Source organism: Rhinatrema bivittatum, chromosome 14, assembly GCF_901001135.1.
Source record: "Rhinatrema bivittatum chromosome 14, aRhiBiv1.1, whole genome shotgun sequence".
NCBI lineage: Eukaryota > Metazoa > Chordata > Amphibia > Gymnophiona > Rhinatrematidae > Rhinatrema > Rhinatrema bivittatum.
Window position 1 is genome coordinate 71854137 of NC_042628.1, and position 72089 is coordinate 71926225.

General features: G+C 46.2%; 1 protein-coding gene and 1 long non-coding RNA gene across 2 annotated transcripts; one reads left to right on the forward strand and one right to left on the reverse strand.

Moving 5' to 3' along the window:
- The first annotated feature begins 1890 nt into the window (after positions 1 to 1890).
- On the forward strand, positions 1891 to 28217 carry LOC115076238. Its single transcript, XR_003852706.1, has 3 exons — positions 1891 to 2296; positions 2745 to 2903; positions 27258 to 28217. It is a non-coding gene; the product is annotated as an uncharacterized LOC115076238 (long non-coding RNA).
- Positions 28218 to 48673: 20456 nt separating this feature from the next.
- Positions 48674 to 49702, reverse strand: LOC115075637 (free fatty acid receptor 3-like). The gene has a single exon (XM_029576210.1). It carries the CDS (start codon positions 49700 to 49702, stop codon positions 48674 to 48676), a length of 1029 nt encoding a protein of 342 aa, XP_029432070.1.
- Positions 49703 to 72089: the final 22387 nt, after the last annotated feature.

Sequence of the window (72089 nt, forward strand, 5' to 3'; positions counted from 1 at the left end):
CTTTTGAAATATTGGGGAAAAAAAGAATGATGGAACCATAAGAATGTTGAATTCAACGTGGTTATTTTCACTTGTGGAACATTGTGCATAGAACTTGATTTTAAATTGCTTGATTTTTCATGGCTGTTGATTTGCTCTTTTGCCTTAAGCTGGGATCTAATTATGTTATTCTGGGCATTCACAATTGTATACTTGGTTATGTGTCTGCTATGCCTGTGGTCTGTTTGTGGGGGGCTTTCTCAGGGAATCATTATCTGGCTTTGGGTCTGTTACTATGTTCTTGGATTTTTGTTGTTTTCAGTGTCCTGGTTTGTACTATGTTCTCACTTCAATAAACATACTGGCAAAATGATAAAAAGGGGAAGAAGAAAGAGGACTAATTAATGATTAGGAGACCCTACGGTCAAGCTACCAGTAAGCCCTGGGTTCTCACTGTCAGTTAGTGTAGGATGGTTTATTGAGGAGGGTTCATTCAGATACAGCACCAACCTCTGTGGGTGTGGGATGGCCATCCCCCTGGTGATGCTAAATAGCAGCTCCCTTGCTGCAACTTGGAAGGCAGTCCCCTTTTGTTTGCACAAGTATAAGAGATATATAGGAGATGTTAGGGAAGTGCTAGGAGAGCGGTTCCACTTTCCAGGGGTTTGTGTGTTCTTGGGCCACGGCTTGCCCGAGCATGGGCTGGACAGGAGCAAGGCTGGACTGAAGACAGACGATGGAATCCAGAGTAGGGACAAGGCAAGGATGACTGAAGATACTGACCCTTCACCGGACCTGCATGCTTCGGAAAGACCAACAACACAACGGTGGTCTTATGAACAGTCCTCCGACCATTTCAAGCCCTTTCAGACCTGCCACTGGGTAAAGGCAAGAAGCGGCAGGCCGGACGGAGGTCAGGGCAAACAAAGACCGGAACATGAAGAGTCAGACGAAGACGTATGTACTTGGACGAAGACTGAAGACAAGGAGTCAGGAGCGAGAGCTGGGTTGAGAATGCAACGCAGCTCGCCCTTCACAGCTCACCCGCGGGGTTGGTCACGGACCACGCTGGGACCGACGTAGACTCTAGACAAGATAGTGGAGTAACTGAGAAAGGCATGTTGCAGAAACCGTAGAGGCCTGCACCGGGGCACTCCCTACACAGCCACCAGTGGCTGGTCGCAGACCACGCTGGATGGCACAGGTTCTGGTAGAGTCTTTAGCATGGACGGAGCAGGTGCAAGGAACTCCATAGACCAGGGACAAGGATTCAAGCAGAAGTCTCCGGGAGGCTTGTGCTGTGGTAGTGAGGAAGGCAATGTGCCATGAGGCGCCCTACTCAGCCGGCCCGTGGGGCTGGTCGCAGACCACGATATGGATGCTAGGAAAGGTGGCGATGAGGAACCAGGGTTTCAGGCAACTGGACTGGATCACGGACATCAGGAACAGGAGACAGACATCAGGACTGGATCACGAACCTCAGGAACAGGAGACAGACATCAGGACTGGATCACGAACCTCAGGAACAGGAGACAGACATCAGGACTGGATCACAGACATCAGGAACTGGAAGACAGACATCAAGACTGACCGTGGACATCAGGAGCAGAAGATGGACATCTGGACTAGATCAAGGACATCAGGACAAGACAAGGAGCTCCAACGAAGAACAGGAAGCACAGGACCTTGAAGAAGCAATGGAACAGCGAAACTCCTGGAGTGAAGGACAGGAAGATCCCAGGAGCGTCTAACTCCTTGCGAAGGCAAAGCTGGAATGAACGCTGGGCCCTTTTGAAGGGCTGAAGAGGACTACGCCTGGGGAGGAGCTCGCAGGGGGCCATACCTGGCTGGCCCTTTAAATATAGAAGTGAGGCACGCGCCTGCGCCTTAGGAAGCTGGGAGAGAGCAGGATCCGCTGGTGGAGTTCTAGCCACATGAAGGGCCCAGGATGGAGCAAGGCAGGTTGCGGAAGCGGCTCCAGCCACGAAGAAGCAAGAAGCAGTGCAGGATAGATGCAGGCACCGGCAGGGGCGGCTTCCCTGCCGGCTGAAGACCCCAGGAGTGGCAGCATCGGAGCAGCAGCCCTTCCGCGGAGCTGGAAGGAGAGAGGCAGGTTGCAGGCACCGACAGGGACGGCTTCCCTGCCGTCCGAGGACCCCAGGAAGGAGCAGGAGCGGCTGCGACGTCTTCAGCCGCGTGGGAAGGCTCCCAGTGACTCGCGCAGGGCAGAAGACTGCCGTGGTCTCCGGACCGCAGAGGAAGGCGGCGGACTGCCGCGCTCGGGGGAGCAGCGTCAGCGGCCCGTCTGGCCGTGAAGGTAGGGGGCCTGCCCACGCTCCTCGCGGGCAGCTTCTGAACAAGAGATTACTATTTATTATTAGTCTTCGCAAATCACAATTAGTGCATGTTCTTGGCACATGCTGCATCCTTATTGCAATTAGCATAGGCTGGCCTATAGCAACTGCGCAGACTTAACCCGCCCCCCTCACCTGAATATGGAAACCTTAGGACCCCTAGACCCCTGGCCTCCCCTCATCCTCCTCTTACCTCTAACCAAGCAGAGATCTTCAGGGGCGGGAGCGGTGCCAAAATTCAAGATAGCACTGGCTGACCCATGGGCTCCCTTTGCCCTTCACATGCAGATCAGAAGAGAGGACCACTTAATTGGCCACATTTTGAATATTGGTGCAGGCGGGGTAGGATTGATTGTGCATCACCGCTGATCCTGATCCTGAAGACCTTGCCTTGCCCCTTGCTATCTTCAGTCTTTGGGAAGATTAATTTCAAGATCCAGGAGGAAGTTCTGACTATCCTGCCTTCCCGACTGGAGCACAGAGAGTCCTGCATCAGGGGATCCCTCCCATCCCTGGGGATTGCAGCAGAAAGACCGTCACAGAAACAGAGAAATCTTGAAACCACCAACAGTGAGTAAAAGGCCAAGCCTAACACCTGGGAAGCCCCCCCCCCCCCCCCAATCCAGTGCTGCTGAGCCCCGGGGAGAGAGAGAGAGAGAGTGCAGAGACAGTAACAGGGAGTCCTTGCCATTTGAAAGGGGGGGTTTCTGCCCAGTCTAAGGACCCACCTGCAGGCGCTATTTTTACAAAGCCCCGGAGGGTAGAAGGTCCCCTGGCTCTGGAAGCCGATATTCCTGCACAGACTGAGGAGGAGACTGTACAAGAGAAGATTCTGGGGTGCTGGGGATCAGGGTGCTGCCATTTTCAGACATTTTCAACAGTAAAGATTTATTTGGACACTAACACAGGGACTCCATTGACTTTTTTTGGCACCTCCAGCAGATATAAAGATTGTTAATTATTCTCTCATCCCAGGAAGTCAGGAGAGGAGAATTAGTCACCCCACGCCGGGACCTGAGAGGACGCTTTTCTTCCCCCAGTCCAAAGAACCTACACCTTGGGAATAGCAGGAGGTTGGAGAGCGAGCCAGGGTCCTTGCCCCAAATAACTTATAAACAGTTTTAAGTGCAATCCGCACCTGGGAATGGAGTCACAATAATAAAAGTAAAGTTACAGTCACAGAAGGTATCCCCTTCCTTTGTTTTCTGTCCAAGGTTACTGTGAGCTCTAAGCAGTGGGATACAGTAGTAGTGGGGGAGGCAGGAGAAGAGTTGGAGGAGGTTGTTTTAAACTTACATTTTCTAAAACATTTATAAACGAGATGTTCCAAAGTAGATTGTCGTGCAGGAGGTGCCTGTTGTCTGCCTTCTATAAAAAGCAGGTGTGCTGCGGTTGTGGCCATCGCGATTGTGCCCGGTCATTTTCTCATCCGCTATGTGCATGCACTGAAAGGCAGTAGTGCCTGCACCAATTGAGCTTAATGTATGCTATTTACTATTAATGCTCGCAAATTGCAAATAGTGCGCATTTTTGGCACACGTTGCACCCTTATTGCAATTAGCATATGCTGCGCTATAGCGACTGCTCAGACTTAACTCGCCCCCTCTCCTGAATATACAGGTCCCCAAGACCTCTGGCCTCCCCTTGCCTCCCCCCCCCCCCCCATTACTACTTACCAAGCAAAGATCTTCAGGGGCGGGAGCGGTGCCAAAATTCCAGACAGTACCGGCTGACCCATGGGTTTCCTTTGCCCTTCACATGCAGATCAAAGGAGAGGTTCTGCTTAACTGGCCACACTTTGAATATTGGTGCAGGCAGGGCAGGGGTGACGGTGCATCACCACTGATCCTGATCCTGAAGACCTTGCCTTGCTCTAGGGTAAGGGGGAGAGGGGGAGGGGGGCTCTAATTTTATCTAGGTCACTTGATGGTTCGGTTTTTCTTGGGGAGCCTGGAGGAAGAAGGATAGGGATTATGTTGGGCAGTTGTGAGGGAGGAAATTGAGGAAAGTAGAAGCAATGCTATTGTACCCCATCATTTTGTGATAGGCTTTCTTAACAAGTTCTGTAGGAATATTACCTCTCGCAAGGTTTGATAACGCACTTCTAACAATCAGGTGGACACTTCCACAGGACATCTTGACTTGCATGGCAGCTGCTGCATGACATTTCTAACATAAATATTGGGGTTACATTTGCTATCCTCCAGTCTTCAGGTACAATGGATGATTTTCTCACGATTTAATATTGATGGGAATATAAGAACATCCCCCTAGAAGCTCAGTTAGTTATTTTATATACTGTCGTTCCTAGTGAAGTTCACAACGGTTTACAAAAGTAACATTCATCTTTCGGTCATTACATACTTTGGTTTAACACATACTTTGGTAAGATACATTTTGGTCTTACATATACTTTGACAAGATACATATTTGGTAAGGTATTTACATTGCAGCACACAGGTGGTGTTAGGACTGTGGACCCTTGGACCGGGACGAGTGATGATATGACCACTGAGGGATTGCCCTCAATGGATCTCACCGCTGGCAGGAGGCGCTTGGTGAGGACAACCCAGCAGGAGCTTCATCTATACCAGCCCTCGTTCCCCGCAGTTTGGGCCCTTGGTGCTGGGGCCGGCAGGACTTAGGCGCGGGTTGCCTCGTCGAGGATGGAGAAGCTGAAGATGAAGACAAAGCCAGAGGTCCGGGTCAGGGCAAGCAGCGGAGGTGAGGAACGAGAGTCCAAGCTGAGGATCTGGGGCAGGCAGCAGACAAGCAAGGACAATGAACCGGGCCAAGAGTCGAGACGGGCAGCAGACTGGCAGAGACAAGAAGACAAGCCGAGGTCGAACCAGGAGATCAAGCCAAGGAAGGAATCACAGGAACTGGAGGACGAAGAGGAGACAGGAATCAGAAACAGAGGCACAGGCAGGAGAGTAGGAACTGGAATGCCAGGACAGGATTCAGGAACCCAAGGACTGGAGCAGGAACAGGAATAGAACCAGGATCAGGATCAGATTCAGGAACAGGAAGTGAAGACATCTGGAACAGCAACTAGCACTCCTGTTGCAAAGGTAAGGAGCTGGAGACTGATGCAGGGTTTAAATACCCCTCTGGTGTGATGTCATCTATCGGGGGCTGGGCAGAGTCTCTCGCACACGCGCACCTAGGGAGAGCCCAGCTGGATGGAAGAAGACTGCGTTCGTCGCCACGTGTGAGGCCGCAGTCGGCTGGCCCCAGAGCGGGGCATGCCGCGTTGGGCAGCGGCGGTGACCAGCAACAAGGAAGGTAGGGGGTCCAGCCATGGCCTGCCTTGGCCGGGAGCCACAACAGTATCCCCCCCTTATGCCCCTTCACAGAAGGGCTGGGCTTGCTGGGGTGAGTGCGATGAACGTGCTGGAGCAGAGATTTATCCAAGATATTTGATGATGGCTCTCAGGAGTTCTGTTCAGGACCAAATCTTTCCCAGGAGATCAAATACTTCCAGCATCTGTGATTTCGATGAACATCCAGAATTTTCTGGACCTGGTAGACAGGATCATCTTCAGAGATGACCTCTGGAGTCTTGGGTGGAGCGGCGTGGAACGGAGAGAGCACCAAGGGCTTCAATAGGGATATGTGAAAGAAGTTATTTATCCATAGACTGGTAGGAAGATGCAGGCGTTAAGTCACCGGACCCAGACGCTCACTGACAGGAAATGGTCTAATGTACCTTGGAGGCAGCCTCATCGATGGGACCTGAAGGGGAAAGTGACGAGTGCAGAGCCAATCACGGTCCCCTGGGCTAAAGAGTGGAGCAGGACAATGGCGTCTATCCAACATCGACAAGACAGAATTTCTATTGATTCCAACACCGACAAGACAGAATTTCTATTGATCTCACAAGATGGCAACTTCCCGATAAATAACTCAATCCTTGTTACGCTCCCAGCCTTATCACCCCGGGTCAGAAACCTAGGGGTAATCATGGATAATCAACTGAACTACAGAGGGTTTATCAACAACCCTGTAAAAGAATGTTACTTCAAACTCCAAGTCTTAAAAAGGTTAAGACCCCTCCTCCATTTCCACGATTTTAGGTCTGTTTTACAATCAATCATTTTTTCAAAAATCGATTATTGTAACTCACTGCTACACGGACTTCCAGACAACTCATTAAAACCTCTTCAGATGCTACAAAACTCAACAGCAAGGATTCTAACAAAGTCCAGCAAAAGAGACCATATAACACCTACTCTAAAGAATCTCCACAGGTTCCCAATCAAATTCAGAATTCGCTATAAACTATTATCAATCATCCATAAAGTCATTCACAACATCACTCCACTGGACCATAGGATTCCTCTACAATCTCATGTCTCCTCCCGTCCGCTGAGATTAGCACAGAGAGGCACCTTACAGGCACCACCTATCAAAACGACATTAAGTAAAAGAGCTCTTTCCACGGCTGGTCCCAAACAGTGGAACTCACTCCCACCTGATCTTAGGCTGGAACAATGCCCAATCACGCTCAAAAAAAGACTCAAGACATGGTTATTCTGTCAAGCCTTCTCTTAACAATACTCAGCTTCCACAGCTCCCTCGGACCTCCCTTACCCAGAGCAACTCCTTAAGTACCCGTTAACTTATTTTATATAGCTATAATTGCACCTTCCTTCTACCCCTCTCGCAGTCAACCTTCCTCATTCTAGTTGGCTTAGGCCACACTTGATCATTTCCCTCACCTTGTCACTCCTTGTTCTACCATGTTATATTGTTTCCAAGTTATTTTCTTCCTTGTTCACTGTAAGACATATCTCATGTCATTTGTTTGATGGTTGAAATGTAAACCGAAGTGATTAGTAACTCTGTTACCTGAACCTCGGAATAAAAAAGCTTTAAATAACTAAATAAATAACATGCGCTTGGCAGTGTTGGCAGCCTTTAGAAGGTTAGCATTGGTGGTGTCCCATAACTCGTGCAGTTCCTGGGCCATGAACTGGACTGCCAGAGAAGGCATGGTGAGAGGCAAGGGAGGTCTAGGTTGCTTGCCATAGATGACTTGGAAGGGAGAAGTTCCAGTAGCTGAGTGAAAATGTGAATTGTGTGAGAACTCTGCCCAAGGCAATAATGTTGCCCTGTCATCCTGACTGCTCTCCACGAAGGAGAGGATGAGTCTTCAATCCCCAATTGATCCGTTCAGCTTTCCAGTTCTCCTGAGGATGAAAAGCGGTGGTGAAGTCCAATTGCACGCCGAATCTTTTACATAAGGCGCACCAGAACTTGGCCATGAATTGGGGACCACAGTCAGACACAATTTACTGGGGAAGGCCTTGAAGACGGAAGATATGCTGGGTGAATAGTCATGCCAACTTGGGAGCTGATGGGAGCTTGAGTAGAGGCACGAAATGTGCCATCTTTGAAAACCTGTCGACAGCTACCCATATCACCTGGTTGCCATGGGAAGAGGGTAGGTCTACCATGAAGTCCGTGGAGATGTGGGTCCACGGTTCACAAGGAGCTGGAAGAGGCTGTAGGACTTCCCACAGCCGACCAGGCAGTTGTTTTTGTTGTGCACAAGTCGGGCAGGAACTGACATAGGCTTGGACATCTAGTGCCATTCAGGGCCACCAATAGTAAAGGGATAACAGTTCCAAGGTACGAGTCCTGCCTGGGTGTCCAGCAGTGAGTGAATCATGAGCCCAAGTTAGGACCTTGGGTTGGAGGCGGAGTGGGACCACCGTCTTCCCTTGAGGCACGGTGTCAGTGATTTTCAGTAGGATCTTGGCAGGGTCCAAGATGTAACGAGGTAAGTCCGGTGTATCTTCCGCAGCTGCCCGGGCATTCTTTATTGCTGGTTGGTAGCACAGTATAAAGTTGAACCGGCTGAAGAAAAGAGACCAGCGGGCCTGGCGTGAATTCAGACACTAAGATATTCTAAATTTTTGTGGTCAGTGTAGACTGTGATGGGGTGTTGCACCCTCTCCAAACAAGAGCTCTTTATCCCCGATCCCATAGTTCTTTTCCGCAGGGGAGAATTTGCGGGAAAAGAACGAACAAGGCAGCAAAGCCCCCTGACTGGAATACTGGGTACTGCCCCCTCCGCTATGTCAGATGCGTTAACCTCCACGATGAATGGGCGAGCCAGATCTGGGTGACGGAGGCTGGGCTCTTGTATGAACAACCTTTTCAGTTCGACGGCTTGGATAGTCTCAGGGGGCCAATGCCTGGCATCAGATCCTTTCTTAGTTAGGACAGTAACTGGTGCCACGATAAGGGATTATCGCGGGATGAAGTTTCTGTAGAAGCTGGCAAAGCCAAGAAACCATTGCAAAGAATGAAGTCCCACCGGTTGCGGCCACTCCCAAATGCTGGCTAGCTTGTCTGGGTCCATTCGGAAGCCGGAAGTGGAAACAATAAAGCCCAAGAAGGGCAAGGATTCTTGTTCGAAGAGGCACTTCTCCAGTCTAGTGAATAGATGGTGCTCTCTTAAGCACTGGAGAACCCAGACGTCAGCAGGATGCATAGTCAGGTCTTTAGAGTAGATTAGGATGTCATCAAGGTAGACAATCACTCCATTATGGAGCATGGGACATTCATTCATTAGGTTTTGGAAGACCAGGAGCTCTTGAGCGGCCAATTCATCTTTTATATGTGAGGCCAGTCCTTCCAGGAAAATACTCCATAGGCTATCCTCCCACCAGCCCAGTTCTGAAGCCAGGGTGTGGAACTCCACCGCATATTCAGCCACCGTACGAGAACCCTGACAGAGGTGGAGCAGTTCAGAAGTGGCAGTGGACTGGCATCCTGGCTCATCAAATACCTGACAAAAAGTTTGGACAAACTGGCGCAGGTCTCCAAGGATGGTATCCCCACGTTCCCACAGCGGAGAGGCCCAGGTCAGGGCCTGGCCATCCAGTAGTGATAGGATGAATGTAGTCTTAACCTGGTTGCTAGGGAATTGCATGGGTTGAAGGGAGAACCTCATAAAACAATGGTTCAAAAAAACCTCGGCATTGTTTCGGATCCCCGGCATAACGAGGTGGAGCAGGCAAATGTAAGAGTGGAGATGGCGGTGAAGAAATCACCGGTGAAGGGGCAATGGCCCCGGACATGGAAGCAGGCTTCAGGTGGTTAGCCAGGCGCTCGACCACAGTGGACAAAACATCAAGGCATTGCTGCTGCTGCTATAAACGTTGGGCCAAACCTGGAATGGCTTGTAGGCCAGACAAGTCCACCGAGCCCATGGCCTTTGCAAACTGTTATGACTGTGGATCCTTGGACCGGGACGAGTGATGATATGACCACTGAGGGATTGCCCCCAATGGATCTCGCCGCTGGCAGGTGGAGCTTGATGAGGACAACCTGGCAGGAGCTTCACCTATACCAGCCCTCGTTCCACGCAGGTTGGGCCCTTGGGTGCCGGTGCCGGCAAGACTTAGGTGTGGGTTGCCTCATCGAGGACGGAGAAGCTAAAAATGAAGACAAAGCCGGAGGTCTGGGTCAGAGCAGGCAGCGGAGGTGAGGAATGAGAGTCCAATTGATGCAAGGCAGGCAGCAGACAAGCAAGGATGAGGAACCGGGCCAAGAGTCAGCAGACTGGCAGAGGCGAGAAGACAATCCAAGGTCAAACCAGGAGATCAAGCCGAGGAAGAAATCACAGGAACTGGGGGATGAGGAGGACCGGAATCAGGAACGGAAGCACAGGCAGGAAAGCAGGAACTGGAACGCCAGGACAGGACTCAGGAATCCAAGGACCGGAGCAAGAACAGGAATGGAACCAGGATCAGGATCAGATTCAGGAACAGGAACTGAAGACATCTGGAACAGCAACTAGCACTCCAAGGAGATGATCTGTTGCAAAGGCAAGGAGCTGGAGACTGATGCAGGGTTTAAATACCCCTCTAGAGTGACATCATCTATCGGGACTGGGCTGAGGTTTCCCACCGTGGCCCCTTTAAAGGGCGGAGTCTCCCACGCGCACGCGCCTAGGGAGAGCCCCGCTGGATGGAGGAAGACGGCGTTTGTCGCCACGTGTGAGGCCGCAGTTGGCCGGCCCTGGTGCGGGGCATGCCGCATCGGGCAGCAGCGGCAACCAGAAATGAGGAAGGTAGGGGGGACTGACTGTGGCCTGCCACAGCCGGGAGCCACAACAGGTGGGTCATGTGAAGCTAGGGTTATGTTCTTTTACTTCTCAGCTGAGGAAGGGGACATTGGGTTAGTAGGATTGGGATTCTGTTTAGTAGTTTACATAGTCCTAGGGGAGTTGGCATGATCTACTTTGTTCTCTTGTTATTTGGTATAGTTTTTGTTCTTATTATTGTTGACTCTGCATTCTGTTAGCATTTAAGTTAGATTATAAACGTTTTTAAAAAGCCAGGTTTCTAATTCACATTTGAATGTCTTTCTTTCTGGGATCAGTCCAATTGTCTCCGGTAGTGAGTTTCAAAGTTTGGGGCCTGCTATGGAGAACACCCGATCACTTATTTGCTTCAGGGGTGTGCTCCGGATTGATATTACAGTTAATAGCCCTATGTTTTATTTATTTATTTTATTTATTTTAAGCATTTTATATACCGGGATACGTTGGGAACATCATCTCAGTTTACAGATAACTCAACTTAGCAAGGAGCTTCACAGAGGAAAAGTCAAAGATAAAAATAATGAATAAACAAGAAACCATTCAACGATAAACAGGATAATGGAAGGGTAAATGAGGAGGGAAGTATTTACAAAATCATTAAACAGGGAAAAGGAATGGTAACTGGGTGGGGGGGAGTATTTACAAGTAGTTATAGGCAATATACAATATATTCACTGGGGGGGAGAGGGCGAAGGGAGGGGGGGGAGTTAGGTGTATGTGAGTGAGAAGAGCCAAGTCCTTAAGTTTTGTTTAAATCTTTTTGGGCAGGTCTCGAGGCGAAGGTTTGGAGGCATCTTGTTCCACAGGGTGGGACCAGCTAAAGAGAGTGCACGCTCTTTGGTAGTCTTGAGCCTTGCACTTTTAGGCGAGGGAGTAAGTAGCGTGGAACAGTGTTGAAATCTGATCGGTCTGTTCGAGGCACGGAATCGCAGATGTTCTTTGAACCAGGGCATGTCTGGGTTATGAATTGTTTTATGCATGATAGTGAGGGATTTGTATTTGATTCTGGCATGGATGGGTAGCCAGTGAAGGTGTTTGAGTAGAGGGGTAATGTGATCACCTCGGTGTGCATTGGTGAGGATACGTGCCGCAGAGTTTTGGAGAATCTGCAGGGGTCGAAGGGCGTATTGAGGAAGGCCAAGAAGAATTGCATTGCAATAATCAAGCTTGGATAGGATGGTAGCTTGTAGGACCATACGGAAATCAGAGAAATGAAGAAGAGGTTTAAGTCTTTTCAGGGTGTGGAGCCTAAAGAAGCCATCTTTAAGTGTGGAGTTGATGAATTTTGTAAGGTTGTGGTGGCTATCAAGCATGACGCCCAGGCTGCGAACTTGCGGGGCGAAAGAGCCTGTAGGTTGAGGGGGATTGGGAGTAGGGTTAGTGCGATTGGGTGAGGGTGAGATGTGTAGGAGCTCGGTTTTAGCTGTGTTGAGTGCGAGAAAGTTATCAGCGAGCAGAGAATTGATGGCTGTGAGAGCAACATCCCATGTTTTCAGAGCTTCTGGAAGGGAGTTTGTTATAGGTATGAGAATTTGGACATCGTCCGCGTATATGAAGTGCGGGAGTCCAAGTTTTGTTAAGAGCTTGCAGAGGGGAAGGAGGTATATGTTGAAGAGGGTGGATGAGAGTGAGGAGCCTTGGGGAACACCCTGTAGTATGTTGATAGGCTTTGACACGCAGTGTCCACTTTTTACCCGGTATTGCCTGTTGGAGAGGTAAGATTGGATCCAGCTAAGGGCAGAGCCAGATATTCCAATTTCTCTAAGGCGATCAGTTAAAATGTTGTGATTGATAGTGTTGAATGCTGAAGATATGTCCAGAAGGGCAAGTAAATATGATTGACCTTTGTCCAGGGCCTTCAGTATATGGTCAGATAGGGATATGAGGAGCGTTTCAGTGCTATGTGTCGGCGGAAGCCAAATTGGGATGGGATGTGGTGTTCTTCTAGGTAGTCTGTGAGTTGTGTGTTGATAATTTTTTCAAGTATTTTGGAGAGGAAGGGTAAGTTGGAAATGGGGCAGTAGTTGGCTGGGTCAGCAGGATCAAGAGAGGGTTTTTTTTAGGATGGGTTTGATTATGGCTTGTTTAAGTAGTGTGGGCACTGTGCCGGAAGATATTGAGCAGTTTAAGATATCTGCAATGGGTTTGGATATGGGTTTTGGGACCTTAGGGTTCTTTGTAGTACATATGGTTGAAGCGTCATGCTAATTAGTCCTGGGTTATCATTGTGGATGATTTTAAAAATTAAGGTTAAAACTTTGAAATAGATTCGGTATTGTATCGTTAGCCAATGCAGTGCTACTAGCGAGGGTGTGATGTGATCAGATTTCCTGGTTCTCATTAAAAGTCTTGCCGCTGCATTTTGCAGATGTAGTTTTTTTAATAGGCTGGTTGGGAGTCCCAGTATTAGGGAGATAGAGTAATCTATATTTGAGAAGATTAGAGATTGTAGAACCATACAGAAGTCTTTGATAGTAATGGTTTCAATCTATGTAGGAAGTGCAGTTGTGATTAATTTATTTATTTGTGTTTTCATAGTGACATTTTCATCTGTCTGGAATCATAAGTCCCGGACTTGATCTGAGGGTGTGATATCAAAATTACCTAGGTTTATAAACTGAGGATTATCTATGGAGGAATTTCTCCTTCCTAGCTTTGGTTTCCTTTTTGGGCAGAGGAAAGGAATGGAATAAAAGCCCAAGTAGTAAGGCTCAGACACGTGGCCTGCCATCATAAAACTCCTCGTCTGCCAGCTTCCAGGATGGATTTGTGCAGTCGCATAAACAGCCATTCATTTGGCCTTGCTGCAGCTCAGTGTTGAAAGCTGGCTCTGCTTCTTTTTACATCTGTCTGGTTAAGAGGATAATAAATTGACATGCAGTAGCGAGGACCTTTACACTTGAGGATTTGGTTCCAAGACCTGTCAGTGCCTCTTTATCTCACTTACTGCCGAAGGCCTGCAGCCAGGAAGGTTCAGTGCTCAGAAAGTTAATGTTTGTGCAGGAGGGGACTGCAGCTGCTGCATTGACCCATCATACCCCGTGGAACTACAAAGCTAGACGGAAATATCCTGACTGCTCCAGCATCATCCCTCCTCACCCATCTGTGCTGTGGAAGTGGATTCATCGATCACAGCACCGATCAATGAATTTTCCACAGCATCTGGGCTGTAGAATAGAATAGTGCCTTCTTTTATCACAGCACTGATCAGTGCATTGCCCACAGTCACAGACCCCAGTTTCTCGTGCACCTCATGGGAAGATTCTACGGCAAGAGTTGGAAAATTCTGTGGTACATTTGCATAGATTTGCATATGAATATAAATCTGTATTTTACTTTATAAAAATAGTCATTTTCTGACATTTCTGTGTGAATTTATTTGTGTGGGTGGGGGGTGAGGGACAGTCTTAGTGATCAGTGTTGGGAAAGGAGGAGGGGGTAGAGGAAAGGGGTAGGGGTGTAAAGATTTGGGGATAGGGGAGGAGATCTAAAAAGAGGAAGATGGAGAAAGGATCCCAGGGAGGAAAGGCTCCTGAACAGAGGGAAGAGAATGAAGGGGGGATCGAAGAGGGGGAAGGAGAAAGTGTGTGTGTGTGTGTGTGTGTGTGTGTCCGTCCGTCCGTCCGTCCCCAGGAATGGGAGAGGGAGAAAGGATCCAACCACACTCTTCCTCCTTCTCATGTATAGGTTTTTATCAATCACTCATCTTTTTACACATCCCTCCGATCCTCTCACTCCCACCTCTCACATCCTCTTCCATCCCCTCACTCACTCCTGTACACCCTCTGATCCCTTACTCACACTCCACTACCTCCCCCTGAGCCCCTCACTCACTCCCAAGTACTCCAGCCTCTGATCCCCTCACTCACTCCTGTGCACTCTCTGATCCCTTACTCACACTCCACTACCACCCCCTGAACCCCTCACTTTCTCGCACTCACCTCATATTCTCTCCCATGTAACACGCATGCACCTTCAGACCCTCTGATCCCCTCACTCACTCCCAAGTACTCCAGCCTCTGATCCCCCTCACTCACTCCTGTACACCCTCTGATCCCCTCACTCACGCCTAAGTACTCCAGCCTCTGATCCCCTCACTCACTCCTGTACACCCTCTGATCCCCTCACTCACGCCTAAGTACTCCAGCCTCTGATCCCCTCACTCACTCCTGTACACCCTCTCATCCCTTACTCACACTCCACTACCTGAGCCCCTCACTTTCTCGCACTCACCTCATATTCTCTCCCATGTAACACGCATGCACCTTCACACCCTCTGATCCCCTCACTCACTCCCAAGTACTCCAGCCTCTGATCCCCTCACCCACAGCCCCCTATGATCTCCTCGCACACCTTATAACCCTTTTCCATCTCCCCTTCCATGCCCATCCCTTCCACCATCTGATCTGGGCTTGGCGTTAGGAGGAGGCAATAGAGGCAGGGTCTGTAGGGTAGAATAGTGGATTATTCTATTACTGCAGCAATTAGTGCATTTCCCACGGTGTCTGCACTGTACAATAGAGCAGGGCTGAATTTGTGGGGGAACGGGGTGGAAAGCAGCTCCAGGACGTCTTTTCAGGCCTCAGAGATAAAGCAGCAGGGCTGTTCTGCTCCAGCCCTTCCCCTTCAGGGAAGAGGATGTTGCGTTTATGCCTCTTCTCGCCCCTCGCTCCACCCTCTCTACCTTGGGAGCGACTCCCTTCGGCTCTGACGGATAGATGCAGCCATGGCTTCTCCCTGCCTCTTGGTCCCGGTGTCCCCGGGCTGGCTTGACGCTACGGATCCGCCATGTTCCTGATGACGTAAGGGCGCGGGTGTGCGCGTGCTCCAGACTTTGTACCAGCAAGGGAGCGAACCTTGGGGGCGTTCCCCCATAGTTACGTCATCCATTTTCACTTTAAAAGGTCTTTGTTTGCTAACCTCTAACGAGCTAGCAAGGAACTCCAACAGGACTTGCTTCGGCAGTCCACGATACTTGCAACAATGATCCGAGTAAGCCAGGGGAAACCTTCTCCACTACTCGGCCTTTTCAAACTTACCAGGAGTACCCGCTCCAAGGGGGCTCCGCTCTCTCTTCTTGATTTCAGATTGCCAAGACGGGATCCGGTACTCACTCCTCAAGGGCCTACGTCCCTGAATACTCAGAAGACTCCTCATTGCCTGGAAGCGATCGCGGATGTGAACATTGTGAGTTCTATTGCAGATAGGAATCGGTACTCACTCCACGAGGGCCTACATTCCTATAGCTCTGAAGACTCCCTTCCGTCCAAGACGTTATTACAGGTACAGGAGATCGTGAGTTACATTGGCAAGATTGGCGATAGGAACCAGTACTCGCTTGACGAGGGCCCATGTTCCTAGAATCCTTTACAGATTTTCTTCTACTCTAGAAGCCATTTCATATACAGCTATTTTGAGTTTTTATTACAGACTGTTCAGAGGAACCAGTGCTCGCCTAAGGCTCCTGTTCCTGAATATACTGAAGACTCTCTGTGGCATAGAGACCATTTCAGACATCTACTATTGTGAGTGTACCATCTTGTATCCAGTTACCCTGTCTATTCACTACTCTAGTCTCTCTCTACAGCTCAGCAACCCAGAGATTATATTCCAGTATCAGAAGGATTTCAGCCCTACCGGACACATCGACTCACTACTGCCACCACTGGTGGTCCAGCTTCCAGTCTAATAAAGAACTATTTGGGGCGGATTTTAAAAGCCCTGCTCGCGTAAATCCACCTGGATTTACGCGAGCAGGGCTTTGCGCGCCAGCGCGCCTAGAACCCCGGGACGCGCGTAGGTCCCGGGGTGTTTGGAAGGGGGCGTGTCGGGGGTGTTTCGGGGGCGGGGCCGATCGATGCGGCGTTTTGGGGGCGGGGGCGAGGTGTTTCGGGGGCGGGACCGGGGGCATGGCGCCAGCCCGGGGCGTTCCGGGGGCGTGGCTGCGCCCTCCAGAACCGCCCCCGGGTTGGGTCTCGGCGCGCCAGCAGCCTGCTGGCGCGCGTGGATTTACGTCTCCCTCTGGGAGGCGTAAATCCGTGGATAAAGGTAAGGGGGGGTTTAGATAGGGCCGGGGGTGTGGGTTAGGTAGGGGAAGGGAGGGGAAGGTGAGGGGAGGGCGAAAGAAAGTTCCCTCCGAGGCCGCTCTGATTTCGGAGCGGCCTCGGAGGGAACGGAGACAGGCTGTGTGGCTCGGCGTGCGCCGGCTGCCCAAAATCGGCAGCCTTGCACGCGCCGATCCAGGATTTTAGAAGATACACGCGGCTTCGTGCGTATCTTATAAAATCCACCGTACTTTTGTTTGCGCCTGCTGCGCAAACAAAAGTACGCGATCGCGCAGTTTTTAAAAATCTACCCCTCTGTGTTTACTTCATATTCTAGCCTAGCCGGTGGTTCCTCTCAGGATCTCCTCCTGAGGGCGCTGTCATCTGCCATAGGCCCAGGGATTCACCATTTCCTCCAAGTGGTCATTCTTTACACTACTATCACTCTGTGGGAGCTAACCACTACCTACCACTAATACCGCTTACGGAAGTATTATATAGATAGCTAACTTCTCTTTCTTTGGGACTTGCCAGCAGCCTATATATAACAGATTGCTACTCCGCAGTGGAGGCATGATAGATTGCTATCTCAGTAGCGAAGTACAATATACCTATTGTTAGCTCCTCTCCTCAGAAGAGTATCATTGAACAGATTGCCAACTCCTCTTCCCTGGGGAGTTGATCCATTTCAGATTGCTACCTTCTTCCCTTACAGGAGCCTCTAACAGCAGTACGTTAACAGATTACTAACTCCGTCCTCCTGGTGGGGTAAGCACTACAGATAGCTAACTCCTCCCTTCTGGAGGAGCAGATCATGACAGCTAACTCCTCCCCCTTTCAGGAGAAAAGCAGAATAGATTGCTAACTCCGCCCTCCTGGCGGGGTGAGTGATAACAGATTGCTAACTCCTCCTCTCTGGAGGAGGAGAGCATAACAGAGGAGGAGCTGAGCCTGTAGCACACAGAAAAGAACAGCCACTCTGCTCTGCAATCCAGCCATCCAGCCCCTCCTCTCTCATTTCCCCTTCAACCCCTCCCCCTTCTCCTCCTATATTGCAGGGAACAGAAGGAAAAGGGGTGATACTGCAGACCAAAGGGCACACACACAATAAAAATTTGAATTAGCACAAGTTTGAAAGTTGTGAGCAGTAATGCCAATTATCAAGGCTTCACCCCTGCTCTTGATGAATGAAATTACTGCTCCCAACTTTCAGATTTATGCTAATTCAACCCCTTTTTGTGTCCATTACAGAGGGCTTAATTTCTGGCAGAACAACCCAGAATGGCCTACAGCCACGTTGTTACCGGGATCTGAGAAAGCGGAGCAGAGCCGACAGTGCATCTCAGTTCTGGCTCCCCTAGGGAAACAGACCAGAGCCAGTAGTTGCATGGATTATTTCTGGCCCTCCAGCCCTTGGAGGAAGCAGAGAAGAGCAGAGGGGAGGTGAAAGAAGCTATTTTATCCAAAAGATCTTCATTCAAAAATTGGAAGAAGGATCCAACAGAAGAAAATAGGATAATGCATAAACGTTGGAAAGTTAAATGAAAGACATTGATAAGACAGGCTAAGAGAGAATTTGAAAAGAAGTTGGCCGTAGAGGAAAAAACTCACAGTAAAAACTTATTTAAATATATCCGAAGCAGAAAGCCTGTGAGGGAGTCAGTTGGACCGTTAGAAGATCGAGGGGTTAAAGGGGCACTTAGAGAAGATAAGGCCATCGCAGAAAGATTAAATGATTTCTTTGCTTCGGTGTTTACTGAAGAAATTGTTGGGAAGGTACCCGTACTGGAGAAGGTTTTCATGGGTAATGATTCTGATGGACTGAATCAAATCATGGTGAACCTAGAAGATGTGGTAGACCTGATTGACAAACTGTGGCATAGAGACCATTTCAGACATCTAAATCACATGGACTGGATGGTATACACCCCAGAGTTCTGAAGGAACTAAAAAATGAAATTTCAGACCTATTAGTAAAAATTTGTAACCTATCATTAAAATCATCCATTGTACCTGAAGACTAGAGGATAGCTAATGTAACCCCAATATTTAAAAAGGGCTCCAGGGACGATCTGGGAAACTACAGATCAGTTAGCCTGACTTCAGTGCCAGGAAAAATAGTGGAAAGTGTTCTAAACATCAAAATAATAGAACATATAGAAAGACATGGTTTAATGGAACAAAGTCAGCATGGCTTTACCCAGGGCAAGTCTTGCCTCACAAATCTGCTTCACTTTTTTGAAGGAGTTAATAAACATGTGGATAAAGGTGAATCGGTAGATGTAGTGTACTTGGATTTTCAGAAGGCGTTTGACAAAGTTCCTCAAGAGAGGCTTCTAGGAAAAGTAAAAAGTCATGGGATAGGTGGCAATGTCCTTTCGTGGATTGCAAACTGACTAAAAGACAGGAAACAGAGAGTAGGATTAAATGGGCAATTTTCTCAGTGGAAGGAAGTGGGCAGTGGAGTGCCTCAGGGATCTGTATTGGGACCCTTACTGTTCAATATATTTATAAATGATCTGGACAGAAATACGACGAGTGAGATAATAAAATTTGCAGATGATACAAAATTGTTCAGAGTAGTTAAATCACAAGCAGATTGTGATAAATTGCAGGAAGACCTTTTGAGACTGGAAAATTGGGCATCCAAATGGCAGATGAAATTTAATGTGGATAAGTGCAAGGTGATGCATAGAGGGAAAAATAACCCATGCTATAATTACACAATGTTGGGTTCCATATTAGGTGCTACAACCCAAGAAAGAGATCTAGGTGTCATAGTGGATAACACATTGAAATCGTCGGTTCAGTGTGCTGCGGCAGTCAAAAGAGCAAACAGAATGATGGGAATTATTAGAAAGGGAATGGTGAATAAAACGGAAAATGTCATAATGCCTCTGTATCGCTCCGTGGTGAGACCGCACCTTGAATACTGTGTACAATTCTGGTCGCTGCATCTCAAAAAATATATAGTTGCGATGGAGAAGGTACAGAGAAGGGCTACCAAAATGATAAGGGGAATGGAGCAACTCCCCTATGAGGAAAGACTAAAGAGGTTAGGACTTTTCAGCTTGGAGAAGAGACAACTGAGGGGGGGATATGATAGAGGTGTTTAAAATCATGAGAGGTCTAGAACGGGTAGATGTGAATCGGTTATTTACTCTTTTGGATAATAGAAGGGCTAGGGGGCACTCCATGAAGTTAGCATGGGGCACATTTAAAACTAATCGGAGAAAGTTCTTTTTTACTCAGCGCACAATTAAACTCTGGAATTTGTTGCCAGAGGATGTGGTTAGTGCAGTTAGTGTAGCTGTGTTTAAAAAAGGATTGGATAAGTTCTTGGGGGAGAAGTCCATTACCTGCTATTAAGTTCACTTAGAGAATAGCCACTGCCATTAGCAATGGTTACATGGAATAGACTTAGTTTTTGGGTTCTTGCCAGGTTCTTATGGCCTGGATTGGCCACTGTTGGAAACAGGATGCTGGGCTTGATGGACCCTTGGTCTGACCCAGTATGGCATTTTCTTATGTTCTTATGAGTTACCCTCCCTGAGACAAGGGCAGCCACATGTGAGTGAGAGAGAGTTCACACCTAGCCCTGCTCCCACCCATTTGCTCAGGTCAAACCTGGCTCTGTCTCCACCCATTTCACCCTCTCCACAGTTCCACTTCCTTTCTGTCTATAAATTAAGCCCTGCAATAGAGCAATGGATGTTTCCAGTACAGCTCCAGTCAGAACGTTTCCCATAGCATCTTTGCTGTAGAATAGAATAGTGGATTACTTACTGCAGACCTACTTACTTGAAAGTTTGGTTAATCTCTCATGCATACCCACATTAAAATGTCACCATTACCACTGCTGAGTGCCCTTAATGAGTTATTTAATCTCCCTGCTCTTAACATTTCTCTCACTCACGTTCTCTCGCTTAGCACAAAGTATATCAAAGGAACCCAGCAGCCTCTTAGTTCCCTCAGCAACTTTGGGATACTTTGTTAATTAAACCTTGGTTCTACCCTCTTTCTATACAAATTTGCATTTGAGGGTTTTAACTTGAAAGAGAAGCTACTGTCTGAGTTATCATCTCTGGCGAGTTCTATGATTTCTACCCAGCAGCTTTCCCAGAAACAAATAGGAAGGGCCGCAGCTGGACTAACTGGCAGCAGAACAGGAGCTAAAGTGAGTGTGTGTAAGCAATAGATCATCTATTTATATAAACTGTATGTACAATGTGTGAGTCTGCAGATATGTGCATTCAAGAAGAAATGGTTTTACACACACACACACACACACTCACACTCACACACACACACACACATACACACACATACACACACACACACACACACTCTCTCTGCAGGGAATGGGGGAGCTCTATTCACCAATATCAGGATGTTCATGCAAACTACATGTAGCCTCTGCTGGGAGTGAAGGGGAAGCCTGGGGAGGGACTGGGAGTCAGGGATTCTGATGTCAATAAAGAGTTTTCCCATGGGCCCGGAGTAGAAAAAGTCCTTTTGGAATAAGTCCCTGCGAAAGCTTTGGGCGGGTGGACAGGCTGGTTCCATTCCCTCTCCCTGTCTTTCCATGTGTTCCCTGCATGTTGGCTCTCTGCGGACCGGATTCACTCACCCCTCCCTCCTGGGGATGGTTCCTGCCATCTTTCCTCTTCCTGTTGTGTCCCCCGTATCCTCCTCGTTGTGAAGTTAAGATGTGGTTGTAGGTGGGGACGTCGTGGAGCTCAGCCCTCCCTCTCCTGACAGCTTCCTTCTGTGTTTTTTTTTCTCTTTCTCCATTTAAGCTTTCTTAAAGCTTTCTTGACCAACGCCGGATTTATGCAAAGGCAAATTTCGATAGACACCAAATGCCACTGCAGCCTTCCTCCCCCAGCTTTGAGCCTGAATCTCCATTCCTGTCCATGGGCAACAAAAAGCCAGCCCTGGTCTCCACGTAGACACCTGGCTGTTTGGCTTCCATGTGGTCTGGAGAACCATCCACACAACTCCCCAACCACCCCTGCTGCTCTATTTATGACGAATCAAACAAACAAAAACAGCTCAAAATAAGTAAATCCAACTAACTTAGCCTTTATTCAACCAATCTTATTTTAAGGACAAAAATAAATTTATAAATGTTAAAGCCTATAGAAGAAGAACATCAATATTAAGATCTAAATGCTTCATTCAATACTGAACAATGTAAATAAATCACAATTCTAAATTTTAAGACCTAATACCTCCCCACACGTCCCTACATCCAGATCTGATCGCCCCCACACTTCCATACGTACACACTCACCGTCATTCATACAAACACTCAGCAGATCAAGGGAGCAGCTATGGGGGCCTCAATGGCCCCAACATTGCCGTTTTATATGTAGGAGTTTTCGAAGAAATGATGCTGGCCTCATGTCTTTACAAAGATGATATTATCCTATGGAAGAGATATATTGATGCACAATTAAACCACACTCATGAGGAACTCAATTTTTACTCCATTTGATTAAAAAAATGTTTCTTTAAATAATGTATTTTCAGGGACATCGTAACAGAAATAATGTGCTCTTTCAGTCGTCTGGCTCTTGCCCACATAGGGCTACAACCAGTTTCGTGTATATGGCACTTAAGAACGGGTAGATGTGAATCGGTTATTTACTCTTTCAGATAATAGAAAGACTAGGGGGCACTCCATGAAGTTAGCATGGGGCACATTTAAAACTAATCGGAGAAAGTTCTTTTTCACTCAACGCACAATTAAACTCTGGAAATTGTTGCCAGAGGATGTGGTTAGTGCAGTTAGTATAGCTGTGTTTAAAAAAGGATTGGATAAGTTCTTGGAGGAGAAGTCCATTACCTGCTATTGGGGCGGATTTTCAGAGCCCTGCTCGCGTAAATCCGCCCAAAACCGGGCGGATTTACGCGAGCAGGGCCCTGCGCGCCGGGACTCGCGTAAGTCCCGGGGTTCTCCGAGGGGGGCGTGTCGGGGGGCGGGCCCAGTTGTCGCGGCGTTTCGGGGGTGTGTCGGCAGCGTTTTGGGGGCGGGTACGGGGGCGTGGCTACGGCCCGGGGCGGTCCGGGGGCGTGGCCGCGCCCTCCGTACCCGCCCCCAGGTCGCGGCCCGGCGCGCAGGAGGCCCGCTGGCGCGCGGGGATTTACGCCTCCCTCTGGGAGGCGTAAATCCCCCGACAAAGGTAAGGGGGAGGTTTAGACAGGGCCGGGCGGGTGGGTTAGGTAGGGGAAGGGAGGGGAAGGTGAGGGGAGGGCAAAGGAAAGTTCCCTCCGAGGCCGCTCCGATTTCGGAGCGGCCTTGGAGGGAACGGGGGTAGGCTGCGCGGCTCGGCGCGCGCCGGCTATACAAAATCCATAGCCTTGCGCGCGCCGATCCAGGTTTTTAGCAGATACGCGCGGCTCCGCGCATATCTGCTAAAATCCAGCGTACTTTTGTTTGCGCCTGGAGCGCAAACAAAAGTAGGCTATTCGCGCGCCTTTTAAAATCCGCCCCTTAGAGAATAGCCACTGACATTAGCAATGGTAACATGGAATAGACTTAGTTTTTGGGTACTTGCCAGGTTCTTATGCCCTGGATTGGCCACCGTTGGAAACAGGATGCTGGGCTTGATGGACCCTTGGTCTGACCCAGTATGGCATTTTCTTACATTCTTATGTTCTTATTTACTCTTTCCCCATAAATTTTTGTTTTTTTAAAATTGCTTCAATTGTGCTTAGTGTGTCACCAGCTCTAACAACCCTTAATAAAAAGTGCTCGAATTTCCAATTCCCTTATAGCCACTTATCTTAAATTTTTCCCGACACCGCGGTGTTCCAATCTTTCAGCCTTTTATCCGCTCGATTTTTACTCCACTTATTTTCATTTCTTGATGAATGTTATCCGCCGCATATCACACGCTGTTCTACTCCCGAAAGACAGTATTAAACTCTTTCCTTTCTTCTGTCAGTGCTGCCTTCCACTTTATACACGCTGCACAACTCCCTCTACTAGCAAACCAGCAGCACTGACAGAAGAAAGGAAAGAGTTTAATACTGTCTTTCGGGAGTAGAACAGCGTGTGATACGCGGCGGATAACATTCATCAAGAAATGAAAATAAGTGGAGCGTGAAAGTTTTGAAAAGTTCCGTGAGGAAAACTTTGTGAGGAAAATCTCACAGAGCTCCTGAGAACCGCGAGGCAACTGCTGTGTGGGAAAAAAGAAACTGAAGGGGGACCCCTGCTGGATGCAGGGTTAGTGCATTGCTGGGCATGCTCAGTGTGCCAGTCAAAGTTCTGGAAACTTTGACAAGTGTTCTGTGATTGGGCTCCATCCTGATGATGTCACCCATTTCTGAGGACATCCTGCTGTCCTGGGAGAACACCTGTTACAGGTAAGCAACTCTGCTTTTAGGTGTTTTCTTTCAAGTCCGTGTGTGTCTTTAACCAGTGGGGGCATGGTTTCCTTATGTTGATTGCAGTGGCATAGTCACGGGTGCGCCTAGGTGGGCAGCTAACCCACCCAATTTGGACCCAGGCCCACCCAACTGGCACCGGAACTGCAAGGCCGTTGCGAGATCCCATCCCCGTGACGGCGAAGAGGAGGACCCAGGCCCAGTGCGCCATTCCGTGCATTTGCATGGTTTCACATGGGGAAGCAATCCTGCGGCTGTATGGCCCACCGATTTTCCTGTTGGGGGGGGGGGGGGGGGGGGGAGCAGAAGCGCCGCGCACAGCTTCCGCTTCCTCCCCCTCCCCTCCAAGTAGGAAGATCGGTGGGCCTCCTGGGGGAATTCTGCGCTACTGCGGAGCGCAGAATTCCCCCCTGTGCAGAAAATAGCAGAGGAGACCCCAGCATGCTGTGCACGGACCCCGTCCCACAGCATACAGGATGCACTCCGTTCACAGCGAAAATGAAGACCCAGTGTGCCATTCGCGGCGAAAAGGGAAGGCCCCCGTGTGCTGTGAACAGACTGTGCTCCGCTCAAGACAAAGGAAGGCCCCCATGTGCCGTGAATGGCGCGCTGGGCCTTCATCTTTGACACGAACGGAGCGCGTCCCGCAGCACCCGCGGGACGTGCTCCGTTCGCGGCATGCCGGTGAGAGAGAATGTGTGTCGGGGAGGGTGAGAGAGAGCAGGAGGGTGTGAGGGAGCACACGGAGGGGGATGCCAGTGAGAGAGAATATGTGTGTGAGAGGGGAGGGGGTGTGGGGAGGGGAGGGGAGGGTGAGAGACAGCTTGGTTGGTAAAGGGGAGTGGGGGGATGCTTAAGTGTGGGTTTCAGAGAGGGAGCCTATATGAGGGGAGGGGTTTGAGGGAGGGGGTGTGAGAGAGAGCATGGGAGGTAAGAGGGGGGGCTGGGGGGATGCTTGAGTGTGGGTTTCAGAGAGGGAGCCTACATGAGGAGATTGTGAAGGAGTGTGTATATGTGTGAGAGATTGGGAGCTCGTGAGTATGAAAAAGGGATTGTGTGTGTGTGAGGGTGCTAGCCTGTGTGAAGGGATTGTGTATGTGTGAGACAGAGCCTGTGTGAAGGGCTGCGTGAGAGAGAGACATAGGTAGCCTGTGTGAGGATGTATGTGTGAAAGAGAAAGGGAGCTTGTGTGGGTGTGTATGCAAGAGAAAGGGCCCTGTATGAGGGGATGTGTGTGTGTGAGAGAGAGTGAGGGAGCCTGTATGAGGGAATGTGTATGCGTACTAGAGAGAGGGAGGGACAGAGGGAGCCTGTGTGAGGGGCAGTACTGAGAACGGGGTCAAAGTCTGGGACTGGCAATAGAGTGGAAGGGGTTGAGCCTGGAGGTGAAGGGGAGAGATACTGGCAGGTGGAGGAGTTGGGGCCTGAGAGGGCAAAGTGGCCAAGGGAGTAGGGAGAGCGAGTGGAAGGGATACTCTTATAGTGAATTTCTAGGGAAATTCTGCTCAAAATATTTAAAATTCTGCAACTTTAAGTAATAACTATTTTCTGTATTAATTTAAAATGTTTAAAGACTGTCATGTAAATTGTGTTATTTTGACGAATATAAAGTTTGCAAAATTTTGCAATTTTCAGTTTTTGTGTGCAGAATTTTAAATTTTTTTGCACAGAATTCCCCCAGGAGTAGCCGTACGGCCCGAAGATAGCAGGAGGCCGGTGGTAGTAGGAGAGGCCAACTGATTTTCCTGCTGAGGGGAGGAAGTGGAACCGGAAGCTATGCGCAGACTTGTGTGTATGTGTGAATGATAATGGGTGTGTGGGAATGAGAATGGGAGCTTGAATGTGTGTATGCGTGGGTGAGAATGGGAGCTTGAATGTGTGTATGTGTGGGTGAGAATGGGCGCTTGACTGTGTGTATGTGTGGGTGAGAATGGGAGCTTGAATGTGTGTATGTGTGGATGAGAATGGGTGTGTGGGAATGAGAATGGGAGCTTGAATGTGTGTATGCATGGGTGAGAATGGGAGCTTGAATGTGTGTATGTGTGGGTGAGAATGAGAACTTGAATGTGTGTATGTGTGGCTGAGAATGGGAGCTTGAATGTGCATATGCGTGGGTGAAAATGGGTGCTTGAATGTGTGTATGCGTGGGTGAGAATGGGAGCTTGCGCTCTCATACTTTTTAAAAATCTGCCCCACTATTAACAGATTAGAACAGAAAATTGATCATGCTACTTTAAATTTCCAGGGACAAGAACAAAATATTCAACAACAAAATGTGGAGTTAACTCAGAGAGTTGTGGAAAATGAAAAAAATGTTAAATCTCTCCAGAAGTTAAATGTAATAGTGGTTAAGGAACAGATGTCATGTTCGTGCCGTCTTGAAACTATGGAAAATTGTATTAGACATTTAAATATTAGAATATTAAATTTTCCTCAGATCGCAGGAGAAATAGCTTATATATCTTTAAAAAGGTTTTTTAGAGAAGTGTTTTTATACTCTGAAGAAGATATTCCCTCTGTAAACACTTGTTTTTTCTTGAAGTTAATGCTTCTCCAATTTCAATACCTGCGAATCTTACAAATGTTCTGGAAGATTCTAATTTAGATGTCTTAGAAACACTTTGATTGTATCATTTATATCATTACAGGATATAAATAAGTTAATGAAAAGATATTTTCAGAAATTTCCCATATCTTTCCAAGGACAATCCATAAACATTTATCCTGATTTGGTGCCATTCACTAGGATAAAGAGGAGAGAATTTATTGCACTAAGTGAAGAAAATCATCTCTTTAGGTTTTACCTTGTTTCTACGATATCCCTGTCAATGTGAAATTAAGAAAGGGGAGCATATAATTATTTTCCATCAGTTAGATCAATTACAACACTTTGCAGATGCCCAATCACCTGTTACTTCCTCCCCATTGCCCCCAAATGAGTAGCCTAGATTTGGGACTTATATAAATACCAGTTGGTATTGCTATGTTAACCTTTCGGTTTTTATTTATTTTCCTTAAATATCTCCTTATTTGATTACATTACCTTGGCAATGCCCTCATTTTCTTCTTGAGAAGTCTCTGATTTCGAATGTACAAATGAAAGATGTTTAATTTATTTTGTTTTATTCTGTGTAATGAATGGACATCTAGGATTATAAGTATTCATCTTTTCAAAAATTTGTAAATTCAAAATGATAAAAAACAAACAAACTTTGAAGTGATTGGGGGTTGTTCTGAATGGTTCATATTGACTTTGTGCCTCTCTTTGTGAATGGTTTGAATGACGGTGAGTGTGTTTATGTTTGTTGGTTTTACATATTTGTCATTTAGCTTTTGTTTGTGCTTTTATTTTATCTACTTCAGACGCTTCGGGAATCCCCTGACGCAGGCTCTAGGGTGCTGAAACGCTGCAGCGTGGGAGGAATAGATTTGCTCTAGATTTGCTCTGTGTTCCTGGAATCTGTTTTCGGGAGAATGCGTGCGCTGGATGCTCCTGAAACAAAACTTCACAGACTGAAGAGAAGGAAAGTGTACCTTGGTTCTCGTGGGCTCCTGGAATTCAAATTCAACAATAGAAGGGAACAGCTCTGTGCTCCCGTAACGCAGACTCACAGATAGAAGGGAGCACGAGTGGGCTGTTCTGTGCCTCTGCGCCGTGGATTCAGTTCTAACTGTTACAACAAGCCAGTTCCTCAAATCGGATGAGCCCATATATATTTCTTTTCCACGCATTGGGTTGTTTTACAGCTTTCCATCCTTTCAGCGGACATACAAAATATTTGGAAGCTGCTCATTTGACGCTGACATTAGGACTTCTTAGATTGTTTGGTGTTTACAAAAGCTTTCTTCTTGGAATACAATTCTTTTTGGAACACTGTCTTTTTGGAATATTACATTTGGACCATTTTGGACCTTCCAGTGGACATTATTATAAGCTAAGTACCTTGTTTGTTCCAGGAGTGGTTTTTGAAATTGTTCGCAGGGCTCTCTGCGTATGTGTTTTTAGTGGTTTTTAATGAGTGCTTGTATGAATGACGGTGAGTGCGTATGGAGTGCATATGGAGTGCGTATGGAGTGTTTGGTGAGTGCGTATGGAGTGCGTATGGAGTGTTTGGTGAGTGCATATGGAGTGCGTATGGAGTGTTTGGAAGTGTGGGGGTGATCAGATCTGGATGTAGGGACGTGTTCTGAAAATCTAGAATTGGAATTTATTTGCATTTTTCAATACTGAATGAATCATTTCGATCTTAATATTGATGCACTTCTTCTATAGGCTTTAGCATTTATAAATTGGTTTTTGTATTTAAAATAATATCGATTGAATAAAGGGTAAGTTAGTTGGATTTACTTTTATTTATTTATTTATTTAAAATTTTTATATACCGACATTCATCAATGATATCACATCGGTTCACAGTGTAACGCAAACAGACGCCTGAAGTAGCGCTTTACATCGAACAAGTATAACATGTTAACAAGAGAGTAATTGAGGGAGGGGGAGTAATAAGGGGGAGTATAGCATTAAATGTTATAAACAAGATTTTCAAGTATATACAATATGTACATTAATAGGAGATAACATAAAATATAAGTTTGGGCAGAATTTTGGGCTCTTCCAGTTTATTTTGGGCTCTTCCAGTTTTTCTTTAATATTAAGAAGCCCCAACTTCTTGTTTACACCTCGATGTCACAATAGGGTCAGCCATCCTTAGTCATGCTCAGCATGTATTATTTATCACACCATGGCCCATAATTCTTAGTCATGGCTAGCCTGGTTTAGTGGATACACCCATTACACCCACATCACTACACAAATCCTCCGCTCCTTGTTTCTGCCTAGAAGGAAGACATAGCCAAGGAGTATTTAGGTATCAGATATTTTAAGCGGGTCAGCTACAGGTTAGTTTACACTTTGCTCTGATTTTCTACCAGATAACTGCATGCAGCTGTTTATTATTACATTTTACTGCTGGCTAATGGATACACAGTGTGTACTCTAGTCAGGAAGGAGGAGATATTTTTGCCAGTTTCACAGACATTAGGTTTGGTAAGGGGCAGGTCGTACAGCAAACACTAGGAAGTGTGGTTCAGGACAGTCAGGAAAAGATGCATGCAGAAAATCAGCACGTGTGCATGCAAAATAGCACATGTATGGGTACACGCTATTTTAAAAACCGCTACATATGGACGTAAAACACAGACCGTATGAACATCTGTGCGTATGAAAAGGGGGCAGGCCGGGGGTCGTTCCAGGGAGGAGCTAACATATATGCACCTAAGATGCTATTTTAAAAACTGCCAAAGTGACACACGGCAAAGTGGAAGCATGCACGAGAGTCAGCTTTGAAAATCGGTGCAACTTATGCAGGTTTTTGCTTACTTCTTTATCTGGGCAGTGTGAAATTGACCTTCTAAATGCAAAGGGAGAATTTCAAGTTAATAAAATGTAACTGCAGGGAGAGTGTGTATAAAATATTTAAAGTGATGGAATTATTCTATAGCAAAGTACATGGTGGTAAAATCCCGGCGATATGTAGCAGCCCTGGGGGATACACTACAGCATCCCCTGTCACATCTGGAACCAGCTGTTGGCAACTGAACTCAAGATCACTCCCACGTTTCATCAAAACATTGTCCCCTGTCAAATGCACAAACACAGTGCAACTCACTGGCAACCAGCGGGCAACTGGTTTTCAACTCCACTGCTAATGCACCGGCAGTAGTCCCCCAGTCTGCGCTCTCGTAAATAATTCCTGAAAAGTGAGCATGTCAATGGCCACAAACCTTTGCAGCATGCAGGACAGAAATATTTTAAATAAATAAAATAAATAGTGGTGTAATTATATTTCTGAAAAACATATTTCCAACAGAATTTGATTGAAATAGAAGTGAATATTGGATTAGCATTTAGAATACAATAAGAGTTTTCATAGAAAAGAGCATTCAAATAATTTCTTATTGGGTTTTTTTTTAAGCTTCTCTTTGAGTCAACAGAAATATAAGTTGCCTTAAATTAAAAGCCTAAACAACGAAATACCAGTAGATTGGTATAACAGCACCGGAACAACACGAACCTGACTCAGCTTTTCTGTCGCCCGCCACACCACAATCAGACTCCATACACCCTCCACTAATCACACATATTTAACAACCCCCCTCAAAATGCAAGCACCCAATCCCCAGAAAGATGAGAGAGAAAACCCCGTCCTTTGCCACTATATAGCAGACAACACTTTTGTTCAAATTGCAAAGTATCCTCTCATGGAAGAAAATAACGTTAGATGTCATACATCTTTTTTTGGGGGGGATCTCCATCTGCACAGTCTGCTTCATTGACTGCAGTCATTGACCATGTATTTTGTTGTATTACTATGAATGTTTTTATGTTACCCACCCTGAATCTTGCTGGATGTGGGCTATAAACGCTTTTAAATAAATAAGTACATATCCTGAGAAACACACTGATCAGCTATGATAGGATAATACACTATTCCGGTCTAGGTAGAAAACGTGATGTAGTGTGGGGAACTTGCACTGCTGCTGCCTGTGCTGTGCCTGTTCTGTGGTGGGACAGTGTGCAAAACGTTCATGTATGTGAGAGGGGAGCTTGTACCTCTGCTGCCTGTGCTGAGCCTGTTCTGTAGTGGGGCAGTGTGCAACACGTTCGTGTATCTGAGAGGGAAGCTTGCACTGTTGCTGCCTGTGCTCTGCCTGTTCTGTAGTGGGGCAGTGTGCAACATGTTCGTGTATCTGAGAGGGGAGCTTGTACCTCTGCTGCCTGTGCTGTGCCTGTTCTGAGGTGGGGCAGTGTACGATACTTTCATGATTTGAGAGGGAAGCTTGCACTGCTGCTGCCTGTGCTGTGCCTGTTCTGTAGTGGGGCAGTGTGCGACACTTTCATGTATCTGAGAGGGAAGCTTGCACTGCTGCTGCCCCTGCTGAGCCTGTTCTGTGGTGAGGCAGTGTGCGACACTTTCGTGTATCTGAGAGGGGAGCTTGCACTGCTGCTGCCTGTGCTGTGCCTGTTCTGTGGTGAGGCAGTGTACGTTTGTATATCTGATAGGAAAGCTTGCACTGCTGCTGCTGCCCGTGCTGTGTCTGTTCTGTGGTGAGCCAGTGTGCGTCTGTGTGTCTGAGAGGGGAGCTTGCACTGCTGCTACCCATGCTGGGCCTGTTTTGTGATGGGACAGTGTGCGTTTGTGTGTCTGAGAGGGAAGCTTGCACTGCTGCTACCCATGATGTGTCTGTTCTGCGGTGAGGCAGTGTGCGTTTGTGTGTCTGATAGGAAAGCTTGCACTGCTGCTGCTGCTGCCCATGCTGTGTCTGTTCTGCGGTGAGCCAGTGTGCGTTTGTGTGTCTGAGAGGGAAGCTTGCACTACTGCTGCCCGTGCTGTGTCTGTTCTGTGGTGAGGCAGTGTATGTTTGTGTGTCTGATAGGAAAGCTTGCACTGCTGCTGCCTGTGCTGTGCCTGTTATGTGGTGAGGCAGTGTGCGTTTGTGTGTCTGAGAGGGAAGCTTGCACTGCTGCTGCTGCCCATGCTGTTCCTGTTTGTGATGGGACAGTGTGCGATGCATTTGTGTGTCTGATAGGAAAGCTTGCATTGCTGCTGCCTGTGCTGTGCCTGTTATGTGGTGAGGCAGTGTGCGACACTTTCGTGTATCTGAGAGGGAAGCTTGCACTGCTGCTGCTGCCCATGCTGTTCCTGTTTTGTGATGGGACAGTGTGCGATGCATTTGTGTGTCTGATAGGAAAGCTTGCACTGCTGCTGCCTGTGCTGTGCCTGTTATGTGGTGAGGCAGTGTGTGTTTGCGTGTCTGAGAGGGGAGCTTGCACTGCTGCTGCCTGTGCTGTGCCTGTTCTGTAGTTGGGCAGTGTGCGTTTGTGTGTCTGAGAGGGAAGCTTGCACTGCTGCTGCTACCCATGCTGTTCCTGTTTGTGATGGGACAGTGTGCGATGCATTTGTGTGTCTGATAGGAAAGCTTGCATTGCTGCTGCCTGTGCTGTGCCTGTTATGTGGTGAGGCAGTGTGCGACACTTTCGTGTATCTGAGAGGGAAGCTTGCACTGCTGCTGCTGCCCATGCTGTTCCTGTTTTGTGATGGGACAGTGTGCGATGCATTTGTGTGTCTGATAGGAAAGCTTGCACTGCTGCTGCCTGTGCTGTGCCTGTTATGTGGTGAGGCAGTGTGCGTTTGTGTGTCTGAGAGGGAAGCTTGCACTGCTGCTGCTGCCCATGCTGTTCCTGTTTGTGATGGGACAGTGTGCGATGCGTTTGTGTGACTGATAGGAAAGCTTGCACTGCTGCTGCCTGTGCTGTGCCTGTTCTGTGGTTGGGTAATAATTGAATACATGAAGACTTCTGTTTCCCGTTCATAAAGTCTTGCATCTTTCTCCAGCACTCAGAATTAAACAGATAGTAAAGAACTGCAAAAAACTAGAAACCATTCCTAAACCATTTCTTAAATGTGAACATTATGAATAAATGCTGTAATTAGGTGAAAATATTTTCAAGAGTTCTCCCCTTCACTCATTTGTTTCATTAATCATTCAGTCCAGTCTGTGGACACAACTCCTGGTTATTCCCAGACATTTAAAGATGCAGCAGATGTCAGGGATGGGGAACTAGCAGGAAGTGAATTTTCCCTGCCCTGGTCCCGTTTTGCTACATCTGGCTGTATAGTCAGGCTGCCGAGTCTGGACCTCTCCTACGGCAGAGTCTTCCCTATTCTCCTACTTTGCAGCACTCTCATTTGCTAGTGCAATGCTAGTGCAGGTCGGGCTGCAGACAGTACCTTTAGTATCCAGAGGGGTATCTGGCTTCAAAGTCGCAAACCTTTCCGAGATGTTTCTGGCGCGAGAGCTTCTCCCTTGCTTAAGATGTGTGCACGCCGTGTGTGGCAACCACAATGCACAGAGAATGATTAGTTAGTCACTTATGTACATTTACGGAGTGTCGGGTCACATGATCAGATGCCTGGCCGCCAGATAAGGAAATGAGCTCTTGAAATGTATTGGCTTTTTTTTTTTTCTTTTTGAGCACTTCATCCAGAGAGAGGATGCTGCCTGCCTTGCGAGTGGAATCAGAACTTATTCTGAAGGTGTTAATGCGGACCTGGCATACATCTCGGTCCTCCATCCAATGCACAGGAGAGAAGCCAGAGCAGGACTCCCTAAACCTGCCCTGGGGACCACCCCACAGCCAGTGGGCTTTTAGGATAGCCACAATGAATATGCATGAGATGTATTGAATCGGTATAATTTGCATATACCCAGACTCCAAGGTACGCAAATATACATCATGCTTACTCATTGTGGCCATTCTGAAAACCTTCCTGGCCGAGGGGGTCACCAGGGCAGGTTTGGGAAGCTCCAAGCCAGCTATAGACAGGGAGATGTTTTGGACATGAGTGCAGCAACAGCTGCATTTGCAACATCATTTCCCAGTAATTGGATTGAGGGAGCTGTGTCAGTGTTTTACTCACTCTCAGGCCGATGCTGTATCGTGCGCTGAGTCTAGCGCACAGGCTAACGAGCTCTTAGACACGCGTTTTGGACACGCTAGACTGGCACCTGACGCAGTAAGGGGATGAGCGCATTCAAAACATGCATCCAAACCAGCGCACAGCTAATAGCGCTCATCATGTGTAAATGCATGGAGATGAGGCGATTAGCTATTATCCCCGATGCCAAGAATCGCCATGCGCACCTTTTAACATGAAAATCTCAATGCCAGCCCCGGGGCTGGCGTCTTTTTGTGCTTTGAGCTGTCTAAAAAACCCCTACAAAGCCAGCATGAAAAGCAGCATGAAAAATTTTTTTTGCCAGCGGAATTGAACGCCAATTAATTGAGCATACAGCCACTTCTCCTAGGTGCCCGATGCCATGGACACGCTAGAGATGCACAGTTTATCCCTAGCATGTCCTTTGTAGCACGATCCTCATTTAAATAATGCATTGTGCGCCCAGGAGAGGTGGCTGGGCGTGGGTTAGGAGAGCACCCGTTTTAAGCGAGCCGATATTGCATCGGCCTGTTTGTGTATTACACTGACAGCACATGTACTCACTGACAGGATGACTTTTCCTGAATTTTAATCTGAGAGAGAGTAATGATGAGAGAAAGGGCCAGCTCTAGGTCAAATGGCACCCTGGGCAATAATGGTTGATGGTGCCCTCCCCCCCCACAACTATGTAAAGTGTGTGTGTGACAGAGTGATAGCCTCTCAGACACACACAGGCTCTCATTCTCTCACTTGCATGCTCTTACACAAGTTCATTTTCTCACATATTCCCTCACATACATACACAGACTCTCTCTCTCTCTCTCACTCACACACACACACACACACACACACACACACACACACACACACACACACACACATTTATTTATTTATTTAATGCTTTTTTATACCGACATTCATGATGCAGGTCATATCATATCGGTTTACAGAAAACATAGTACCATAACATTAACAACCAGAAGGAGCAAAATGTTACAGTGAAACAGGGGTATGGAACTGGGTAGAAGGAAATGCAGAGGGAGATAGTTAACTCATTAACACATACAACTATAGAGATGGAAGGTGCTTGGTAGGCCTAAGACTGAAATGTGGCATGGTTATTGCTTGGGTTGATTAGGGGAATGCTTGTTTGAACAACCATGTCTTAAGTTTTTTTTTGAAAGTCAGTAGACTCTGAGATCCGGGGGAATGGCATTCCAGATTGAAGGTCCCGCTGTCGAGAAGGCTCTTTCTCTGATGGTTGACCGATGGGTGACTTTTTTAAGGGGGGGGGGGGGGGGCGTGTAGAGATCCTTTATAAGCTTCCCTGATGGGTCTGGAAGAGGAGTGAAGTTTGAGCGGGATTTGAAAGCCAAGCGGACCTGGTGGTGAATAGTTTTATGAATGATAGTGAGGGATTTGTGAAGGATTCTGAAGGTTATTGGGAGCCAAGCAGATCTCTGAGGATAGGCGTAATGTGATCTCTCCTTTTGGTGTTTGTCAGGATTCTGGCCGCTGCATTTTGTAGCATCTGAAGGGGTTTGGTGGAGGATGCTGGAAGCCCTAGAAGAATAGCGTTGCAATAGTCTACTTTAGAGAACAGAATGGCCTGGAGAACAGATCTGAAGTCATGGAAGTGCATTAGAGGCTTGAGTCTTTTTAGCACCTGTAGTTTATAGAAGCAATCTTTGGTAGTGTTGTTGATGAACTTCTTTAAATTCAGCTGATGGTCGATTATTACTCCCAAATTTCTTGCTTGTGTGATAGGAGTGTTAGTGTATGGCTGCTGATGGGTGTCACCGTTTTCTGGAGAAATAAGGAGTTCTCTCTTGGTAGTATTGAGTACCAAGTTAAGGCCTGTGAGGAGGAGGCTTATCGCATGCAGACAGCTGTCCCATTCCTTGAGTGTTTCTGTAAGAGATTTGGTTATTGGGATCAGAATTTGTACGTCGTCTGTATATACGTAAAATTTCAGTTTTAAATTTGTAAGCAATTGGCAGAGAGGAAGGAGGTAGATATTGAAGAGGGTGGGAGATAGAGAGGAGCCCTGAGGAACTCCGCGAGGAGAGTTGATGCGTGGAGACTCTTTGCTGTTGACTTTGACTTTATAGCCTCTGTTGCTTAGAAAGGAGTCAAACCATCTGAGGGCTGTTCCTGTTATCCCTATATCTGATAGTCGATTTAGTAAGAAGGAATGGTTAACTGTGTCAAACGCTGCGGAGATATCTAGGAGCACTAGTAAGAAGGAATGTCCTTTGTCTAGACCCATGCAGAGGTGGTCTGTAAGGGAGATAAGAAGGGTTTCAGTGCTTCGCGATTTGTGGAAACCGTATTGTGTAGTGTGGAGGATTTTATTTTCTTCAAGATATTCCGATAGCTGATTGTTGACCACTTTTTCCATTATCTTGGCGACAAAAGGCAGGTTGGAGATAGGACGGAAATTGTTGGGGTCGCCTGGGTCAAGGTTTGGTTTCTTGAGTATGGGTTTGAGAGTGGCTAGTTTTAGAGCATCCGGGTAGTCCCTTGTGAGAGGGAACAGTTAATAATATTGGCCATGTGCACAAGCTCTCACACACACACACACACACACATGTGTACAAGCTCTCACACACATGCATACAGGCTTTCTCACACACACACATATGTTCATTCTCTCACACACTCCTTGCATACTCACATCTACGCTCTTACGCCATCTTTCTCACACACAGCCTCTAACACACACACACACACACACACACACACACACACATTCTCACACTCTCTTACACCCTACTCACTCTCAGGACCTCCCCAGGCTGCAGCAGGATGGAGTCCACCATGGCCTTACCACCACTGGGCCTCTTTTTGGGCTGTGGTCATGCTGCTGCCAGGCCTCTCCTCCATCACTACAGGCTGAGTGATACAGGGGGTGTTCAGGGTTCGCTTCAGCTCCCAGTGCCCTGGGCAACCACCCAGCTCATCCACTTCAAAGATCGGCTTTTGGGAAGGGAGTGTGAGATGAAAGGAGAGCGTGAAGAATAGAGGGAGAGACAGCGGGAGGGAAAGAGAGGTGGGGACAGATGGAGGGAGCTGGGGTAGGAGATAAAAAGAGCGAGACAAAGTGGAATGAGACAATATAGAGAAGATAAACAGTAAAAGAGAGAAAAGGAAGGAATGAGAGAGTGATCAGAAGCAGCATGAGAGAAATAGTGAGAGAAGTGGAGTGAGAGATAGAGAGAGAGAGAAAAGGAAAGGGCAACACAGAGTGGGAAGGAGAGAGAGTTTGAAGCAGTGCCACAAAAAGTGCATCACTGATGTCTTTCCGCACTACAGTGCTATGTTAGTCAATAACAAAGCAATATCATGGGTGATGGAGAGGGGATAGCTGGGAGGGAAGAGATGGAGTGAAGTGGATGGGAAGACTTGGATGAGGAGAGGGGGAGATAGAGGTGTGGGGGAGAGATGGAAGGAATACAAGGCCTGGGATTAGATAATAGAGAGTAGACGCTGGGAGTAGGAGAGAGGGCGGTATGGAAGAATAAGGGGTTATGGGGTTCAGGGGGTGGATGGTGGAAAGGAGAGAGATAAAGAGGAAGACTGAAGTGGTAAGATGAAGCTGGAGGGGAAGACGATTCAGGGACGGAAAGGGAGAAGTGGAGAGAAACTCAAAGGAAAACGGGAACATAGAAAGGAGAAATTGGAGAAGAGAATGAAGATGAGAGCAGAAGAGAGAGATAAGCAAGGTAAAAGGAAAGGATGTTGGCAGGTCGCACTGGTCACTCTCTGAATATTTCATTATTTACAGCTGAAATGCTCCGAATATTATTTCAGGGACAGGGACTGGAATTCTCCCCGCTCCGGACTCTTTCAAGTCAGCAGTACAAACCTGACATCTCCTGTGCTAGTAAACAATGAATCCCCTCCAATAGTGGTTTCAGTGAACAAATATTTATACAAAATTGTGTTTAGTAATATAAGTTTTATAGACAGTATGAGTCAGACGTGGCAGGTTAGCAGGAAGTATGTACCGATATATTTAGAGAAGTGACTTCCTGTGAAGAGTTGAATCTTTCCACATTTTATTTCTGATTAAATCACGCAACAGCTTCTGACCAAAAGACAGTGTTGCCAACTTTAAAAAAAAATTACAAAAATAGCTGCCAGCCAGCCTGCCCCTTCCCTGATGTCATCCCTCCCTCTCCTTCACAGCCCACATCCTCCGACTCTCCACTCCGTCCCCAAGACCCACAGCCGATCCTAAGTCCAATGGTGGTGACACAGCAGCTGCAAGGCCTGAGGAAGAGGTATGTGCTGACTCAGTCCCTGGCCCCTGTGTCTCGCAACTTGCTGCAGTGGCCTTCAGACTTGGGACTAGGATATGCGTCTGCTTCATAAGAAAATGTCCATGAAGGATGAAAGGATGGTTTATGGGCAGAGAGGGAAGGTGGCTTTGTTCTGTGAAGGCTGGCAGTAGGCAAACCATTGTCCATCCTTCTTAATCTAAATGGGCCAGGAGAACCCTCATATCATCTGGTTGGCAACCCTACCAATAGAAGAGCTCTCCCAGCTACCTGTGGTCCCTTTCATGGGCTTTAGTCAATGCAATACATTTCACTGCTGCCTCTGCACAAAGGCTGAAGCCCTCAGTTTAAATTGTATTTGTTAGTAAAAGCATTACGGAAATGTGGATATTGGATACAGGTCAAAGAATTGCTTTCACAGTTATGGCCATCTATTAGGCATTTGTGTCTAAGCATTGGCTGAGTAAGCAATTAAGAATTCAGTCTCATTATTTGCTATAGAAATTGCTTCTCCTTTGGGGTCCTTTTTGTGTGTAATAAACACTGGGGTATCTGTCTTTTTTATTGTCCCCTTAGAATTCTAATTACTAATTACTTGCTGGTCATTGAAACATTGCTGGAGATTAGATTTGAATTATATATTATTATTGTCTTGGGGGATTTAACCTTCATATGGATGAAATTCCACTTTCAGCTTCCAGTGAGAGTTTTCCCAACAGCTTAGGTTGGGAGCAACTCATCTCTATGGGCACACATCAGAGGTAATCTTTCTCAGTGAGCGAGTGGCCTCTTTTCCCCAATATTAAGGTTACTGACATTCTCTGGAGTAGAATCACCTTATCAATGAAGGGATGGCATGAACATGAACAGGCAAGTAATGTTAGTTGTGCTCCTCAGTACCAAAGGTGTAACCATATCACTTAGCCAGGTTCCAATCTTGTTGATTACCCCAACTGGATAGTATTTTGTCTGGAGCTATTAATTGCCGGCATGATTCATTGCAACATGCACAGGATGATGTTTCCCCTTTATAAACTATTTACATTAAGAGAACTAATAGAGCTCCAAGGATTTCCCCCCCAAAAATAGGGATTCAAAGGCCTACCTAGGCTGTCTTGTGTGGCTGTGGCATAAAAAGCACTCAGAAAATTCATCCGCATAATATACTTGTGCCTTGAGAGCCTATAAGGAAAAATTATTAATTTCACAAAAAGTATTTATTTATAAGACAATCCAAAGTGCCTGCAACAGCTCTTGTGATCTCCTTTGAGCTGTTTCCCGTTTAACTAAATGTGCTAGTAACAAACTTTACTGGAGTAATCTGAGACCACACACCAACTACATCCAGAGAAGTTTGCACATTTTTTTTTCAAAACAAAATTAGGAAACGATGTTTGAGATGTACGGCTGTGTCTTCTACTCCGTTAGAGCAACACCAGATAATAGAATCCAGATGACAGCTATTTGATTCGGTTTTTCAGGAGAAAGTGAGCAATATAATTAAAATCATGAATCCTGCATTTTGCACCCTTAATTCATGTGCAAAGCCTTATCTGAGGACATCTGTGGTAACATCATATCTAGTGAACACGTCTTTGGCAAAGATATATTTGCCGCCATTGTTGAAGAGAGCATTGATAAAAAAAATTATTAAAGAAACCTAATCTTGATAAAGCTAATCTAGCTAAATTTTGCCCGATCTTATTTGTGGCAAATACTAGGGATGTGAATCGTTTTCCATATCGTCTTAACGATAGAAATCGTGTGGCAGGGCAAGAAAATCGTCTTAGGCACGATTTTTTAGTTAAAAAATCGTTAAAAATCGTTTTTTCCGATTAGTGCGCACTAACTCGAGTTAGTGCGCACTAACGGGAGTTAGTGCGCACTAACTGGGAGTTAGTGCGCACTAACTGAAAATGATACAATTTGACACTTTTCAGGTCAGTTAAGGTCAGTTTAGGAATGAATATGTATTCCTATTGGCTGCCCTCTTATTTATTCATGTTACCAAGTTTCCTACTGACAGTATATGGGGGATGGGAAATGGAAACAGTTGGTAGCTTGACAAAACAAGTAATGTGATCAGTCAATGTGACTAGAACTTGTGCCCTAACCCTGATACCAGGGGTATTGTGATCTTCCTGCACACAGTGCCCTATCCCTATTAATACCAGGAGTGTTGTGATCTTCCTGCACACAGTGCCCTATCCCTAATACCAGGGGTGTTGTGATCTTCCTGCACACAGTGCCCTATTCCTGATACTGGGGGTGTTGTGATCTTCCTGCACACAGTGCCCTATTCCTGATACCGGGGGTGTTGTGATCTTCTTGCACACATCCCGGTATCAGGGATCAGGAAGATCAGGAAGATCACAACACTCCTGGTATTAATAGGGATAGGGCACTGCATGCAGGAAGATCACAACACTCCTGGTATTAATAGGGATAGGGCACTGCATGCAGGAAGATCACAACACCCCTGGTATCAGGGATAGGGCACTGTGTGCAGGAAGATCACAATACCCCGGAGGAGTGAGGGTCAGGCAGCTCCCCCCTGTCTGTGAAGCCAGCCTCTCACTAGTAATGCAGGGAGGGAGCTGTCTCAGACTTCACCATCCTCCCCCCCCCCCCCCTCACCCACACACCATTCACTAGCTGGGACATGGGGGAAGTCAGGAGTGAGGGTCAGGCAGCTCCCCCCTGTCTGTGAAGCCAGCCTCTCACTAGTAATGCAGGGAGGGAGCTGTCTCAGACTTCACCATCCTCCCCCCCCCCCCCTCACCCACACACCATTCACTAGCTGGGACATGGGGGAAGTCAGGAGTGAGGGTCAGGCAGCTCCCCCCTGTCTGTGAAGCCAGCCTCTCACTAGTAATGCAGGGAGGGAGCTGTCTCAGACTTCACCATCCTCCCCCCCCCCTCACCCACACACCATTCACTAGCTGGGACATGGGGGACGTCAGGAGTGAGGGTCAGGCAGCTCCCCCCCTGTCTGTGAAGCCAGCCTCTCACTAGTAATGCAGGGAGGGAGCTGTCTCAGACTTCACCATCCTCCCCCCCCCCCTCACCCACACACCATTCACTAGCTGGGACATGGGGGAAGTCAGGAGTGAGGGTCAGGCAGCTCCCCCCTGTCTGTGAAGCCAGCCTCTCACTAGTAATGCAGGGAGGGAGCTGTCTCAGACTGGTATCAGGGTTAGGGCACTGTGTGCAGGAAGATCACAACACTCCTGGTATTAATAGGGATAGGGCACTGTAAGAGATGACTGTAGTAGATTGAATAAAGATCTGATGTTTCTGCTCTCCTCACACCAAACAAAAACAACACACAAGCAGAGAAGCCCTTCTTACAAAGCTGAGCTAGTGAGTTAAGTAGGAGGAAAAGTAAACATACTGGTGCCAGTGTGGCTACTTAAAAAATACACTTACCAACAATCAATTACATATATTTGAACTGTGTACAGTTCCAGCCAGGACCACCTTTCTAAAATGCACAGTGATTGGCAAATTCAACATGCACTAGCATTTCAGGTGCCTGCTAAGAAAAATAATAAACAAACAAGTTCTAGTCAGGTGAGTGCTGATCATTACATTACTTTTTTTGTCAAGCTTCCAACTGTTTCCATTTCACATCCCCCCAACCATATTGGTAACATCAATAGATAAGAGCACAGCCAGCCAATAGGAATACATACATACATATTCATTCCTAAGTGACCTTTACTGACCTGGGAAGTGTGAACACTTTGTTTCATTTTCTGTTGGTGTTCGTTAGTTTCTAGTTCCATTTCCCATCCCCCCAACCATCACCTCAGTGGTAACCTTGGTAACATCAATAGATAAGAGGGCAGCCAGCCAATAGGAACACATATTCATTCCTAACTGACCTTCAGTGACCTGGAAAGTGTTTATTTGTATCATTTTCAGTTAGTGCGCACTAAATCGAGTTAGTGCGCACTAACGGGGAGTTAGTGCGCACTAACTCGAGTTAGTGCGCACTAACACGATTTAACGATTTTTAACGATAAATCGTTAGAATTTCTATTGTATCGTGTTCTATAACGATTTAAGACGATATAAACATTATCGGACGATAATTTTAATCGTTGAAAAACGATTCACATCCCTAGCAAATACTGTATAATCAAATCAGGTCATGACTTCTTACATGAGTATAACATCTTAGACCCATACCAATTTGGATTTTGGCCAAAATATACCGCAGAAGTGCTAAAGATCTCCAGTTTGGATGTCTTTAGATGCGGCTTCGATATGGGTGCTGATTATATATTGGTCTTCCTAGATATGGCAGCAGCATTCGAATCTCTGGACTATGTTGTGTAATTAGCAAGGCTTTCCAAAATTGGGATTACAGGGACAATTTTTGCTTGATTCCATCTTATCTCACTGACTATGACAAATGAATTACAACTCTAAGACTTCTGAATGGCTCCTGCTATCAAGAGAAGTTCCACAAGATCAGCACTATATCAGCCACTTTATTTAATTAATATCAGTGTAAGTCCGATCTGTTAGCTATTTTCCGGCCTAGGCCTGGGTTATAGAATCTACGCAGATGATATCCAATTTTTCTTGTCCATTGCATTTGACATCAAGACTACCTTGGGACTAACGTCCATCTATTTACAGGCTTTTAAGAGCTGCAATACAGCGAACAAATTAGTGTTAAACTTAGGTAAAACTAAAGACATTAGAATTAATAGGAGTGCCTCAACCATTTTCCTATATTTTCAATTTGAAGCATGCAGTATCCCAATCATAAATGAGGTACAAAATCTGGGAATGATTTTTGATTCAGGTCTTTCATTTTGAGCTCATGTAAAGTCTGCAGTATGGAACTCTTTTTTCAAACGTCATATGCTTTGGAAGATCAAACATTTTTTAGAAGAAAATTAATTTCAGGCAGTGCTTCAAGCATTGATTATTACAGGTCTAGACTATTGTAATGTAATATTTCTTGGTTCGCCTGCTTCCACCTTGAAAGCCTGGCAGATGGTTCAGAATTCTGCTGCATGTGTACTTACTAGAAGCAGTCAGTTCGATTATATCACTCCAATACTCTGTGCACTGCACTGGCTTCCAGTTGAGTAGAGAGTTAGAGTCAAGGTGCTGACCTTGGGCCACAAAGCCTTGAATACTGAAGCACTCCAATATATTAGCTCAATGCTCAAGATCTATGGGCCTGAGAGGAATGTAAGGTCATCAGGCTACTGTTTCCTAGATCTTCCCTCAGTGCCAGTTTTAAGGTTGGCAGAATCACGTGATGGATTATTCACAATGGTTGGCCCTGTATTTTGGAACCAATTACCAGATTTGCTCTGCAAGGAGTCTTATCTGAAAAAATTTAGAAAGACTTTGAAAACATATCTGTTCAAAAAAGCATTCAAAGCAATTTTATAACATCTTTAGCTCAGACCTAGGAAGTTTGTAAACATGAGTTATCCAAACTGTGTCAAGGTGTTGACCTTTGTAATATTTGTGATGTTGTTGTTGATTTTCATGAATCGTATTTGTAAGCCACTTAGAATACAGGATAATGCAGTATAAAAAATGTATAAATAAATAAATTAAACTTTTGGATTTCCAGTCACCCTGAGATTGGCATGGATTATGGGTGGGGTGTGGCGCAAAAAAGTTTCCCCCCCACTCATTCTCTCTCCATATCACACATAAACCGGCATGATATGATATGCATCATGAATGCCGGTATAGAAAAGCGTTAAATAAATAAATAAATATTATCTGTCTTCCCCACTCCCCAGGCCCAACTCCAGCATTCTCCCATTTCTTATGTCCAAAATGGCACCAGCCTAACCTTCCCACCCATTCAGCCCGAGTGCTTCCTTCTTAGGCTGAGGGTGGCAGTGTGGACTGATAGGAGTCCTTTTATTTCTGCCTGCTTGGCCTCACTTTCTCCGTCAGGTCCATGTGGGCAAAAAGGAGTCGTCCCACTGCTTCCGCTTAGCGTGGGCCCACTGACCTCACTTGCTCCTTGGGGCCTGCGTGGGTGGAAAGGACTCTGCTTCAGCTTTGTGCGTGTTCGCAGGAGGAAGAGAGGTCAGTGGGCCCGAGCTGGTAGAACACTCCTGCTGCTTCCTGCTAACCTGAGAACAATTCTGCATTGGGTGCTCGAGTTGGCCCAATCTGGATTTATTTATTGTTTGGGTACTTGCCAGGTACTTGTGACCTGAATTGGCAACTGTTGGAATCATGATAGGGGACTTGATGGACCTTCGATCTGACTCAATATGGCAACTTCTTATGTTCTTACCCGGAGCTTTTCGGTATTTGCCCGGAGACTTGACAATTCATGTAGAATCCCAGACTCTCCTGGTCAAACCTGGACACTTCCCAGATATGAGAATAAAACATGCTGGACATTTTATTTCACAGACAACTTCATCAGTTTGGAGCCCAATTCGTGTGCAGCTTTTTGCATGCACTGAATGAAGATAAGCTGCAGGTGCAGCAATACATTTTGATCCAAGGGGTTTCTATTGACTGGTGATGAGCTGCTGCACTGAAAGGAGACATCCATGTATTAGCAGATAAATAAGCCATCTATTTCTTGTCCTCTCACTGAGTTAAATGGAAAGCGGAATAAACCTGAGGAGAACTAATGCAAAAGCAAAACACTGCAGGGCAGCCGAATGACATTAAACTCAGTTCATGAACCTTCCTGTCTGTGGGCTGCTCACCACCAGCCTGTGTGCAAAGCCATTTCCTTCTAAAAATGACTTGGCACATTTAATATGATTGGCTATGGATGGGGTCAAGGGCTGACCACAGGAGGGTGCGAAGCCCGGGGCAAACACACTGCAGCAGGGTCCTGGAATGGCTGAGGGCCCCAAAGCTGACAGAAAATGATAATGTTGGGAAGGGGACTATTATTGAGGTGCAGAGCCTCGCCAACATGCAGGACTCAGGGAGGTCACCCCTATTCACAAAGGTTGGCCCTGGATGGGTTACATGGGTGGGTGTGCCATCTTAATGCATATATTACACTTCCAGTCCTTCATATTGTTGTTGAAGGACCATTAAAAGAATGGTCACTACAGAAGAATATCTGACTCAGGTGGGCAGAGCTGTAACCATGTATTTTTAGCACCCAGAGCATTCAAGTAAGAACATAAGAACATGCCATACTGGGTCAGATCAAGGGTCCATTAAGCCCAGTATCCTGTTTCCAACAGTGGCCAATCCAGACCATAAGAACCTGGCAAGTACCCAAAAACTAAGTCTATTCCATGTTACCGTTGCTAGTAATAGCAGTGGCTATTTTCTAAGTCAACTTAATTAATAGCAGGTAATGGACTTCTCCTCCAAGAACTTATCCAATCCTTTTTTAAACACAGCTATACTAACTGCACTAACCACATCCTCTGGTAACAAATTCCAGAGTTTAATTGAGCGTTGAGTAAAAAACAACTTTCTCCGATTAGTTCGCCCTATGATATAACTCCGATTAGTGCGCCCTATGATATAACTCCGATTAGTGCACCCTATGATATAACTTCATATTTATTTCCTGCCTTATCTTCTTTCCAGCTTATTGCAAGCTTCCAAGTTCGCTTACCCTGTTAATTGTAACTTTGACTCATTCCTACCTACTGTTTACTTTTGTTTACTTGAATTGTTACCCCAGTTATATTCTTTGTTTATTGTAAACCGGTCCGATATGGTTATTTACTATGAAGGTCGGTATATAAAACTGTTAAATAAAATAAATAAATGTGCCTCATGCTAACTTCATGGAGTGCCCCCTATTCTTTCTATTATCTGAAAGAGTAAATAACCGATTCACATCTACCCGTTCTCGACCTCTCATGATTTTAAACACCTCTATCATATCCCGCCCTCAGCCATCTCTTCTCCAAGCTGAAAAGTCCTAACCTCTTTAGTCTTTCCTCATAGGGGAGCTGTTCCATTCCCCTTATAATTTTGGTAGACCTTCTGCTTAATTGTACATTTGCACCTCCTCCAAACCTGTCTCCCTCCACTCCGATCCCCAGTCCTCCTTCCCTTCCAGCCGGCATGATAGGGGGAGAGCTGCACTCTTCTTGTTCTCTACTGGCCTGTGCTTGCACTTCAGTCATTTTTCTTCCCCCAAGGGGCTTTTGCCCTGCATAGCTGCCCCTTTTGCTCACCCCTAGTGATGGCCCTGCAGGTGGGTGTCTGTCATTGGCACTTTCAGATAACTGAACCCTTTAAACAAAAAGATAAGAAATGCCAAAGATCCATCAAGTCCAGAATACTGGGTTTGACGTTGGCCAATCCAGATCACAAGCACCCCAAAGAATAGGTTCAATACTTCTTACTCATGACCAGGGATAAATAGCGGATTTGTCAAGTCTATATGGTTAGTAATAGTTTATGAACTTTTCCTCCAGGAACTTGTCAAATCCTTTTTAAACCCAGCTAAACTAAATGCTTTTACCACATACTCTGCCAACAAATTCCACAGTTTAATTGTGCACTGAGTTTCTCTGATTTGTTTTAAATGTTTTAAATTTGCTATCTATTAGCTTCATAGAGTGTCTCCTAGTCCCAGTACTGTTGGAAAAGCTAACTAATCATTCTCTCATGTCAGTTTTTCATTATCCCTTTAAGTTGACTCAGTCATCATAGTCCTCATACTCAAATAGGGCTTATGCTCTAAGATCAATTAGCAATCATAGCACACTGAGACTCAGACTGTGGATGGGGTCAGACCACTTGCCTCCAAGCTAACTGGCCCACCAACTATCTACTCAAAGTCAAATGGAACCTCCTCCAGGGCTGACTTGGCCACTATTATTCAAAGCAGCCAAGAAAGAAGATAACTGGGTAAAAGAAAGTTCTAGTCATTTTCTGAGAATGGTAGATATTCTCAGGAATAGGGTTATTATTTCACAAAAGGTAATGGGCACATGAAACAGTCTCCCAGCAGAAGTGGTTGGGTCAAAAGCATTGGCAATATCAGAATTCATGGAAGAGTGGTGGGGGAAAATAAATCTAGAGAATAAGCAGGACAGTAAGGAAAAATGGACAGACTGGCTGGGTCTTACAAACTTTCTTTGTGCTGTATGCTTTTAGGTTTTTCCGTCTAGAATCTCATAAAAGTTTCACTGGAGAGATGTTTGCCTGAAGCTGTTAAGTAGTTAAAGATCAACCAGTTAGAGGAAAATCTACATTCACAGTTGAGAAGACATGTTAACATACTCATAGAGCAGACTTATGGAGGGTAATTCTATCTATTTATTTATTTATTTGTTTATTTATTTATTTAAGGTTTTTCTTTACTAACATTCGTCAGGGACATCATGCCGGTTTACATAGAACAAGGGTAACAACGTAGACAAACCAGTTACAAAAAACAAGGGCGCAGGAAACTGGGAGTTGCGAACGTAAAATGCATATAGAAAGGAGGAAAGGAGGAAAGGAAATCTAGGCAGATCAGCGGGGTTTTATAGGTAGGGGCTAATAGAAGGGGAAAGGAGATTATTAAACTAAGAGGGCTCCCTTACTGGGGGGGGGGGGGGGGCCCTTAGATGTGTGATTTGGGAACACACTGGGAAGATGACTAATGGCGTCGGCACACCTGGCTTTTAAAATTCCCCCAATTATTTTATTTATTTATTTAAACCCTTTTTATACCCGCATTCATGAAGGGTATCATATCATATCGGTTTACGTTGAACAAGGGTAGAGAAAACTTTAACATTAATCATATCAGGAGGCTACTGGAGGAGATGAGAGAAGAGATAAGTTACACAGTAAAAGCGGCATTTGAATGCACAGGTGTGCATCCGATTAAAATTGGGCACATTCGATAATGAGCTTTATGATGAACGTTTTTCCAGGTAAAGAACAATGGCGTCTTTCCTCACTTTATTCGACAACTATTTTACTCAACTTAATTCCCCATTATCTTTCTAGATTCCAGAAATATTTTCAGATCTTCTGGCTCGAAATATATATACTTAGTATTTCATCCCTTACTGGGCACTTGCATGGATATCTTATTAACATTTGGACCTCTACTTGTGCAGCTAGTGTCCTCATATCTAAAAACTGTTTCCTTCTAATTTGGGTCGCTCTTATTATATCAGGAAAAATTCAGATTTGATGATCTAGAAATTTTATTGTTCTGTTACAAAGGAACAATTTAAGTACTGTATCCCTATCAGAGGGAAATTCAAATTTAACCAGTACTGTTCCTTTTTTCTCTATTATTTCTTCAGTAGAAGTCTCAAGGACTTGTGAAATATCCAAAGGAGGTATTTGGTCCTGTGATATATTAGTTGTTTTAATATAATATACCTTCGAGATATCGAATGTTGGATTTCTGCCTTTATTACATAGTAATTAAGATATCTAATAATTTAGAAATAATTGTTTTGTAAAAATTCAAAGCTGGTGTTAAACGACTATTGTATGTTTAGAATATTGGATACCCACATTGTATGTGACAGAATAATGTCATGATAATTATTAAAATTAATAAAGTATAAATTTAAAAAAAAATTGGGCACATATATGTGTGCGCTCAGACTATTTTATAAAATGTGTGCTTATGTTCTAAAATATCTGCATCCCTGGACACAGGCCAAAGAATATGCACACATGTGCACCTGCACTTTGCTATGAAAGTTACCGTCCCTCTATATAAAATCAGAGTATGCATGTAGTTGTAGGTTGCTACACCAATCCCCCAAAAAGCTTCTCTGCAGGTAGCATATAAACATGTGGGTGACTGAGTTATGCAAGTACTTTTATGCACACAGAGCCCCTCTTTATTTTATAACATAAACCATGGCTTTTTTTAGTTGAAAATTCAGCTCAATAAGAGCACAGAGTGTTCATCCTTGGGGTAAACCATGTTTCAGTAAGTCCAGGGTCATCACACACAGTAGGCTTTTGGGAGACCTGCGCCATGTCTGTCTGGATATGAGTCACTTAGGTTCCTGGGAAAATGGAATGAGACAGGCTTCACTCAGCTGAGTGGAAGGTGCATGGTAGAGGTATACAGGTTTCCAGAGAAAGTGCTCCCTAGGCCTGAGGATGACCTTTCAGACACTGTATTCTCTATTTCACTCTCACAGAGGGGCTGGCAAACTCCATACCAGCAGCCACCCAAGTGCAGCTTCTTCCCTACTCTCACAATTCCTTCCAGAAAAGTCTTCTTGAAGGACGAAGAGGAGAAATAGAAGATAATGGGATCTATGCTGGCATTGAGGGTGCTCAGTAACAATGCATAGACTCGCCAGTGGGGGCTTTCACCCTGTACAAATCCAACAATGTGGGAGATGTTGTATGGTAAAAAGCAGATGATAAAGTTGACCAACGTAGTCACTACCAACCCTATGGCTCTCTGCTTCCTTTTCCTGTTGATGTGTGGCTGGGATATGATGATTCTGACAAACTTAATATAGCAGAAGAAGGTGATGGTTAAGGGGATACAAAACAGCAGAAGACTTGCCCAAAGCCTAACAGGCAATAGGATGCTAAGCTGCTCTGGTGAGAACGTAGTGTAGCACCTTCTGATGCTGGTCTTGGTTTCGTTGGCTGGCACGTAGATTTGGACAATGTATATAATGCTGCAATGGGAGATGGTTATGATCCAGATGAAAGCACTGGCAATGATGGAGTAGAGTGGTCTGTGCAAGAGCTTGTACTTGATGGGGAAGGCCACACCCAGGTAGCGCTCTACACTGACAGCAGTGAGGAACAGAGTCGTGAGATAGATGCTGCTGAAGTACAGGAAGTTAGAGAGTGGGCAGAAGACATAAGGCATTTTCCAAAACATGCCAGAAGATGCCTCAACCATCCTGAAGGGCAGAAAGGTCAGGAGCAGGAGATCTGAGATTGTTAGGTTGAAGAGCAGGATGTCCACTGGAACCAGTTTCCGGCGAAACTTGATAACAAAAGTGCAAATAGCCAATATGTTCAGTGGCAAGCCAGTGGTGAAGGTGATAATATAGACTGCCAAGAAGAGGTTCTTAGCTCCTGGGAAGAAGACCATGGTGCTGGCGATAATGGTTGGAGGGATTCGCCCTAACCTCCACCAATGCTGCAGCTGAGTCTGGACCAATTTCCTTCACTCAGGTTTCTGGACAAGAAACTTCACATCTTATAGTAAGAATAAAAAAGACAGAAATAATAGATGGTGAGTATGTTGGAAACAACTTTTATCACAGGAATTTTAGGCAATTGTATAGTAAATTAAAAAAAAAATTTAAAATTTTGAGCTGCCTCCCAGATCTTCCATTAGGATGATGTGCAGTGGGGTTTGGTTGCAATATAAAATCTTACACTGGTTTTGAGTATGGGGCATTTTTTAGGTGTTTGAGACATATGGAAGTCTGCACTCCCTGCTTTTCCTCATCATTACATGTTCTAGATTTTATTCTCAATCAAATATTCTACCTTTTCCCAAGGATCTTCTCCGGGAATCTCTGAAAGTCACCAACCCAGTCCCATATTTCTCTAAAAATTATGTACTGCAATGAAAAAGGTAAATTTTACTAAACTAAATAAATATCAAAAGTACAATCTTTAATCTGTGGTATTATAACATGAAGGCAATCATACACAAACAATATTTCCATACAATTTATAACTCTTCAGTCAAAAACGTTTTATACAAAAAATCCTTTACACAAGTAAGATATCTTGATTTTTTTCAAACATTTTCATATAAATGCAATAATACTCAAGAAACATTCACAAATAAACTGATATTTAAGAACCCAATTAAAAAGACATATCTATAAACATATACTCATTCAATACAAATCACAATCATACCACACAATAACTACCTAAGGAATCCTTACGAGAGAGGCACCAAAATACATACAGATTCACTCTTAAAAATACGTTACATTCAAAATATCAAAAAAGAATAATTCAAAGTCTTCAGGCTTACTGTTAGACATCCAAACATTTTTTTGTTATAATGAAATCTCTTCCATCATGAGTGCGTCATCTTTAAATACAAAATTCCTTTCATCTACGTTATGGAACCTCTTCTGTTACGGTTTCAACCAACTCTAAAGACAGGGTCTTCTCTTGTCCACATCTCATTCACCTTAACATTATCACCGATCTAAACAAGAGACTTCCCTCATCCAAGACTCAATGATCTCATCAATATTCCATCTCAACGATCTCAACAATATCCCCTCCCGCTCAAATATCTAATTGAAAATAACACCATCTCTGTAGAAGAAATGGAAAATACTACAACATGCAGCAAATATCAACAAAACCATGCCCGATATCAACCACTATAATACAAAAAAATATTTACAAAACTATAAAACAACAAAAAAATATGTTTTTCAAACTAATCTCCTTATTGTATAACAACCTTAGATGATGGTAGTCACTCCATAATGAAGGATGCGTAAATCATATTACTCTATACGTCAATTTAAAGAGCTTACCTCATTTCCACCAATCAGAACTCATGCACTACATCTCCACTAGTTACAACTCATGCTCAAAAATCAACCAATAAAACCTCATCCTCCATAACCACAATTCAAAACACCTTCTCCTTCACATGAAATCTGTTACGCGCCCCACTCGCGGTCATCCCACGCACGGGACGCTCACCTTTAGGATTACACAGCGGGTCCCGGTTCTGTCTCCCTCGCGGCCCTTGCAAGTCCGCCCCGCCCTTATGCGCGTGGACCAGCTGCCCTGATGTAGGTTCCAGGGTGGGGCCTAGTTCCGCGGCACACCCTGATTGAACTCATGTTATAAGGAAGTTCCTGGCCTCACTTCCTGGCCTTGGTAATCGGGTCGGTTTGTTCCTGAGATTGCCCTTGCTCGTGTTACTGCTTGCTTGTTCCTAGTCTCATTCCAGGATCCTTCTGTTCTAGTTCTGTTCCTGCTTGTACCTGCTCCTTGCCTGCATGTCCTGTGTTCGTTGTCCGTCTCCCTGGTCTTACCTCGGACTGACTTTCTGGAAAAAACCTCAGCTTCTTCCTGACCTGCCTGCCTGCCACTTGCCAAAGACCTCAGCTTGTTCCTGATCTGCCTGCCTGCCTGCCACTTGCCAAAGACCTCAGCTTGTTCCTGACCTGCCTGCCACTGCCAAAGACCTCAGCTTGTTCCTGACCTGCCTGCCTGTCTGCCGCCTGCCAAAGACCTCAGTCTGCTCTTCGACCTTGTCAGACCTCTGGATCTTGACCCTTGCTTCGTTGATCACTCCTCGGACTGATACTTGGACTTTGACCCTGCTCGCCTGACCTTACTTGATTCTGGCTCTGTCCCTAGCCTTGTCCTCACCAACACTATTCTGGATCGCTCTCTTCCAACCTGTTTCCAGCTTCAAATCAGTCAGTGGGCACGCCAGACTTTGACTCTCCCAGGAGACCCTGCGAGGCCCACCTAAGTCCCAGCAGCCCGGGTCCCTATGGGCTCCTCCCGGGGGGACCTTGGGCTTCCAGTGGTGAAGACCTACACTGCCTCTGTCTCCTTCCATGCTCCACCCCCTGTGGCCAGTCCCTGTACTGCCACAGGACAGGGGTCCACCCCTGAGTGCAAAAAAATCTACCTCAATTCACATTACCAACTAATCAGCTTACCAATCAAAATTAACCCTCCATTACCTATGAAGGAAACACCTATGTTGTCAGAAAGTGCATAATACTATAAACAATAACTTTATATATTGGAAAGAAAAGACTTTCACAGCTATACCCCCCCTTCTACTCTCTGATTTAACCCATTAGGTATTGCAGAGTCAAACCAATATATCCATTTCTATAGAAACATATAGAAACATAGAAATGATGGCAGAAGAAGACCAAACGGCCCATCCAGTCTGCCCAGCAAGCTTCACACATTTTTTCTCATACTTATCTGTTTCTCTTAGCTCTTGGTTCTATTTCCCTTCCACCCCCACCATTAATGTAGAGAGCAGTGATGGAGCTGCATCCAAGTGAAATATCAAGCTTGATTAGTTAGGGGTAGTAGGGGAAGTAACTGACTAATTTCTGATCAATCCATCAAGCCCAGCATCCTGTTTCCAACAGTGACCAATCCAGACCATAAGAACCTGGCAAGTACCCAAAAACTAAGTCTATTCCATGTTACCATTGCTAATGGCAGTGGCTATTCTCTAAGGGGTAGAATTTCAAACAAGGCGCGTTGGCGTACTTTTGTTGGCGCTCCAGGCGCCAACAAAAGTACGCGGGATTTTAGTAGATACGCGCGGAGCTGCGCGTATCCGCTAAAATCCTGGATCGGCGCGCGCAAGGCTATCAATTACGTATAGCCGGCGCGCACCGAGCCGCGCAGCCTACCCCCGTTCCCTCCGAGGCCGCTCCGAAATCGAAGCGGCCTCGGAGGGAATCCTCTAACGCCCTCCCCTCACCTTCCCCTCCCTTCCTCTACCTAACCCACCCCCCCGGCCCTGTCTAAACCCCCCCCTTACCTTTGTCGGGGGATTTACGCCTCCCGGAGGGAGACGTAAATCCCTGCGCGCCAGCGGGCCGCTAGCGCGCAGGGACACGACCTGGGGGCGGGTACGGAGGGCGCAGCCACGCCCCGGACCGCCCCGGGCCGTAACCACGCCCCCAGACCCGCCCCCAAAACGCTGCCAACACGCCCCCTAAACGCCGCGACGACCGGGCCTGCCCCCGACACGCCCCCCTCGGAGAACCCCGGGACTTACGCGAGTCCCGGGGTCTGCGCGCGCTGGTGAGCCTATGTAAAATAGGCTCACCGGCGCGCAGGGCCCTGCTCGCCTAAATCTGCCCGGATTTGGGTGGATTTAGGCGAGCAGGGCTCTTAAAATCCGCCCCTAAGTGAACTTAATAGCAGGTAATGGACTTCTCCTCCAAGAACTTATCCAATCCTTTTTAAACCCAGCGACAAATCACAAACATACTAACATGCCAGGGCTACAAAAGGGAGCATAAATTTGTGCACAAAAATTGACAAAGATTTAAAATCAAACCTATTCCAGCTATTATTGGATGACCTGGTGGCTGAGTCATAGACTTATGCATTTTTGGCAGCATAGAAAAAGTAGGGGTCACTGGAGAGGATTCTTTCAAAAAACCAGCTTCCTTTTCTGTAATATAAGAATGAATGAGAGCATCAGATATCAAATCCAAGATAGTTCTAGCCAATATATTTCTTTGATCGTCAGGCAACTTCAAATAGTAGGTCTGATCTGATAATTGGCGAACAACCTTACTAACATAAAATTCAGTCCATAATTACCGTGCAACCACCCTTATCAGCGGGTTTGATGTCAGTGTTCTGATCCATTGCTAAAGACCTCAAAGGTTTACATTCTTGCATGGTTAGATTATTATATTGTATTTTTGGCATCTGGTGCCCAAAAAACATTCAATTCACGTTCAGCCAGCTCAGTTTAGATTTTCTTGAAACCACAGACGCATGTGATGAAGACTCAACAGAATCTTAAAAAAACCCCACCATAATTCTATCAATTGTATAAAATGGAAAATACTAACACGAACATCAAAGGAGACATAATGAGGAGTGGGAACAAAAGATAACCCTTTATTGAAAATTCCCAGTTTCACACTGGTCTTGTTGCGAGAGTAACAGTGGACTCTTGAGCTGGCCTGACGGAGAGAGAGGATGATGGGAGAAGGAGCCTCCGTGGAGAGAACACAGGCCGGGAGACAGATGCTAGCAGAGCGAGAAGGAAACTCTTCACCCTGGAAGCCGGAATCCCCCCGGGAGGAGCCCTTGAGGATCTGAGCCGCTGGGACTTAGGTGACCGAAGAAGTTGACTTCACCCTGGAAGCTCGAGGCTCCCCTGGGAGGAGCCCATGGGAACCCGGACCGCTGGGACTTAGGCGAACAGCAAGCTAGAAGAGACGGTCCAAGGTCGAGGCAGGCGGCTGGCAAGCAGAGTCGAAGGCAGGCAGAAGTCAACACCGGAGAAGCAATGCCGGAACAAGCGGGGAAGATCTGGAAATGGAACAGAAGCGGAGCAGGAACTGGAGAACGAAGAACCGGGACTGGAACTGAAGCGGGAACTGGAGCAGGAGAGGAAGAACTGGAACTGAAGACCAAGATCCGAATCTGGAACTGGAAGACAGGATCAGGATTCCAATGAGAGTACAGACAACATCCAGAGCACACAGCAACACGGATAGCAGGTAACCTTGTTGCAAGGCACTGACTGAGGGCAGACACCAGCCTTAAATATCTGCTGGCGTCTGATGCCACAAAAGGAGCGGCCTCGGTCCGGCAGGAAAAGGCCTTTAAATTGCCCCCCCCCCCCATCGCGCGTGCGCCTAGGAAGGGAGGGGCAATGTTCAGAGACTCCCTTGTGGAGACGCCGCCGAACAGGTAGCGCAGGCCCGCCCGGACGCGGCGACTGCTGCCCGAAACCAGGCCCGAGGAGCGGCGGACCAGCTGGCGGATCCCGGACCCAGAACCCCGGAAGGAGAGGTAAGGTCCCGGTTGCCAGTGCTGCGACCGGGACCATAACAGGTCTAATTACATTTAGATAAATGAAGAATGCTTTTGAAAACTGAAGTAATTATTCAATCACCCCTCTGATGTTAATGTAATGTTGAGACTGACTGCGTAATTGTACGGGGTTGTGAGCATTGGGGGAGGGGGGGTATACCTCTCTGAAGAGCTGCTTTCCCCCTTCTGTATGGGGGATTCTCTAAAAAATCTGAAGTAGTTGGTCTCAAACTTGAATCCTCTTCTGAATGAAACCCACCTCCCAAGGAAGTGAGGTTAAAGAGCATGGTACCATTTAAGTGAACAGCAGAGAAAAAAAGAGGACATTGCAGCTATGTAACATGAGCCACCAGTCCAGGAAACCTAGAAGAGGATGAAAAGGTTGCCAGACCCCTTACTGTGAAAGTGCTTAACTGACTAAGTATTGAATAGATGAGTCACAGACTCAGGAATGGGATTTGCATATCACAACCCCCAGACTCTTCTTGATAACTTGCAGTGAAATATCACTTTAAATCAAAGGATAACAAAATCCTACATTACAGAACTATGACTGGAAAAGTCCTACATTGGAAAATTCTGAATTAGAGAGGGAAATGTACTGAAAAAACATAAGAACATGCTATACTGGGTCAGACCAAGGGTCTATCAAGCCCAGCATCTTGTTTCCAACATTGGCCAATCCAGGCCATAAGAACCTAGCAAGTTCCCAAAAACTAAGTCTATGCCATGTTACTGTTGCTAGTAATAGCAGTGGCTATTTCTAAGTCAACTTCATTAATAGCAGGTGATGGATTTCTCCAAGAACTTATCCAATCCTTTTTTAAAACCAGCTACACTAACTGCACTAACCACATCCCCTGGCAACAAATTCCAGAGTTTAATTATGTGTTGAGTGAAAAAGAACTTTCTCCGATTAGTTTTAAATGTGCCACATGCTAACTTCATGGAGTTCCCCCTAGTCCTTCTATTATCCGAAAGAGTAAATAACCGATTCACATTGTCCTGTTCTAGACCTCTCATGATTTTAAAGACCTCTATTATATCCCCCCTCAGCCATCTCTTCTCCAAGCTGAAAAGTCTTAACTTCTTTAGTCTTTCCTCATAGGGAAGCTGTTCCATCCCCTTTATCATTTTGGTTGCCCTTCTCTGTACCTTCTTCTCCATCGCAACTATGGGGTAGATTTTGAAAAACTGCGCGATCGCGTACTTTTGTTTGCGCAGCAGGCGCAAACAAAAGTACGCTGGATTTTATAAGATGCGTGCAGCTACGCGTGTATCTTCTAAAATCCTGGATTGGCGCGCGCAAGGCTGCCGATTTTGGGCAGCCGGCGCGCGCCGAGCCGCACAGCCTGCCTCCGTTCCCTCCGAGGCCGCTCCGAAATCGGAGCGCCTCGGAGGGAACGCTCTTTCGCCCTCCCCTCACCTTCCCCTCCCTTCCTCTACCTAACCCACCCCCCCGGCCCTATCTAAACCCCCCCCCTACATTTATCCATGGATTTACACCTCCCGGAGGGAGACGTAAATCCACGCGCGCCAGCGGGCTGCTGGCGCACCGAGACCGGACCCGGGGGCGGTCCTGGAGGGCACGGCCATGCCCCTGGGCCCACCCCCGAAACACCGTGCCCAAAACGTCGCGTCGTTCGGCCACGCCCCAGACACGCCCCCTTCTGAAAACTTCGGGACCTACGCGCGTCCCAGGGTTCTGCGCGCGCCGGCGGCCTATGGAAAATAGGCGCGCCGGCGAGCAGGGCTTTGAAAATCCGCCCGTATATGTTTTTGAGATGCGGGACCAGAATTGTACACAGTATTCAAGGTGTGGTCTCACCATGGAGCGATACAGAGGCATTATGACATTTTTCGTTTTATTCACCATTCCCTTTCTAATAATTCCCAACATTCTGTTTGCTTTTTTGACTGCCGCACCACACTGAACCGACAATTTCAATGTGTTATCCACTATGACGCCTAGATCTCTTTCTTGGGTAGTAGCACCTAATATGGAACCTAACATTGTGTAACTATAGCATGGGTTATTTTTCCTTATATGCATCACCTTGCACTTATCCACATTAAATTTCATCTGCCATTTTGATGCCCAATTTTCCAGCCTCACAAGGTCTTCCTGCAATTTATCCCAATCTGCTCTTGATTTAACTACTCTGAACAGTTTTGTATCATCTGCAAATTTGATTACCTCACTTGTCGTATTTCTTTCCAGATCATTTATAAATATATTGAAAAGTAAGGGTCCCAATACCGATCCCTGAGGCAATCCACTGCCCACTCCCTTCCACTGAGAAAAATGTCCATTTAATCCAACTCTCTGTTTCCTGTCTTTTAGCCAGTTTCTAATCCACGAAAGGACATCGCCACCTATCCCATGACTTTTTATTTTTCCTAGAAGCCTCTCATGAGGAACTTTATCAAATGCCTTCTGAAAATCCAAGTACACTACATCTACCGGGTCACCTTTATCCACATGTTTAATAACTCCCTCAAAAAAGTGAAGCAGATTTGTGAGGCAAGACTTGCCTTGGATAAAGCCATGCTGACTTTGTTCCATTAAACCATGACTTTCTATATGTTTTGTGATTTTGATGTTTAGAACACTTTCCACTATTTTTCCTGGCAGTGAAGTCAGGCTAACCGGTCTGTAGTTTCCTGGATCGCCCCTGGAGCCCTTTTTAAATATGGGGGTTACATTAGCTATCCTCCAGTCTTCAGGTACAATGGATGATTTTAATGATTGGTTACAAATTTTTACTAATAGGTCTGAAATTTCATTTTTGGTATACACCCCAGAACTCTGGGGTGTATACCATCCGGTCCAGGTGATTTACTACTCTTCAGTTTGTCAATCAGGTCTACCACATCTTCTAGGTTCACCGTGATTTGGTTCATTCCATCTGAATCATTACCCATGAAAACCTTCTCCAGTACGGGTACCTCCCCAACATCCTCTTCAGTAAAGACCGACGCAAAAAAATCATTTAATCTTTCCGCAATGGCCTTATCTTCTCTAAGTGTCCCTTTAACCCCTCGATCATCTAACGGTCCAACTGACTCCCTCACAGGCTTTCTGCTTCGGATATATTTTAAAAAGTTTTTACTGTGAGTTTTTGCCTCTATGGCCAACTTCTTTTCAAATTCTCTCTTAGCCTGTCTTATCAATGTCTTACATTTAACTTGCCAACTTTTATGCATTATCCTATTTTCTTCTGTTGGATCCTTCTTCCAATTTTTGAATTGGATCTTTTGGCTAAAATAGCTTCTTTCACCCCCCCTTTTAACCATGCCAGTAATTGTTTTGCCTTCTGTCCACCTTTCTTAATGTGTGGAATACATCTGGATTGTGCTTCTAGGATGGTATTTTTTAACAATAACCACGCCTCTTGCACACTTTTTACTTTTGTAGTTGCTCCTTTCAGTTTTTTTCTAACTATTTTTCTCATTTTATCAAAGTTTCCCTTTTGAAAGTTTAGCACGAGAGCCATGAATTTGCTTACTGTCCCCCTTCCAGTCATTAAATCAAATTTGATCATATTATGATCACTATTGCCAAGCGGCCCCACCACCATTACCTCTCTCACCAAATCCTGTTCTCCACTGAGAATTAGATCTAAAATTGCTCCCTCTCTCGTCGGTTCCTTAACCAATTGCTCCATAAAGCTATCATTTATTCTATCCAGAAACTTTATCTCTCTAGCGTGTCCCGATGGTACATTTACCCAGTCAATATTGGGGTAATTGAAGTCTCCCGTTATTACCGCACTACCAATTTGGTTAGCTTCCCTAATTTCTCTTAGCATTTCACTGTCCGTCTCACCATCTTGACCAGGTGGACGGTAGTATACTCCTATCACTATAGTCTTCCCCGACACACAAGGGATTTCTACCCATAAAGATTCAATTGTGCATTTAGTCTCGTGCAGGATGTTTATCCTGTTGGACTCTATGCCATCCCAGACATAAAGCACCACACCGCCTCCCGGGTGCTCCTTTCTGTCATTGCGATATATAGCACTGTCCCATTGGTTGTCTTCCTTCCACCATGTCTCTGAGATGCCAATTACGTCTATGTCATCATTCATTGCTATACATTCTAATTCTCCCATCTTACTTCTTAGACTTCTGGCATTAGCATACAAACATTTCAAAGTTTGTTTTTTGTTTGTATTTTCATTCTGCTTTTTAATTGATAGGGATGTTAGAATTTTTTTAGCTCAGGTGAGTTTTTAGTTACAGGCACTTGGATTACTTTTCTTATTATTGGAACCTCACTGTCGGGCTGCCCTAATTCTAATGCATAATTATTATCCTTTGAAGATACCGCCCTCCGAACCATGCGCTGCTGAGCAACTGTCGGCTTTCCCCAGCAGTCTGGTTCCACCCTGGTTAAGGTGGAGCCCATCCCTTCGGAAGAGACTCCCCCTTCCCCAAAAGGTTCCCCACTTCCTAACAAAACTGAATCCCTCTTCCTTGCACCATCGTATCATCCATGCATTGAGACTCTGGAGCTCTGCCTGCCTCTGGTGACCTGCGCGTGGAACAGGGAGCATTTCAGAGAATGCTACCCTGGAGGTTCTGGATTTAAGCTTTCTACCTAAGAGCCTAAATTTGGCTTCCAGAACCTCCCTCCCACATTTTCCTATGTCGTTGGTGCCCACATGTACCACGACAGCTGGCTCCTCCCCAGCACTGTCTAAAATCCTATCTAGGTGACGCATGAGGTCCGCCACCTTCGCACCAGGTAGGCATGTTACCAGGGGATCCTCACGCCCACCAGCCACCCAGCTATCTACATTCCTAATAATCGAATCACCAACTATGACGGCCGACCTAACCCTTCCCTCCTGGGCAGTAGGCCTTCGGTGCAAAAGGACAATGCATCAACTGGAGAGCAGGTCCTTGCTACAGGATCCTTTCCTGCTGCACCAGGTTGATGCTCTCTAATCATGAGACCTTCTTCCTCCAAGGCAGCACCAGGGCTGCCAGTCTGAAGTTGGGACTTGGCTATTATGTCCCTGAATGTCTCATCTATATACCTCTCTGTCTGCCTCAGCTCCTCCAGGTCTGCCATTCTAGCTTCCAGAGATCGGACTCGTTCTCTGAGAACAAGGAGCTATTTGCATTGCATGCACATGTACAACTTCTCACCGATGGGTAAAAAATCATACATGTGACACTTGATGCAAAAGACTGGGAAGCCCCCCTCTTGCTGCTGGACTGCTGCCTTCATCTCAATTTTGATCAGTTCCTAGTTAAGTTTTAAGTTGCTATGGGAGTAGGAATGTGTCTGATTCAGATGGAAGGCAGAAAACACTTTAGGTAAGAATGAGGGAACCATATGCAATGAAACCCCCTCATTTGAGATTCTTAGAAAAGGCTTCCTACAGGATAAAGCCTGCAGTTTCAAAATTCTTCGAACTGAACAAATTGCCACCAGAAAAACTACATTCAGAGCAATGTCCTTCAATGAGGCCTTCCTCAATGGCTCAAATGGAGGACCACAAAGAACCCACAATACTAAGTTCAAACTCCACGCTGGGCACAACCTAAGCACCGGCAGACACAGATGCTTAACTCCCTTTAAGAACCTCACCCAATCTGGATGCGAGGCCAGCAACCTTCCTCAAAATTTGCCTCTGAGACAACCCAAGGCTGCCACCGGAACCCATGGCAAATTGTAAGCTAAACTCTTTGAAAGGCCATGATGCAGAAAGGTCAATACTTGTGGAATATCCACCCGCAATGGGCCAATGCCTTCCACTATGCACCAGTTATCAAAAACTCTTCATACCAGACATATGCCATAGACATGGCTGGCCACCTAGCCTAAAGCAGTGAAAATCACTGGTTCTGAATAACCTTTCAACTATAAAAATCTCCTCTCAAAAGCCAAGCTGCGAGAAAGAAGTGATCCGCCCGATCCGAGAAGAAAGGACCTTGTCTTAAAAGCCCCTGTAGCTGAGACAATCTCAGGGCCTGTCCACTGTGAGCTGAACCAGATCCACGAACCAAGGATGATGTGGCCACTCTGGCGTGACAAGAACCATTCGGCTCAGATGCTTCTTGATGCTTCATATCAACCAGCCTTTGAGATGCCATGGCAAAGACACATACAGAAGAAACCTCTCTGGCCACGGAAGAACCAGAGCGTCTATGCCCTCCTGCCTGCGACTGAAGAATCTCGGCATCTTGGCTTTGCTCTTGGAAGCCATTAGATCCAGACCTGGACTGCCCCACCGGGCCTAGGTAAGAATGAAGGCTTCTACCGACAGCTCCCATTCTACCAGGTCCAACTGTTGTCGGCTAAGATAGTCTTGTTTTGCTCTCGACTCATGAGAAGCAGCTATTCCCTTCAAATGGAGCTCCACCCAGACAAATAGCTCCTGAGCAACTTTACGACTCCTTGTTCCCCCCTGCTGATTGATATATGCCACAGTAGTGGCATTGTCTGAAAACACTGACCATCTCACCTTGGATCAGCAGGAGGAACTCCACCAATACTCTGCATACCTCTCTCGTCTCCAACTGGTTGATTGACAATGCTGCTTCCATTGGTAATCACAGACCTTGCGCTGACCACCCTTGGCAGATTACTCCCCAACCCTTGATGCTGGCATCCGTGGTCACCACCACCCAGCTCGGAATCTCCAGATCCATCCCCTTTTCCAAATGTAGCTGAAACAGCCACCACAAGAGACTGGACCTGGAGGCTCCCAGTAGTGGCAACCGTCAATGAAACTCCTCTGATAATGGATTCCATTGCAACAGCAGTGCCCCCTGAAGTGGGCGCATGTGAGCAAAGGCCTAAGGCACAAATCCAAAGTAGATGCCATTGACCCCAGCACCTGAACATAATCCCAACCCTGGGGACCATTATCCTCAGCAATCATCGAACTGAGCTTGTAACTTCAGAATCCTCTCAGAGGTGAGAAACTTTCCCAACGTGGGTATAAATCTTGCCCCCAGGTACTCTAGCATCTAGGTGGGGCACAAGTCACTCTTTGCCCAAATGACTACCTAGCGCAAAGACTGCATTCGATTCAGCACCCTCACCACCGATTGTCGACCAATCTTATTTATTTATTTATTTATTTATTTGTTGTTTTTGTTATACCGAGTTTCATGATAGGCATCACATCAACATCTTCCAGTTTTCCTCGAATCAACCAGTCATCCAGGTAAGGATGAATTAAGATCCTCTCCCTGCAGAGGGCCGCTGCTACCATTACCATCATCTTTGTGAATGTGCGCGGCGCTGTTGCCAGACCAAATGCAAGGCCTGAAACTGGAAATACTGTCCCAGGACCACAAAACGCAGAAAATGCTGATGCTCCGTTTCAAGGGGAACGAGAAGATAGGTTTCCATCAAGTCCAGCTATGCTGGAATTCTCCTTGACGAACTGCCACTATAACCATTGGCATGGTTTCCATCTAGAAATGGGACATTCGCAGCGATACATTCACCTTCTGCAAATCGAGAATAGGGCAAAAAGACCCCTCTTTCTTTGGTACGATGAAATAAACTGAGTACTGTCTGCGGCCTTGCTCTGCCGCCGGAACTGGGACTATCGCGCCCAGACCTTGAAGGTACTCCAAAGTAGCTCGAATAGCTTGCTGTCTTCCTTCCAACCCACAGCGAGAGATCACAAATACCTCCCTGATGGGCCAAGAACATTCTAAAGCATAGCCGTCTTTTATTACCACTAGGTCCCATTGATCCAAGGAAATCCTGGTCCACAAAAGCAATAGACAGCCCCCCACCACCACTACATCGAGAGAGTGGACCCTGCAGGCCTCACTGAAAGGTTTTACTGGACCCAGCCCCTTGGCCATAGTCCCTCTCTGGGATTCCTATGGAGTCCTTGAAAGGACTGCTGCCACCCGGATCCTGCATCTGCCCCCCCAACTGATGCAGAACTCTTCAGGGAACAAAAACAGTGACCCCAAAAATGGGAAAGAGGCAGAAAGGTTTTCCAATCTGCCTTTCTTTCCTCCAGCAGCTAATGGCCCTTTGATTCTCCCAGCACTTTGATTAACTGCTCCAAGTCCTCCCCAAACAGCGATTTTCCCTTGAAGGGGATATTACAGAGTGGTAACTTGGACCACATGTCAGCCAACCAATTTTGCAGCCATAACAAGCGACGATCTGAAACCACCATGACAATACTGCAGGACAAAGTCCAGATCAAATCGTAAAGAGCATCTGCCACATACACAATTCTGGCCTCTACCTGGGCTGCCTAGCTAAAAGTCCCAGTCATGGCAGCAGACTTCTCTTGAGCTTTCTGGACCCAATGCAAACACGCCCTTTGCATGAGGCTACTACAGATCACAGCTCGCAGACTCAAAGCCGAGACCTCGAACATCCACTTCAGATGAATCTCCAATTTGCGATCCTGTGAGTCCTTTAAGGCAGCTGACCCCACCACCAGGATCACCGTCTTCTTGGTGACTGCTGGCACAGAAACATCCAACTTGGGCAACTCCAACAGCTGAAGCACTTCCTCAGTCATTGGATACAACTTTGCCATAGCCCTGGCTACCTTCAGGCCCACTTCCAGGAGATTCCATGTCCGGCTTACCAGTTTCCTGACCTTCTTCGGGAGTGGAACAGCTGTAGGAGGACCTTGGAAACCATTCAATACCATGTCCACCTCTCATTGTCCGACTCCTCTTGGACCAGTTTAATCCTCAGCTCCTGCAGAACATGGGGAATAAGTGGCTTCAGTTCCTCCTTATGGAACAGTCGCACCACACAGGGGTCATCTCCTTCCGCTACCGGAATCTCCTTCAGATTTGCCATGTCCTTATCTACCCCCTGATTGAGATCTGCTGGGTCTCAAGGGTCCACAGGCACGACCCCGGGATCAACATCTAGGTCATTCAGGTCAGAGTCCCCTGAACCTCCATGATTTTCTGGGTGATCCAGTCCCAGGTGGCGGAAAAAGTTTCCTGACCCCCTAGATGAGAAAGTCTGTGCTGCCTTCAAAGTGGTATGAACCTGAGGGCCTGCAGACCGCTTAACCCCTACACTCTTCCTGGCCAGGAATACCTTAAAGAGAACAAATTATGTGGAGAAACCCATGTCCTCCTCCTCATCTGACCAAGGACAGGCCTGATCCTCCCTTCCCAACTCCTGCCTGATGCAAAGACTGGCGACAATGGGGGAAGGAAATCTCCATGCCCTGAGTCAGTTCTCCTCCTGCCCTTTTCTTTTCCCTTAACTGCCAGGCCCTCCAGATCCCCTGATGAGTCAGCCACTGGGCCCTGGGATTGAGTCGTCCTGTGCCCAGACTTGGTCCCCCCCGAGGAATCTTCCCTGCTTCAAGCACAATCATGGCATAAAGCCGCTGAATTAAGCTGCCCCCAGAGACGTCCACACGTGCAGCAACTTTTCCCGCCATGCGAATCTGCCGGCGGTGCCATATTTAGACATACTCGGTTGGTCCTGCACCTCAGCATGTGGTTGCGGTGTGCGCGGGAAACTAAACCAACACGGGCAAGCGAGGGAAAATGGCCACACAGCTCAGTCTCCGACTCTTCAAGCTGCTCATGCAAGTCACGGTCCCCGCGACGCTGCTTCCCCAGATCTGGCGTGCACTGTCCTGCCAGGAAACGACTGACTGCTGCCACTCAGCTTCCCCTTTTTATTATTTTTTTTGTAAACGTCTTAAAGAGGCAGGAGCAGCCCAGCCAACAAGGAAACCACAGCAGAAAGACAAAAAACCCCCCAAAAAACCTAAGGATATTTTCTTGCTGCTGGAATCTGGGAAGAAGCCTTCAGGGATGCAGAGGGAACCAGGACCCCTGGCTTGTCAGCTCCCTGGAACCGCTGCAAGTCAAGTTGCTCAGGGATTTCCAACCACCCCGCTTGCCTGGCTTAACCTGAGGGATGGCCTGTGAAGGAACCTCCTCTTCTCAAACCTTTCTCAATTATTTTTTTAAACTCCAGACTGCCGGTTTGCACCTCTACCATCTCCTGGAGACAGAGATACTGAGGGACTGCAGGTGGCACTCTCGGTTATGTAGCAATTGCCTCAAACTCTTTGGTTCTCTGCCTCCATCTGCTGGTAGGGATGCAAAACCCACTCGTCTGGACTGATCCGGGGTACGAACAGGAAAGTACTTTAGATATATTATTTAGTTTAATAAAACTTACCGTTTTTCATTGCAGTATATCTTCTTTGGGGAAGTGATTATCGAATAGCCAATATTGATTTTGTTCCTAACTGGGTCTAAAAATGATGTGCCACATCTCTGATGGTCACCGGTCCAATTACAGACTTCACTAAGCCTAGCTCAGGACGTCCCAGACTTGCCCTGGTGATCCCACAGCCAGTCAGGTTTTCGGGATACTGTGAATATGCATGAGATAAATTTGCATACACTAGTGACCCGTTGTATTCAAATGTTTCTCCTGCATATTCATTGTGGGTTTCCTGAAAACCCAAGTGGTTGTGGAAGCCCTGGCCCAACTCCTTAAAACCTGAGGTCATGCCTCGTCTGCTCATCTTCCTCCCTTCACGCAACCAGCAGGGCTCCTGAGGCCCATGAATTGTGCCAAACCTGTAACCCACAGCTGTTTTCTGAAATTAGCAGGGCATGGAGAATCTCTATCCTGCCACTAAGCCTGCATTTGTCCCCTGCACTGTCTGTTAATTGTTTTTAAACAAGCTTACAACATCTGGAACCAAAGTAAATGCATACTGGTGCCAGGCAGTTGGAGTGTGTGATGGCACTTTTCAGCCATCAGGTAAACCTATTTGTCACCTGAAAGTAAAGCTTAGTGTGCATAGCCAGTGCAGAAGGATACTGTCAGAGTTCTGGAAACCAGATTCTGACTTTTTAAAAATGTTTTGCAACACTGCTGCTGCAGCAGCACAGATATACAAATAGAGCTGGTTCCCAGTGCGCTGCTGCTGAGGAGTCTCTGCTGCACCAGTTTGAATGTCTCTGCCGCAGCAGCACATCTAAAAAGGTGGCACCTTGCCTCTAAGCTCAACAATAGGACTTTCAAAGTCAAAATCAACAATAAAGAGTCACCCCTAACAAAATCAACTCTGGGTGTACCACAGGGCTCCTCCTTATCCCCTACCCTCTTTAATATATACCTCCTCCCCCTCTGCCAACTGTTAACAGATCTCAACCTAATTCATTATCTGTACGCAGACGACGTGCAGATTCTAATCCCTATAACAGAATCAATATCAAAAGCGCTCACTAACTGGAATAATTGCCTTCTTTCCATCACTAATCTACTCAACAGCTTAAACCTGGTTCTCAACGCCTCCAAGACAGAGCTGCTCCATATCTCCTCAAATGAAAACAATTTCGCCCCACCATCACCACACTCTTCTCACATTACCTGCAAGCAGGTTAGAGACCTTGGGGTAATACTAGACAATCGACTAAACCTAAAGAAAATGGTCAACACAACTTCCAAAGACTGTTTCTACAGACTACAGGTTCTAAAACGACTTAAACCACTCTTATTCTTCCATGACTTCAGGACAGTCCTCCAAGCGCTACTGTTCGCCAAAATAGATTACTGCAGTGCCCTTTTCCTAGGCCTCCCCAAATCCACTACCAAACCACTGCAGATGATTCAAAACGCGGCAGCGAGATTGCTGACCAGTACCAGCCGCGGCGAACACATCTCACCCATCCTCAGGAACCTACATTGGTTACCAGTTAATTTCAGAATTCTATACAAATCAATCACCTTAATTCATAAAACCATCCATCATCATCTTCAACTCGACCTGGAAATCCCATTCAAACTCCACTCCTCCAACAGACCAACTAGGGATATTCTCAAAGGCACTCTGAATGTTCCCCCCACTAAAGCCTCATGCCTCTCTACAACCAAAGACAGAGCTTTTTCGATAGCTGGCCCATCTATCTGGAATAGCATCCCATCAAATCTCAGACTGGAGCCTTGCCTTTTAACTTTTAGAAAAAGACTTAAAACCTGGCTCTTTCTCCAAGCCTTCACCGATCCACCAGACTTTCACTAGTTTGACCTTCACTCTTACCCGACCTTGCATTTACACTCAAGAATGGACTCTGACTCTTCCAGGTTAAAGCACCTATTAAGCTTTTAACCGTACACTCTACGGTAACACTTTATATTTCTCCTGCCTTATCTTCCTTCCAGCTTGTCGCAAGCTTCCAAGTTCTCTTTCCCTGTTGATTGTAACTTTGACTTATTCCCACCTATTGTTTAGCTCTCGTTTACTTGAATTGTTACTCCAGTTATTCCCTGTTAAATGTAAACCGATCCGATATGGTTATTACTATGAAGGTCGGTATAAAAAACTGTTAAATAAAATAAATAAATAAATAAGCTGCTTGTTAAGCTCCAGAGGTATCCTGTTTTACGTGATATAGTAGGAGATAAAAGTTCTTCTCATGCTTAGCCGTTATTTTCTTTACATTGCTGGAGATCTTATGGAAGTAGGATTTTATTTGGGCGCATGAGATATTTAAATGGATTTTAGGATTTAGTGATTGGTTTTATTTCTAACGTTTTTGTGATTATTGTATCTGCTGATTTTAGGTTATTGATTGTTGTGATTGATTTTAATTTATATTTGTAGGTTTAACTAGCTTAATTTAAATGTAAGATAGTTTTGGAAACTTATTTATATTATTGGTACCAGTAATTTTGTATCTGTACACTCCTTTGATATAAGGTTTTGTGACTTTGCAGTAAATCAGAATAAAACTAAACTAAAATCCCCTGTGGCACTGCAGCTGTTTTGTGGTCTCTCGGGACCTCTTGGTCCAGTCTGGTTCTGACCATGAAATTGCTACAGTGGCACCACATTGCAGATGAGTGACTGATTCAGGCAGGAGGTCTGTATGCAGGGAATAATATTACTTCCACCTGACCCAGACCTGCTTTTGCTCCTTTATGTCTGTGGGACTTGTAATTCCAATTCCCTCTAAGAAACGTTGCTGTGGGGGTAAAACCAGGACTGGCTCAGCCTGTCTGGGAGGATGGGGGGAGGGGGGGTTAACCGGTGCAGGAGTGGGTATAATACTTCTTTATTTTCTCACTGCTGATAAAATCGCTTTGAAATCTCTTTTTCTAACCTGCTCAAAGATTAATTATCTGACTTAGCTTTGCTGCTTCAGCTAATTGTCTTTTATGAGACCTTATCTCTCAGCTATTCTGGGCTTCCTCACTTTTTCTGTGACCAAAGACAAACATCCATAAGCTTAATGGCAAAAAACCGAAAATGAGCCAGAGCAGAGCTGTTCCCTTGCTAAGGCTAATGGATATTGAAAATGACAAGTCCTAGTGGCTATTAATGTCCCTTCCTCAGGCAATGGGGTTAGTGGGAACCTTTCCTCCGTTTCTAACCATTTGCTATCAGCAACTTTGGAAGATTTGTTTTAATTATTTTTAATTTTTTGGCAGAAAAAAGCACAGCAGCTCTGATGATATCTCTGAAAAGCAATCTGCTGGAGGTGTCAGGATCCAGACCTTAAAGAGAAATCCCCATTCACCCCAAAATCAGGCAAGGAGGGAGCAGATGGGACCAAAGGTGCAGTTACCTTGGCGTGCCGTGTCCCATCTGCTCCCTCCATGCCTGCATCTGGGGTGAAGCAGGATTTCTCTTTAAGGTCTGGATCCTGACATCTCCAGTTCTCTAGTGACTACAATTCTCTACAGAATTGAAGTCTCGGCCGCTACAGAATTGAAGTCTTGATCACTTTAGAACTGGAGTCTCGATCGCTACAGAACTGGTCACTAGAGACTTGGAGTCTTGGTCACGTTAGAACAGGAATCTCAGTCACTAGAGACCTGGAGTCTTTGTCACGTTAGAACAGGAATCTCAGTCACTAGAGACCTGGAGTCTTTGTCACGTTAGAACAGGAATCTCAGTCACTAGAGACTTGGAGTCTTGGTCACGTTAGAACAGGAATCTCAGTCACTAGAGACCTGGAGTCTTTGTCACGTTAGAACAGGAATCTCAGTCACTAGAGACCTGGAGTCTTTGTCACGTTAGAACAGGAATCTCAGTCACTAGAGACCTGGAGTCTTGGTCACGTTAGAACAGGAATCTCAGTCACTAGAGACCTGGAGTCTTGGTCACGTTAGAACAGGAATCTCGGTCACTAGAGACTTGGAGTCTTTGTCACGTTAGAACAGGAATCTCGGTCACTAGAGACCTGGAGTCTTGGTCACGTTAGAACAGGAATCTCAGTCACTAGAGACCTGGAGTCTTGGTCACGTTAGAACAGGAATCTCAGTCACTAGAGACCTGGAGTCTTGGTCACGTTAGAACAGGAATCTCGGTCACTAGAGACTTGGAGTCTTTGTCACGTTAGAACAGGAATCTCGGTCACTAGAGACCTGGAGTCTTTGTCACTTTAGAACTGACATCTCAGTCACTAGAGACCTGAAGTCTTTGTCACGTTAGAACAGGAATCTCGGCCACTAGAGACCTGGAGTCTTTGTCACTTTAGAACAGGAATCTCGGTCACTAGAGACCTGGAGTCTTTGTCACTTTAGAACTGACATCTCAGTCACTAGAGACCTGGAGTCTTGGTCACTTTAGAACTGACATCTCGGTCACTAGAGACCTGGAGTCTTGGTCACTTTAGAACTGACATCTCGGTCACTAGAGACCTGGAGTCTTGGTCACTTTAGAACTGACATCTCGGTCACTAGAGACCTGGAGTCTTTGTCACGTTAGAACAGGAATCTCGGTCACTAGAGACCTGGAGTCTTGGTCACTTTAGAACTGACATTTCAGTCACTAGAGACCTGGAGTCTTGGTCACTTTAGAACTGACATCTCAGTCACTAGAGACCTGGAGTCTTTGTCACGTTAGAACAGGAATCTCGGTCACTAGAGACTTGGAGTCTTGGTCACTTTAGAACTGACATCTCAGTCACTAGAGACCTGGAGTCTTGGTCTCGTTAGAACAGGAATCTCTGTCACTATAGACCTGGAGTCTTGGTCACGTTAGAACAGGAATCTCGGTCACTATAGACCTGGAGTCTTGGTCACTTTAGAACTGACATCTCAGTCACTAGAGACCTGGAGTCTTGGTCACTTTAGAACTGACATCTCAGTCACTAGAGACCTGGAGTCTTTGTCACGTTAGAACAGGAATCTCGGTCACTAGAGACTTGGAGTCTTGGTCACTTTAGAACTGACATCTCAGTCACTAGAGACCTGGAGTCTTGGTCTCGTTAGAACAGGAATCTCGGTCACTATAGACCTGGAGTCTTTGTCACGTTAGAACAGGAATCTCGGTCACTAGAGACTTGGAGTCTTGGTCACTTTAGAACTGACATCTCAGTCACTAGAGACCTGGAGTCTTGGTCACGTTAGAACAGGAATCTCAGTCACTAGAGACCTGGAGTCTTGGTCACGTTAGAACAGGAATCTCGGTCACTATAGACCTGGAGTCTTTGTCACTTTAGAACTGACATCTCAGTCACTAGAGACCTGGAGTCTTGGTCACTTTAGAACTGACATCTCGGTCACTAGAGACCTGGAGTCTTGGTCACTTTAGAACTGACATCTCAGTCACTAGAGACCTGGAGTCTTTGTCACGTTAGAACAGGAATCTCGGTCACTAGAGACCTGGAGTCTTGGTCACTTTAGAACTGACATCTCAGTCACTAGAGACCTGGAGTCTTTGTCACGTTAGAACAGGAATCTCGGTCACTAGAGACCTGGAGTCTTTGTCACGTTAGAACAGGAATCTCGGTCACTAGAGACTTGGAGTCCTGGTCACGTTAGAACAGGAATCTCGGTCACTAGAGACTTGGAGTCTTGGTCACTTTAGAACTGACATCTCAGTCACTAGAGACCTGGAGTCTTTGTCACGTTAGAACAGGAATCTCGGTCACTAGAGACCTGGAGTCTTTGTCACGTTAGAACAGGAATCTCGGTCACTAGAGACTTGGAGTCTTGGTCACTTTAGAACTGACATCTCAGTCACTAGAGACCTGGAGTCTTTGTCACGTTAGAACAGGAATCTCGGTCACTAGAGACCTGGAGTCTTTGTCACGTTAGAACAGGAATCTCGGTCACTAGAGACCTGGAGTCTTTGTCACGTTAGAACAGGAATCTCGGTCACTAGAGACTTGGAGTCTTTGTCACGTTAGAACAGGAATCTCGGTCACTAGAGACCTGGAGTCTTTGTCACGTTAGAACAGGAATCTCGGTCACTAGAGACCTGGAGTCTTTGTCACGTTAGAACAGGAATCTCGGTCACTAGAGACTTGGAGTCTTTGTCACGTTAGAACAGGAATCTCGGTCACTAGAGACTTGGAGTCTTTGTCACGTTAGAACAGGAATCTCGGTCACTAGAGACCTGGAGTCTTTGTCACGTTAGAACAGAAATCTCGGTCACTAGAGACCTGGAGTCTTGGTCACTTTAGAACTGACATCTCAGTCACTAGAGACCTGGAGTCTTTGTCACGTTAGAACAAGAATCTCAGTCACTAGAGAAGTGGAGCCTTGGTCACTTTAGAACTGACATCTCAGTCACTAGAGACCTGGAGTCTTTGTCACGTTAGAACAGGAATCTCGGTCACTAGAGAAGTGGAGCCTTGGTCACTTTAGAACTGACATCTCAGTCACTAGAGACCTGGAGTCTTTGTCACGTTAGAACAGGAATCTCGGTCACTAGAGAAGTGGAGCCTTGGTCACTTTAGAACTGACATCTCAGTCACTAGAGACCTGGAGTCTTTGTCACATTAGAACAGGAATCTCGGTCACTAGAGAAGTGGAGCCTTGGTCACTTTAGAACTGACATCTCAGTCACTAGAGACCTGGAGTCTTTGTCATGTTAGAACAGGAATCTCGGTCACTAGAGACTTGGAGTCTTTGTCACGTTAGAACAAGAATCTCGGTCACTAGAGACCTGGAGTCTTGGTCACTTTAGAACTGACAT

Bases quoted from the DNA above. Each gene is read 5' to 3' on its own strand.
- LOC115075637 (XM_029576210.1), bottom strand. From the start codon at position 49,702: ATGGTCTTCTTCCCAGGAGCTAAGAACCTCTTCTTGGCAGTCTATATT.